General features: G+C 46.4%; 2 protein-coding genes and 3 long non-coding RNA genes across 12 annotated transcripts in view; 3 read left to right on the forward strand and 2 right to left on the reverse strand.

Annotated features, from left to right (window-relative positions):
* The first annotated feature begins 17,846 nt into the window (after positions 1–17,846).
* Positions 17,847–20,047, forward strand: LOC119126166. 6 transcript variants are annotated; one of them, XR_005098586.1, is made up of 4 exons: positions 17,847–17,923; positions 18,365–18,544; positions 18,608–18,966; positions 19,459–20,047. It is a non-coding gene; the product is annotated as an uncharacterized LOC119126166 (long non-coding RNA). The 6 variants fall into 6 exon arrangements; XR_005098585.1 differs by having other exon boundaries at positions 18,646–18,966; XR_005098589.1 differs by having other exon boundaries at positions 18,646–18,743.
* Positions 20,048–24,414: 4,367 nt separating this feature from the next.
* Positions 24,415–27,260, forward strand: LOC119126157 (peripheral myelin protein 22-like). 3 transcript variants are annotated; one of them, XM_037257313.1, is made up of 6 exons: positions 24,415–24,602; positions 24,709–24,775; positions 25,225–25,314; positions 26,047–26,140; positions 26,218–26,358; positions 26,473–27,260. In XM_037257313.1, exons 3-6 carry the CDS (start codon positions 25,237–25,239, stop codon positions 26,628–26,630), a joined length of 471 nt encoding a protein of 156 aa, XP_037113208.1. In that variant the 5' UTR covers positions 24,415–24,602; positions 24,709–24,775; positions 25,225–25,236; the 3' UTR covers positions 26,631–27,260. The 3 variants fall into 3 exon arrangements, with proteins under 3 accessions (XP_037113208.1, XP_037113206.1, XP_037113207.1); XM_037257311.1 differs by lacking the exon at positions 24,709–24,775 and having other exon boundaries at positions 24,417–24,602; XM_037257312.1 differs by lacking the exon at positions 24,415–24,602 and having other exon boundaries at positions 24,611–24,775.
* Positions 27,261–35,637: 8,377 nt separating this feature from the next.
* Positions 35,638–37,323, reverse strand: hs3st3b1a (heparan sulfate (glucosamine) 3-O-sulfotransferase 3B1a). Its single transcript, XM_037257265.1, has 2 exons — positions 36,875–37,323; positions 35,638–36,259 (listed from the first exon to the last, which is right to left on the reverse strand). The coding sequence occupies exons 1-2, from the start codon at positions 37,321–37,323 to the stop codon at positions 35,638–35,640; spliced, it is 1,071 nt and encodes a 356-aa protein (XP_037113160.1).
* Positions 37,324–50,913: 13,590 nt separating this feature from the next.
* Positions 50,914–51,574, forward strand: LOC119126191. Its single transcript, XR_005098620.1, has 2 exons — positions 50,914–51,025; positions 51,415–51,574. It is a non-coding gene; the product is annotated as an uncharacterized LOC119126191 (long non-coding RNA).
* A 15,168-nt stretch (positions 51,575–66,742) lies between these two features.
* LOC119126175 overlaps positions 66,743–67,357 on the reverse strand; it is a 704-nt gene continuing 89 nt past the window's right edge. The window contains exons 2-3 of the long non-coding RNA XR_005098604.1: positions 66,972–67,292; positions 66,743–66,873 (exon numbers count right to left, since the gene is read on the reverse strand). This is a non-coding gene — a long non-coding RNA (uncharacterized LOC119126175). The remainder of the gene's footprint in view (positions 66,874–66,971; positions 67,293–67,357) is intronic.

Consider the following 67,357-nt stretch of genomic DNA (forward strand, 5'->3'; position numbering starts at 1 on the left):
TTTCCCGTTCGCGAACGAGTCAATGAGTGAACTGCCTTCCTGTGCATCAACGGATCAGTCAGTGAATTTGTTGCGTTTCCTGGCGTGAAATATGTAAGCCAGAATGTAGATTTACGATTTACTTATAGTAGGTTTTAAATAACGTGTATGCATATATATATGCCTAAATATTGTTATCCAATATATCGACTGCAGTTTCACATTAGATTGCTGGTTTGAGATGTTTTTTATTATTATTATTATTATTTTAATAAACATCTATGTTATAACTTGTCTGGTGTTTTATTCCTTGTTTTTATATTCGCCAATCAAAACTTAAAAATCAGACATTTGGTTAATTGCTTTATATGACAATATGTATATGTGTTTTACGTTGTTATATGAGTTGGTGTCCCCAAAATTAACAAATGTCGGCATAACGTTTTTTTTCAACTCCCCGTTCACGACCGGGTGAGAGATTGTTGCCAACGGATCAGTGTGTAGGTGTTGTATTATAGAAAGAAATGTGTTAATTACCTGAGCCAATTATTATTATACATAATAATTTAGGCGGGGTTGTGTAGTTGTACTGTTTGATGTGTATGGGTTGTTTCCACTGGATGTTGTAAAAAATAAAAAAATAAGCTAGATCAGTGTGTGTGTGGGGGGGGAGATTCATTGAACGATTCGTTTGAACAAATCTTATGCGTGAACTGATTCTAAAGATTCAGTTCACCTAAAAAAACTGGAATGCACGTCACTAAAAAGTACCCACTACTTCGTCTTCTTCTTCTTGTTTTTTTCACGGTGGCGCACAATTTATGCACGTGTCTGCCCCTAGCGTTTCAAACGAAGCAATACAACATTGCTCGTACAAATTACAGCTGGTTTAGGGTTCAATATTTCATATTTGATGGATTTAATTTTGGCATCTATATAAGGTCTATGGAATAACCTAATATTGTCTTCTATATGAGGTTACAGATATAACCACACTTCACACGGCTCATTGGTTGTTTAAAACAAAGCAATGCAACATCTGTACATTATTTGTACAACTTATAGCTGGTTTAGGGTTTAATATTTCATATTTGATGGTGGGGACAAGTGGTATAGAAAATGGATGGAACGATGGAGGATGGATGGTTTGATGGATTGATGGCTGGATGGATGGATGGAAGGATTGATGGCTGGATGGATGGATAGATGGATGGATGGATGGATTTAATATTGGTTATAGAAATAACCACACTTCACACGGATCGGTGGTTGTTTAAAACAATCAGGGCTGTGGACTCGGTCGGATTTTTGCACCGAGTCCGAGTCCGGCCTCTTGACCACCGAGTCCGAGTCCGGCTGTCCATTTTTTCTGTTAATTCATGTGACTGCTTAGTCTTTATTCAAGGCTAATTTAGATCAAAATCTAAATAATTACAACAGTTTGTGATGGCTTTGTCTTTATTAAACATATAAACGAATACAATAAACAGATACTTTCAAGTTTCAATTCAACGACTTGTTCTTAGGAACAAAATCGCCTCAACCAAGTCAGCCTTCATCGCGCCGCGCTGATCAGACATGATAAACTTGAGCCCGGAAAACAGGCGCTCTACGCTGACTTGGCTGATTGGCATTGCTGTTAGTGTCCGAGTCGCTGCCTTGAGGCCGGACGGATAACGATCAGCTGTAACAAATGGGCTCTCTTTCATTCGACCAAGTGCCAACATTGCCCCAATTTCTTCATCTATGTCGGTTGGCGAGGTGGCGGCCGACAAACGCCGGCGGCGCTCAATGCTGTCAAGTTCTTTTTCAAACTCATCCTCCTCCGTCGATGTGGAGCCATCAACCTCGGCCGCATTGATCGTAAGCAGGGCTGTGGACAGTATTCCTACGCGCATTCTCAGCAGCATGATGAAAATAGAATCGAACGTATTTTTTTTATTGTCGGACTCGGTGGACTCGGTCAAAATCAGCACCGAGTCCGAGTCCGGCAAAAATGACCGAGTCCGAGTCCCCGAGTCCACAGCCCTGTTATGTAGGGGTGTAACGATTCATCGATACACATCGATTAATCGATATAATGCTCTACGATTTATTGGCATCGATGCTAAACGTAAACATCGATTTATATCGCCGTGTTTGACCTCGGACATTAGACGCGACTTTATTTTGAAATCCAGTTCATTGTTGCTTGCTTCCTCTTTCCGGGAGCAGTACGCGCCGTGTTGTGTTGTGAGCAGAGCAGGCACGTGAAAGGGGAGCCGACAACTACGCGGCTCCTGGGCTGGTGCTATGGCTAGTGTCCAAGAAGACGAGGAAATTCGCTCCCCTTTGGGCTTCAAGTCATTCGTTTGGAAGCACTTTGGATTCCAAAGAAAAGATGGCTCAACGGACAATTAAAATTATTGTAAATAATTTTTTTTTTTTTTTTTTTTTTTTTTTGTCCCAATGATCGTCACACACACATCTGGGTGTGGTGAAATTTGTCCTCTGCATTTAACCCATCCCCATGTGATTTTGATCCATCCCCTGGGGGAGAGGGGAGCAGTGAGCAGCAGCGGTGCCGCGCTCGGGAATCATTTGGTGATCTAACCCCCCAATTCCAACCCTTGATGGTTCAGTAATGCACTTTAAAGTTAATGGTATTACAAAAAAAGAAAGAATATTCATTTTTCTTTACTTATATGAGAAAAAATATAGGAATTTGATAATGTTCAGTGTTAAAATAAGCACTTTGTATACTACAATACTCTTTTAATTTCCTAAATAAAGAGTTTGCAGTACCTTGTTGATTTTGCGTATGAATTGTTATAAATCAGGATATTATTCTATATTTTTTATTTAAAAAAATAAAAATATCGATCGTGGAGCACTATATCGTGATGTATCGTGAATGAATCACAGCAGGCTTTAAGATATCGGCAAATATCGTATCGAGATTCTTTGTATCGATATGATATCGTATCGTGACAAAACCCGCGATTTACACCCCTACTGTTATGTATACAACTTACAGAATGGTTTTAGGTTTAATATTTCATATTTGATGGATTTAATTTTGTCTATTTTAGGTCAATCTATAGACCCAAAATAGACGTCTATTTGAGGTCAATCTATAGACATAAAATAGATGTCTAAATTAAGTCTATGTGTAGACCTTAAGTAGACGTCTAAATTAGGTCTACATATAGACCTAATGTAGACGTTGATCAGGTTACAGAAATAGCCACACTTCACCCGGATCAATGGTCGTTTAAAACAAAGCAATGCAACCTCTGTTCATTATTTATACAACCTACAGCTGGTTTGGGGTTTAATATTTCATATTTAATGGATTTGAATTTGTCGTCTATTTTAGGTCTATATACAGTGGAGCCTCGGTTTTCGAACGTCCCGGTTCTCGAACAAATCGGTATTCGAACAAAAGAATCAAGATTTTTTTGCTTCGGATGTCGGACGAAATTCGGTTGTCGAACCTCGCGAGATGAGCCGAGAGGACCCGCATGCCAACTGACTCCGTTCGTTATTACGTTCTCGTTACTCTGAGGATTGCATCAACTCTATTCATGCCTCCAAAGGAAGCAAGTGGGAGCAGTAAAGACATCCTAAAACACAAAGACGCTCCTAAAGCAATGCGACACTGAGCGCCCAGCGCGCTGCGGTTGCGTGATCGGACCAAATTAAGCTCCCTGCGCACTGAGGTCCATTTAAATTTTGGAAAGTACATTAGGACTTTAAAAATATTTTCTAAATTTTAGTGACCGCTCTGTCACAATACTGCGACCAGCGCGGTGCAGTTGCGCGGTTGGCGGCGCGCAACGGTTGCGCGTTCGGCGGTGCGCTGCAGTTGCGCGATCGGACAAAATCAAGCTCCCTGCGCACTGATATCCACTTGAATTTTGGAAAGGGACTTTGAAAATATTTTCTAAATTTCAGCGACGGCTCTGTCACAATAATGCGACCAGCGCGGTGCAGTTGCGCGGTCGGCGACGCTACGGTTGCGCGTTCGGCGGTGCGCTGCAGTTGCGCGATTGGACAAAAATCCGCAAATGAAATTAATGCTTAAAAAAAGGCGTTGTTTGTTTTTTTTGGCTTGGAACGGATTAATTTTTTTCCTATTATTTGTAATGGGAAAATAGTATTAGGAATTCCAACGATTCACTTCTCGAACAGCCTTCTGGAACGGATTGTGTTCGAAAACCGGGGCTCCACTGTATAGACCTAATTTAGACGTCTATTTTAGGTCTATATATAGACCTAATTTAGACGTCTATTTTAGGTCTATAAAATAACCTAAAATAGACGTCTATATCAGGTTACAGAAATAGCCAATTCACAGGTACGGATCAATATGCTTGTTAAACACAAATCCAAACAACTTCTGTACATTATTTATACAACTTACAGCTGGTTGAGACTTTAAAATTTCGAAATATGATCATATTTGATGTTTTTAATTTAGACGTCTATTTGAGGTCTATACCGAGACCAATTGTAGACGTCTAAATTAGGTCTATACATAGACCAGACGTCTAATAGACGTCTATGGCTGACAGGGTAAAATGTCCCTACACACAAATGACGCCGTTGAGTTCAAGTATGAGGCAACAATTTGTTCTTCACACTTACAAGTGCTTCCTTTAAAAAAAAAAAAAAGAGTCATTGTAACCCGAGAACGCCCAGCATGCAGCTGTTTCAAGTAACCAAAAAATGTTCAGTTTGGGCTGTAGTTCCCCCGCACCGCAAACAGGAGGCGCTACTTTCCTGTGGGTCTGCTGTATCAGGTCAGCAGCCGGTCGGGTGGGACACTGCCAAGCCCTTCTTTCTTTCTTTCTTTCTTTCTTTCTTTCTTTCTTTCTTTCTTTCTTTCTTTCTTTCTTTCTTTCTTTCTTTCTTTCTTTCTTTCTTTCTCTGCTAAATTCCTTCGGCAGCCCTTGGAACAAGGGCCGACGGCGGCAGCATGGCGCAATCTGGAAAGAATTAAACAACCTGCTTGCCCGCTGCTTGCCCGCTGCCTGCCTGCCTGCCTGCCTGCCTGCCTGCCTGCCTGCCTGCCTGCCTGCCTGCCTGCCTGCCTGCCTGCCTGCCTGCCTGCCTGCCTGCCTGCCTGCCTGCCTGCCTGCCTGCCTGCCTGCCTGCCTGCCTGCCTGCCTGCCTGCCTGCCTGCCTGCCTGCCTGCCTGCTGTGTTGAGGAAGGTGGGAAGAGTGGGGGTGGGTACAACATGACAGAGAGAAAAGGAGACGGGAAGTGAAAAAGTTCGGGGAGGGGGCGGTGGAGAAACCCAATCCAGGATTGTTCACATACCGCCTTTTTTGCCTGGCTTTGCTCTGTCTCTTTTTTCGTGACTCGTCCCTCCCTCAGGCGCACACAAAATCCAGACCATTCCCCAGACAACTCCAGCATTTAATTTCTTTTTCAGTTTTCAGCGGCATTTTTGCAAGGCCTTTATTTTAATGGTCCACAAACAGCAAAAAAATGTATTTGCGTGTGTGCGCGAGTGCATGCGTGTGTCTTTCTGGATTTCATAACTCTTGAGGGAGAAAAATGTGCATACACATGCAGTGTGTTCAGGACTTGTCGTTGTGTGCCACAAATCAGGAACCCATAATGTGAATCTTGTCAGTTCGCACAATCACATCATGGGACCACGGAACCAAACTTTTTTGGGTACGGCAAATCGGGCCCTCCCGATTTGGATGCGGGCATCGGCAAAGTTTTTTTCTAACTGGGCATTTTCATGGAGCATATTTGCAAAGTTTTAATTTTTGCTGGCAAGTCAAAGCAAAGAAATCTGTGAAGCGACGTCGGCTATCTGCAGCACAGGGGCGGATTTAGATGTAGACGGACAATTTTTGCGTCCGCTCGCCAACCTGCGCTCTTACTTTGAAAAGCCATCGTCAACGTCTTTGCCCCTTTTCCCATGACGTTACGGGGCGAACCCGACCAATCACTGAATTTGTGCATTTGAACTGTTGATTGTAATTCCCGTGCTACCATTTAACGAAGGGATGTAAAGGAATATATATTTTTGAATCGACTGGAATAAACTTTCGTCGCAGTCCCTAAAAAAGGGTGGCTTTTTATGACGGACTATTGATTACCCGAAGAAGTCCCGTCTGGGCCGGCCGATGTGTTTTTCCATCGGATGTCTCCAACCTGCAAAGCCTTAAAACCCTAACGAGAGCGACACGCAACTAAAGAAGGAGCGGACAACGACGAGCGCAAACACACATGGCAGCCATCGATACTGGGCCTGCTCCGACCGGCTTGCGTCAACTAGAAGGATCTTCCGGAACGCCCACGCCCCCCAGACCCCCTCCCAACCCGTCCAGCTGGGCCCAAGGGGAACCATGACTGATCCGCTCGGAGCCATTCAAAAAAAAGAGGGGCGACGCCCGCTCAGCTCCACTCGGGCCGGCCGTTGTTTTCAAGTCTTGGCGTCTTGGGCCATCTCCTTGTTTTCTTTCGCCATGCGGCCACAGCCCTCGCATGCATGCACGCTGCATGATTTAGAAGGCAGCGTGAGAGCCTCAAGACTGTGCCAAAGTGCATCTTGCTGCATGTGCGCGTTCATCCCTCGTCCTCGTGGACTGTTTTACAAACGTCAGGGATGCGGCAGAAGGAGCAAACGCCTAGCCTCAAGTCTGATCGTAAGCTCGAAAGGGCTTTCTGAGCGCCCTTTGTACCCTGAAAAAGGTGCTCTCCAGATCTGGGGGCCCGTTGCCATGGTAACAATGAATTCTTTGGCGCTGCATGGGCTGTTTTACTGACATTATATCGCATACGTTACAAAGACTCTACTGTTTCCACCAGCGGGGGCGCATCACACGTAGCCTGTTCGAATGCCGAGAGATGACAAGATCCAAACGGGCCTGCGGCATTTTGGATTGTCATCGAAGCGAACAGTCGCGCTCTAGAATGTCGTCAAGTTGCAATGAAAGCAAAAGAATCTTTGAGTTGCCCAATTCCACAAGTATGACAGAACAGTGCACGCCTTATATGATTAATAATGCAATCTGGGGACATCGATGGTTGTAGTGTAAGTGTACGGCAGTTTGATGGGATCGACATCAAGTCAGAGAAGGGCCGCATTCCATTGCCATAATTCTCCGCGTTTTTGTAACATGACGCGTCAGAGAGCGCCACACCCTTTTCCTCAGAGGCGCTCAAGCGGGACACATGTTAGGCGGAGGCGGGAATAGGAACAGGGGTAGCAGGGTGGGGGCGGGCGGGCGTGCGTTCAGGTCTCATCTGGAATGCATCAAGCATCGCAAAGCACCCCAACGTCATGCATAGGCCGGCTGACCGGCGGGGATGGGCGCGGTGAGCCGTCCCAAAGGCTCCGCGTGCATGCGCGCATCCGGCTGTTGCTTCTTCACACGCGCGTTTACATTGGACATGTCAACCCGCGGGCGCCGACACGACTTTCTTTTTTTTTCCCCCGTTAGCATTGTAGGCGATGATATGCGCCATCTGCTCTTTTACGGCCCTTTTGGACACATTTCGAGCAATGAACGCCAACAGCTGCTTTGTTTATGCTAAAACCTTGAAAGGCAATCTGCAACATTTTACCATTTTGCCGTGTTATTTTTGTAGGTTTACTGTCCAAACACAAGAGCGATCGAGTAAAAGTCGCCTTAAAACTTGACTTGACTGAGCGGCTTGTCGGAATGGACAACGCCTCCGTGAGGTGGTCGGGGGAGGGGTGGGGTTGACAGATTGCACACACTTGCCTAGGGAAATTTGCCATCAACACACCGTATTTGACTTCAAACTAGCATTTTTGCACATAAAAGTCTCGGTTATCACACATGCAGTGCGCCAAACACTTTGTCAAATTTATACGAGAGATTACCGACACTTGATGCCCGCCGCAGATCACTTTGACCTTCCGGCGACTATTACCCAAAATGTGTCGCACGAGCGAGGGAGCTTCTTGTTTTCCAGGTCAGGGACTTGCATTTCGGCAAGGACACCGGAATGGGGTGTGCGTCCCGATAAGCCGGATGAGGAGGCGGTAAAAGCGCTCCATCAATGTGCTAGCTCTTGGAAACACACTCGTCCACTTGTTGTGCCCCCGCCGCGGAATTCAGCAATGCCGCTGGACACGGCCCCACACTGGGCTGCTATTGTGTGCGTGCGCGCGCACGTGGAGGCGGCATGCTGAACTGAATCGTGTGCCGTCTCAGCAACAGTTTGACGACTCCATCACTGGCATGCAAAAGAGGACATTTGGCTGCAAAATCCTTTCAAGGAAATTCTGGATTTGGACCAAAATTGGTGTTTTCGTCTGGAGAAATTTAATTCTTGTTTCTTTTTAACCAGGAATGCTGAGTACATTTGTCGACACCAAGTCCATGCTACGTTCTGTACTTTTTTTTACTTTGACTTAATTATCGGAGGAGAATCAGTTCTGCTTTTAATTGGTTCTGCTTAAGTTTCGAGTGTGTCCAAACATCTCTGATGAACAATTTCTGTGCAAAAGACACATAAATGTCAATGATGGGTGTACGGCTGTTTGCTGTCAAAAGAAGAGAAGCGCATGAGTGGGAGAGGCTGCTGGAATGCAAAGAAAGACTGAGAACAAGCTAAGAAGAGCTGTTTTTCCTTCCCTGGGAGTTGAAGAGAGCTAGGATGGGAGAGGGGAGAGAGAAGAGAGGAGCGCCGCTTTGATTCCTTCCTTGGCAGCCACCGCATTGTGAGCTCACGGCCCTGTCGGGATGACACGGCCTCAAACGGGAAGCTGGCGGCTAACAGCCGTTGGGAGGGGCCCGTCTTTGCTCAGCTGAGAAAAATGAAAACTGCTCCTCATCCTCAATTGGACTTGTCCGTCCGATTCAGCACCCGGGCTGCTTGAGAGCTCTCGTTGCCGTTGCTCTAATTGTTCGCCATGTGTTCATGAGCTTCACAATGCCGCAGTCCGACCCCTTAAGCACGAATTCTACCGCTGCCCCCCCCAAAGAGAAGGTTTGTGGGATGTTATCCAATAGCCGTAAAATGGCAAAACACTCCAAAACTAGCGTGGCGAGACAGCACGAGCCTAGGTAGTAGATGTAAAGCGAAGACGACATCTGCAATTGTCTTCATCAATGAAGGTACACCGGGCAAAGGTCTTGGGAATCTCCGTTCAGATCTTGCAAAATGGTCGGCGCTTGTCGTTTGGTCATGGCATTGTTAGCGTGACGCTAGCTTCCAGTCCAAGCTGAGCTTTTTTTTCCTACTTGTTCTACAACGACTTTTGTCGTACCTGCCGGTAGTCACAACACCTGTTGCCTCTTGCACGTCGCTCGTGGCGCGACGGACGTCTGATTATCCGGATCCCGCACCCGGCGATTCTGTGCGCAATTGACTATGTTGGTCATGTGGAAGTCCCATCAGATGATGCAAAAATTATTACGTCGTCTGGATGGCGAATGGCTGCAGCGTATCGGTATGACCCGAGAATGACCGCAGGAGGCTTTGGCGGGGCCCTGGCAGGTGAAGGGAGGCCGCCTCATTCCGTCATTCCCAGCTGTTCTGCTCAGATAATTCCAGCCCAATTCCAAAGAGTCCACTCAATTCCTTTAAGAGCCGTCTGACTGATGCAGATGCGCAATCTGCAAATAGAGAAGACACGCAACGTCTTGCCATTGCCTCCTTGTGTGCTAAATGTTCTGAAAGCCAAACTCGGCTCAACCCGCAACTTGTGTGCCTTCAAGCAAGAGTCCGACACCATTGGGAGTTGCAACGTTTCCCAGTAAGGGCACGGAGCAGCGGTCCGATTTGGACTTTCACGGAGAACGCGTTGGACATGCTTCGCTCAGCTGTTTTGCTCGGGGTCATCTTTTCAATGCAAATTTAGCACAAGTAAAATGAGTAAGCGAGAGAAAGAACAACACAATCAGCAGTTTGCCCAAATCCTGCAGGATGTTAAGGCGTGTCCGCTTCAGATTTCGCCGTACAATGACTCCGACTTTGGTTACTTCTAGATGTGTTTTGCTTTGGAGCGATTGTGTTGTCAGTCAGTGGGGTTGGGGGGGTGCGCGGAACCATTCATGTTTTCCCATTACAAGTAATGGAAATCATTTAATCCGTTCCAAGCCAAAAAACGCTTTTTAATTTTTTTTGTCATTATTTTACACCATAAACTGCATAAATAAGTGAGTAGGCAATGTATAAATAAATAATATAAATAATAAACTGAATTAATAGAGTAGGCTAGGCTGGGGAATGTATTGCCGTATCTGTCGCAACTCGCTTGTGTGTTTCATTCTAATAGTAAAACATAAATTGTGAGGGGGGGAAAAGCACATCAAAGCATTTTCTTTTTTTACCAATGAAAGACAACATTTTAAAGATCATGTGAAAGAAAACAGCAAAAACGTTTTCTTAATCTCAAAAAGGTAAGCACAGTCGCCCCTCTCGCAACATCACTTCCTTTAAGAGCGTCTTTGTTTTTCAGGATCGAGCTTATTGTCGATTTTGCCATGCAAAACTCCCGCGCCAACTCTGACACACGCACACCGGACTCATATTTTGCGATTAATTCTTTTTTTAATTCAACCGTTTTGCGCAATACTTTCCTCTTTTCGCCATGATCAGCTTTACTGCGCCCACTTGCTTCCTTTGGAGGCATGATTAGAGTTGATGCAATCCTCAGAGTAACGAGAATGTAATAACGAACGGAGTCAGTTGGCAAGCGGGTCCTCTCGGCTCATCTCGCGAGGTTCGACAACCGAAATTTCGTCTGACATTCGAAGCGAAAAAATCTCGAATTTTTTGTTCGAATACCGATTTGTTCGAGAACTGGGACGTTCGAAAACCGAGGCTCCAAGGAGCTAAATAGGCACACCTACTGCATGACCGATGAGTCTGGAATTGGACTCATTTGACAGTTGGAATCCTTTCAATGCGTTTTGTAATGCACGCGTAATAATGAAGACTGTAGGGCAAAGGTGTCAGACAATTTTTTTGTTGCGGGCCACAATGGAGTTATGGATTCCCTCGTGGGGCAATTAATGACTTAAATACAAATGAACGTGTGTGGATATTATCACATACACACAACAGAATTTTTCAATTTATTTTGAAATTGGGATTATAACAAAAATGTTGCAATATCTCATTGTGTCACGGATCGGATGGAGCAGGGCGACCAAATGCAGCTTGGACCAGGGTTTATTGGAGGAACTCAAAAGACAGACTCTGCTAACTGACATGACTTAACAAAACAACAAACCGACAGGGACGCGAAACAAAGGACGTGAAGACATTAAGACATAACGACAACAACAAAACAATGATCCGACGGGGAGTGAGGGGCAGACAGGACTTAAATACAAAACACGAAACACGAGGCAGGTGACCGCGGTTACATTGAGTGAGGTGACACAGGAGGGGAGGGGCGAACCTGCGTGAAGCTGGCCCCCCACCCCACGCAAAAGTTAAGTAAAATAGTCTGTTTCGTTTGTGCTTCGTTTGTGCTGGTTTGTGCAGCAAAAATTTTCGTTTGTGCTGCTATTGTCAGGCTCAGGCAGGGAGAGGACTCGAACACAGAGTTTCGACAGTTCAAGGTGTTTTATTTCTTCGGCGGATGACCGCTCCAAAAACAAAGGTGCCTCACACTGAGGGAAAAAAGGCAAAAACAAAGGCGCCTCAAACTGAGGGAAAAAGGGCAAAAACAAAGGTGCCTCAAACTGAGGAAAAAACCAAGGCAAGGTCTCACGCACAATCCACAAAGCGTGGACAAAAAGGTCTCTGTGAGCAAGGCAATCAAGGGCTAAATCCGTGGCTATGGAGTCGCTGGTGGTCATGGCTTGCAAGACGCACTGGCAGAGGACAAGGGGAAGACGCAGGCTAAATACACACACAGAAGGGGAAGGACACAGGTGCAGACAATCGGGGCGGACGACACAGGTGTAAGTGGTTAACCAACGGGGAGGTCAAGTGGGCGACCGTGCAGCGGAAGCACCAGTGATCTGGAATGTGATGTACAAAATAAAACAGGAAGTTAGAACATGACGGACAAGACAAAACAACCTACAAAACCTGACAGCATGACATAACCCCCCCCTCTAGGGCCGGATCCCAGACGGACCAGGAGCATCTGGGTGAGCAGCGTAGAAGTCGTCCAGCAGACCGGGATCCAAGATAAAACTGCGCGGCACCCATTGCCGCTCCTCCGGCCCATAACCCTCCCAGTCGACCAGGTACTGCCAGCCCCGTCCCCTCCTGCGCACGTCCAGTAGTTCCTTGACCGTGTATGCAGGCCCACCCCCCACAGTCCGCGGAGACGGAGGCGGCTCGGGAGCCGGCACCATCTCACTCTCCCTGACCGGCTTGATCTTCCCGACGTGGAAGGTGGGATGCACAGCGAGGGACCGGGGCAGGCGAAGCCGTACAGCGGCCGGATTCACGACCTTGGAGATGGGAAAAGGCCCCACAAAACGGGGGGCTAGCTTTCTGGAGCCCACCTGGAGCGGAAGATCCCGAGCGGACAGCCAGACCCGTTGGCCCCGCTGGTAGGCGGGCGCCGGCCGTCGTCTCCGGTCGGCCATCCTCTTCACTCGGTCCCCCTGGCGGACCAGCGTGGCACGCGCCGCCGCCCAGATGCGACGGCATCGTCTCACCACGGCGCGCGCCGAGGTCACCGACACCTCTGGCTCATTGTCAGGGAAGACCGGGGGCTGATAGCCAAAGACGCACATGAAAGGGGACATCCCCGTAGCAGTGGTAGGGAGGGAGTTATGGGCGTATTCCACCCAGATCAGGTTCTTACTCCAGGAGGAGGGGTTCTGGGCCACCAGGCAGCGGAGGCCTGTTTCCAGCTGCTGATTGACGCGCTCCGCCTGGCCGTTCGCCTCTGGGTGATAGCCCGAAGTGAGGCACACGGTGGCTCCTATGTGTCTGCAGAACTCTTTCCAGAAGCGAGACACGAATTGGGGCCCCCTATCCGATGTGACAGTCCGCGGGAATCCGTGTACTCTAAAAACATGGTCCATGAGGACTTCGGCTGTTCGCTTTGCTGAGGGTAATTTGGGCAGGGCAATGAAATGGGCCATTTTGGAGAACCGGTCCACCACAGTGAGTATCGTGGTCTTCCCCTTGGAAACGGGAAGCCCAGTGACAAAATCTACAGAGAGGTCGGCCCAAGGACGGGAGGGAATGGGGAGGGGTTGCAGCAACCCCACCCGGGTGCCGGGGGTGTTCTTGTTGCGCGCACAGACGGAGCAGGCTGCCACGTACTCCCTGACGTCGGCCGCCATGGAGGGCCACCAGAATCGCTGCTGCACCACGTACAGGGTTCGTCGAACGCCGGGATGACAGGCGAGCCGGGAGGTGTGTCCCCAGTGGACGACTCGGGAACGCAGCTCGGGCGGCACAAAAAGACGATTCGTCGGGCAGTTGTCAGGGGGTGGTGCGTCACCGTTGGCCTGCTTTACTTGGTCTTCTACGGGCCAGGTAACGGCCCCTACCACACAGTGAGGACGAAGAATGGGTTCGGGCTCCTTGGCCTCCGGATCCGGACTGTAGACGCGGGACAGGGCATCAGGTTTGACGTTCTTTGCTCCCGGTCTGTAGGACAGGGTGAAATTGAAACGGTTGAAAAAGAGCGACCAACGAGCCTGGCGTGAGTTCAGCCGTTTTGCGTTCTTGAGGTACTGCAAGTTCTTATGATCCGTCCATACTAAGAATGGTTGTTGGGCTCCCTCCAGCCAGTGTCTCCACTCCTCGAGCGCCTGCTTCACCGCCAACAATTCTCGATCACCCACGTCGTAGTTCTGTTCGGCGGGGGTCATCCGCCGGGACAGGTAGGCGCACGGATGAAGCTTGTTGTCCTCTGGTGACCTTTGGGACAGGACGGCGCCGATTCCTCGACTGGAGGCGTCAACCTCCACCACGAACTGACGAGAGGGGTCGGGCAGTGTGAGGATCGGGGCGGTGCTGAATCGCCTCTTTAGCTCCTGGAAGGCAGCCTCTGCTTCCGCCGTCCAACGGAAGGGGGCGGCTGGAGAAGTCAGAGCATGCAGCGGGGCCGCTGTGGCACTGAAACCTCGGATGAAACGTCTGTAGAAATTAGCAAAGCCTAGAAATTGCTGCACCTTTTTGCGGTTATCGGGTCTGGGCCATTGGGTTACGGCGCTTACTTTGGCTGGGTCCATTTGGACCTTACCGGGGTGTATGATGAAGCCAAGGAAGGAAATAGTGTCGACGTAGAACTCGCTCTTCTCCGCCTTCACGTAAAGGTGATGGTCCAGGAGGCGTTGCAGGACTGACTTTACATGGTTCTCATGGGTCTCCATATCCGGAGAATAGATCAGGATGTCATCCAAATATACATAAACAAAACGGTCTATAAAGTCTCTCAGAACATCGTTAATCATGGCCTGGAAAACAGCGGGGGCATTGGTGAGACCGAACGGCATCACGCGGTATTCAAAGTGTCCCCGGGGAGTGTTGAATCCCGTCTTCCATTCATCGCCCTCCCGGATGCGCACGAGATGGTAAGCGTTACGCAAGTCTAATTTGGTAAAAACCCGGGCTTGCTGCAACTGATCGAATACCGTCGCCATGAGTGGAAGGGGATATCGATTCTTAATGGTGATTTGGTTGAGGGGACTGTAGTCTATACAGGGACGTAGGGTACCGTCTTTCTTGCCCACAAAGAAAAAACCGGCCCCTGCAGGGGAGGACGAAGGTCTGATCAATCCCGCCTTAAGTGACGCATCTATGTACTCATTCAGAGCTTGTTTTTCGGGTTCCGAGAGGGAATAAAGCCTCCCCTTGGGTATCGTAGCCCCAGGCAGAAGCTCTATAGCGCAGTCGTACGGACGGTAGCGAGCTAGCCTTGGCTTTGCTAAATGCTTCCGCGAGTTGGTGGTAACAGACTGGTACACCGGTGAGATCAGGGGTTTCGGAGTCAGAGCTACGGTTAAGGCTGATCGGGGGTTTAGGTGCGACACATGACTCTTGGCAACTGGGTCCCCATCCCCTTATCTCCCCGGACGCCCAGTCCATGGTTGGATTGTGGAGCGACAGCCACGGGTACCCGAGTATAATTGGATTCTTGGGGGAGGTTATCACATGTAGTCGGACTTTCTCGTGATGAGTCCCGAAAGATAGTGAGAGAGGTTCGGTTACATGGGTTATCTCAAAAAGCGCCTGACCATTGAGCGCCTCGGCTTTCACGGTCGTGGCTAGCGGTTCAGTTCTTATTCCCAGCCTCCGAGCAAAAGTCCAGTCGATCATACTCTCATCTGCCCCGGAGTCAATTAGCACCCCGAGCTGGGTGATTTTCCCAAGGTATGTAAGCGTGCCGATGGGTAGGGTCCGAACCTTCCGCGGGCTACCGGAGAAGGCGCTTACCTTCATGGTTCGTTTCTCGGGGCAGGAGCCGACGATATGTCCCAGAGCGCCGCAGTAGTAGCAACGACCTTCCTGGCGTCGACGCTGCTTCTCCTCGGCGCTCAACTTGGCTCTGCCGAGTTGCATGGGTTCCGCCCCGGGCGGTGGCAGTGCCGTGTTCGATGGTTGGTGCGGGATCTCGAGGTGCGGCGATGCCAACCCGGCCGAGGGGGGGAAGACGGAAGCACTCCGGCTTGCGCGCTGCCTCTTTCTTTCCTGCAGGCGATTGTCGGTGCGGACAGCCAGCGCGATGAGCGAGTCGAGGTCAGCGGGGAGATCGAGGGGAACGAGCTGGTCCTGGATGGTTCCAGAAAGACCCTTGAGGAAGATATCATACAGGGCCATCTGGTTCCACCCGCATTCTGTGGCCAGAGTGCGGAAGCGGATCGCGTAGTCGCTGACTGACTCACGCCCCTGGGACAGCTGGCTCAGCTCCCGCGCTTTTTCACGGTCCGAGGAGACAGGATCGAACACCATGCGCAGGGCTTCGACGAACGCGGCGAGAGATCGGCAGGTGACGGAATCCCGGGCCCATTCTGCCATTGCCCACGCCCGGGCTCTTCCTGTCAGGTAAGAGATCATGTAGGCCACCCGGGAGCGCTCGGTGGGGAAATCGCCTGGAGACCGCTCGAATTGCATGTCACACCCGGTGACGAATGCCTTGCTGCCCCCGGGTTCCCCAGCGTATCGTTCCGGGGGAGCCAGCCTGACTCCCATTGTCATGGGTGCGGGAATCGGCCGCTCGGTCGGGGGGGGCACTGGCGGACTGGGGGTCGCTGTTGGTCCAGCGGTCAGCAGCGTGACAATGCCCTGCATCTGTCGGCCCAGCGATTCCACCTGGGCGGCCACCGCCGCTCTGAATTCCTCTTGGGTTGCCCGGATCTCACGGACATCCACTCCCAAGGCACTGACCTGCTGCTGGTGTTGGGCCAGCGTCGATGCCTGGGAGCGCACTGTGGCAGCCAACTGTTCCGACTCTGCCGAGTCCATGTCTGGCCAGTGCGTACTGTCAGGCTCAGGCAGGGAGAGGACTCGAACGCAGAGTTTCGACAGTTCAAGGTGTTTTATTTCTTCGGCGGATGACCGCTCCAAAAACAAAGGTGCCTCACACTGAGGGAAAAAAGGCAAAAACAAAGGCGCCTCAAACTGAGGGAAAAAGGGCAAAAACAAAGGTGCCTCAAACTGAGGAAAAAACCAAGGCAAGGTCTCACGCACAATCCACAAAGCGTGGACAAAAAGGTCTCTGTGAGCAAGGCAATCAAGGGCTAAATCCGTGGCTATGGAGTCGCTGGTGGTCATGGCTTGCAAGACGCACTGGCAGAGGACAAGGGGAAGACGCAGGCTAAATACACACACAGAAGGGGAAGGACACAGGTGCAGACAATCAGGGCGGACGACACAGGTGTAAGTGGTTAACCAACGGGGAGGTCAAGTGGGCGACCGTGCAGCGGAAGCACCAGTGATCTGGAATGTGATGTACAAAATAAAACAGGAAGTTAGAACATGACGGACAAGACAAAACAAAACAACCTACAAAACCTGACAGCATGACAGCTATGGTTTTTTAGTTATGAACGATTCTTTTATAGGTCATCCAGAGTTCACCCAGCCCCCCATCTGCTCAAAATGAACCCAAAATGGTACCGTTCGTTTGTGCTTCGTTAGTGCTGGTTTGTGCAGCAAAAATTTTCGTTTGTGCTGCTTCCGTTTCGGAGATATTACACATTTATTTTATAGCGATGACGTCACCTAGCCCCCCACTTCGCTCCAAATGGACCCAAAATGGTACCGTTCGTTTGTGCTTCGTTTGTGCAGGTTTGTGCAGCAAAAATTTTCGTTTGTGCTGCTTCCGTTTCGGAGATATTACACATTTATTTTATAGCGATGACGTCACCCAGCCCCCCACCTCGCTCCAAATGGACCCAAAATGGTACCGTTCGTTTGTGCTTCGTTTGTGCAGGTTTGTGCAGCAAAAATTTTCGTTTGTGCTGCTATGGTTTTTTAGTTATGAACGATTCTTTTATAGGTCATCCAGAGTTCACCCAGCCCCCCATCTGCTCGAAATGGACCCAAAACGGTACCGTTCGTTTGTGCTTCGTTAGTGCTGGTTTGTGCAGCAAAAATTTTCGTTTGTGCTGCTTCCGTTTCGGAGATATTACACATTTATTTTATAGCGATGACGTCACCTAGCCCCCCACTTCGCTCCAAATGGACCCAAAATGGTACCGTTCGTTTGTGCTTCGTTTGTGCAGGTTTGTGCAGCAAACATTTTCGTTTGTGCTGCTTCCGTTTCGTAGATATTACACATTTATTTTATAGCGATGACGTCAGGTAGCCCCGCCCCCCTGTTTACTTCCAAATTGACCCAAAATAGTGCCGGTCGTTTGTGTTTCGTTTGTGCTGGTTTGTGCTGCAAAAAGTTTCGTTTGTGATGCTACGGTTTTGCAGATATTACACATTTAATTCATAGCGAAGACGTCACCCAGCCCACGTCACTGTATTTTGTCGCGAATTTCAAGCTCCTGGACTGGAATGCTCCTGATGCAGGACGAATACAAGGTAAACATGTTCTTAGCCTTTTTTTTCTTTTCTTTTTATCTTACAGAAAACTTTCACTGCGGGGAATGGCTTTTAGTACGAGGATATTTCTGTAATTATGTTTGTATCGTGCTCATTGATTAATTTCCTTGTTTTCAATAAGCCTATGTGATCATTTTTTTCAATTACATCTGACATGCAAAAGGTTCACCGCAATCTAAATACCTGATGAGTCTATGTCTGCTCCAAAACATTAATTAATGCAACAATTAATACATGTATGTGAAGTTGATGACAGCCAGAAAAAGAAACTTGAAAACGTGAAAAAATAACTTTCTTTGTCAAAGGGAACATTATCAACATTTTTTTCCAACAATTCAAACAATGCATCACTGCACTGTGTAGAACAGCATGTGGGAAGATCTTAGTATTTACTGATGCTGCTTTCACTCCACTTCCCAGGTCATTATAGATCTCCCAGGCATATGCAGTCCTCCTGCAGTATGCCACATAATGCCCGAGAGAATCCTGGGTCAGTCCTGGTTCAAAGCCAATGACTGCTCTCAAAGTAAAGGTCTTCTCTTTTAGCTCCAGACTGGAGGGAAATTCAAGCAAGGCAACTTCCTTGCAACTGCTACCAAGGTCAGTGTCAATCCACACAAACTCTCCCAGATTGTAGCTGTGAGTAACATTACCTGAACACAGAGCCTTGCCTGTATTGTTGTCCTGTGTTTTGAATGAAGACGGACAATGGGAAGGATTTTCAATTGGCCTGAGGCAGAGAGAGTCAGGAAGGCTGAGTCCCTCTTCAGCAGCAGTCTGAAGAGAAGCCATGCCACAGGTCTGCAGGACAGCAACGTTTGGACAAACAAGTGAAACTTGCCTTGTTACTTGTTGGCTTAAACTGCAGTACTGTGAGGAGCATTGTTTTATCAAATAAACACTTGGGATATTCCTCATTGCGCTCTCAATTACAGTGGAGATGTGGCATTGTGCATCAATTTGGAGAGCACCTGAGGTCAGGAGGACAGGTTTGAATATTTCCCCCAGCAGTTCTGCCCTCTGTGAGTATACCTGTGGGTTCACACTCTGTGTTGTGATGGTTTTCACCAGGTGGAGGAATTGGTTCCCACGTTCATAGTTCAAAACAGTCTTTTCAAATGAAAAACTTTCACAGAAAGAACAGCATAAGCATTGCAAGACAGAATCAAATGCACAAGTATTGAGCACAAACACTTTTGATGTGCGAAGTTTAACAGGCCGTTGATGGTTCCCGTTTTTCAACAATGGTACCTTGACTTTTTTCCAGCCCACTTGTGTGTCAATATGCAGCCATTCAGGACAAGGAGAGAGATATGAAGTTATCTTTCTTTTTTTCGGTGGGACCGCTAAACCTCTCCAGTTTTCAACTGCACTGTCAGTAGATGCATCTGGCTCCGCTCCAGGATGAGATTTTTCTCCCCTTTTGTTTACTACTTCAGTTTGAGAAGTACTGCAGACATTGTCAGGCTCTCTGACGGTCGTGGCATCACACACATCACTTTTTTGTTTTGCAGAGCAAATCCGCATGTTTCCCTCAATGAAGGAAAGATGACGAGCAACAAACCGGTCCACACGAATGGGTAGGCTTTCATGCTTGAAAAGGCCTTTTTTTATGTTTTTGAACTCTGCTTCAACAGCTGCGGAACTTGCAGTGATGCTGGCGCTTTTGAAGAGAGGGACCATTATTGCTGTCCAGAGTGGCAAGTAACTTCCAAGTCTTGTTATTTGGGGAATAATCTCAGGGAGGAAGTGGATGTTGTCTCTATCCCCATCAGCCATGGCAAGTGACCTGCTCTCCTCACATATTTCTGTCACCCACTCTCGGACATTAGTCTGGATGTGCTGATTTAATGAATCACCTGGTTCTTGTCCCTCAACTTCCTCATCTGAAATGGGGACAGATTCCTCTGCGATTTGCGCTCTCAAGTATTTCTTGCACTTTTCTGATGGGATAGGGGCTCCAGAATTGTCATTACCCTCTGTCTCACTCAGTGCCACAATGGTGATAGCACGAAGAAGTTCTTTTGCATGTTGCAAACATTGTGACTTAAGAAGCTGTGCTATTGACCTAACAAAGAAATCCTTAACACGAGGTCTTTTGTTTTTCAGGCAGTCCCATCGGCAGATCATCTTAATGCAGTGTGCTACATCTACCCTGACAAAACATGGGGGTAGATGTCCAGGTTGATTCCCACGTGAAATGTTAAAGCACTCATTGATGTAGCTCTTCAGATCAGGATGAGGGGTAAAAGCTTTGACTAGAGCTCCAATAATCGCCAGAGAAAAGTCACTCACTGCTTCTTTAGGAACAGATGCACCTGCATGGATCCATTCCTTCAGCCACTGTGTGATAGCATTAACATCATGCTTCTCTGACAGCATCTGCACGACTGGGACACTGGAGCTGGTATGCCCTGTCATAACACCCTGATACAGGAAGATATGGCCAGACATGCCATTCGGCCTCATCAGTTTTTTAACTATTGAGCCAGTTGCATCAACACATAATATTGGGTGGGATTTCTTTAAGCTCTTGTACACATGCATTTGTGTTTGACTCCAATAGTGACAGAAAAACTTGTCAAGTCCAATGTCTTTGATGCTGTCACTGTGAGGTGCACTGTATTTCAACATCTGCAATGATAAAATTGGATTTTTGTCACCTAATGCCAAATCATTTTTCTCTTGCTTTGCCTTGCGCAGGGTGGCCAAATTTGGCAGGTGGCTTGGCTCAGGGTCTCCGAAGTCCATCGATTTATTTGCCTGTGATGCTCGCCATACATGTGGTTCCATCCTGCCCTCACAAAGTTTTTACTTACATTGGTCGATGGTCACTTCCCAGAAAAAGACGCTTTCTGTCACTCACTGTTATTAAATCTTCGGAGATAGTTGTGTATTTGTCGCTTGAAAAAGTTGCACGTCTTTGTTTTTCGCCACCCTGTTGCGATATGTCTTACCGGCCTGCAGAGGTCACTTGGCATGGTACCGTAATTTTCGGACTATAAGTCGCACCGGAGTATAAGTCGCACCAGCCATAAAATGCCCAAAAAAGTGAAAAAAAACATATATAAGTCGCTCCGGAGTATAAGTCGCATTTTGGGGGGCAATTTATTCGACAAAATCCAACACCAAGAACAGTCATGAACGAGCAACAACAGGCTAAACGATAGCTATGCTAACGTGACATAAACACAAACTAAGAGCTGAGAACGGCCCTGACGTAAAATTCAGAGTTATTCAAAAAACTATTACATAAATAACACGTTAATAAAACCATCTGCGTCACTCCAATTCATTAAATCCATCAATCGTCCTTTGTCAACAATGCGTGCGCGCCGCTGACGGCTCTTGCACTTAAAAATATTCCACAGGCCCATATAACGATATATAAATTATATATCAAATAACTATTATATAAGCAATAATGTTATCAAACCATCTGTGCACTCTAAATCATTAAATCCATCGATCAAATTCCTCGTCCTTTGTCAACATCGCCGCGCGTGCGCCCTGACGTCAGCCTCGTCGTTATTCCACAGATCTACTATATATAGATAATATATATTGTAGCGTTAACAAAGTTCAAGGAAAGACGTGGGTTTGGTAAACGGCTCTTTATTTAACAAAACAAACTTACAGGCGTGTGGCGGCGTGGACGTCCAGCCACGAAAGGGGACGAGAGCTCCATACGATAGGACCGGGCGTGCGTAGAAGCCATGACCGAGATCCATGCACCGTCCTCGGACAGCCACCCGGCTGAGCGCCGGCCCTCGACTTCCATCCACGGAGCTGAAAGGCAGCTCGGTAGAGTAGGACCGGGCGTGCGTAAAAGCATTGTCCGAGCACCATCCACCGTCCCTGGACAGCCACCCGGCCGAGCGCCGGCGCCCGACTTCAATCCACGAAAGTGAAAGAAAGCTGGACGAGTCGATCTTTGTCCTTTATGTAAACAACCGTCGCGCTGCTGACGCGCGACCGCGACGTCGCGTCGCGCTGCTGACGTCAGCAGCGCGACGTCGCGAGTCACTCGTCCAGCTTTCTTTCACTTTCGTGGATTGAAGTCGGGCGCTGGCGCTCGGCCGGGTGGCTGTCCAGGGACGGTGGATGGTGCTCGGACAATGCTTTTACGCACGCCCGGTCCTACTCTACCGAGCTGCCTTTCAGCTCCGTGGATGGAAGTCGAGGGCCGGCGCTCAGCCGGGTGGCTGTCCGAGGACGGTGCATGGATCTCGGTCATGGCTTCTACGCACGCCCGGTCCTATCGTATGGAGCTCTCGTCCCCTTTCGTGGCTGGACGTCCACGCCGCCACACGCCTGTAAGTTTGTTTTGTTAAATAAAGAGCCGTTTACCAAACCCACGTCTTTCCTTGAACTTTGTTAACGCTACAATATAGTTATATAGTAAATCTGTGGAATAACGACGAGGCTGGCGTCAGGGCGCACGCGCGGCGATGTTGACAAAGGACGAGGAATTTGATCGATGGATTTAATGATTTAGAGTGCACAGATGGTTTGATAACATTATTGCTTATATAATAGTTATTTGATATATAATTTATATATCGTTATATGGGCCTGTGGAATATTTTTAAGTGCAAAAGCCGTCAGCGGCGCGCACGCATTGTTGACAAAGGACGATTGATGGATTTAATGAATTGGAGTGACGCAGATGGTTTCGCGCTGCTGTCGTCACTTGAAATTCAAATTACAGTAATCCCTTGCTACATTGCGGTTCGTTTATCGCGGTTTCATTTTTTTTTTTTTGAAATTTTTTTTTTGAAATTTTTTGAAAAAAAAAAACACATATAAGTCGCTCCTGAGTATAAGTCGCCCCCCCACCCAAACTATGAAAAAAACCGCGACTTATAGTCCGAAAATTACGGTAATTAGTTGGATAATACATGTGTAAGAATTAAGGAGTTATCATGATGTCAAGTGAAAAAGAATAAAATACATGACAGGGGGTTAATGAAGATGCATGATTTTAATAATGAAAAATTGCAATGGCACAAACAAATGGTTAATTAACGATCCATGGAGCAAGGGTTTGACATCTCTAGAAAATAAATTAGTATTAAATAAATGACAAATTGAATGATTCACTGAACGCCAACAAATTTTTTTGCGGCACAATCGGTACCATTTTTGCAGCACAAACCAGCACAAACGAACGGCACTATTTTGGGTCAATTTGGAAGTAAACAGGGGGGCGGGGCTACCTGACGTCATCGCTATAAAATAAATGTGTAATATCTCCGAAACGGAAGCAGCACAAACGAAAATTTTTGCTGCACAAACCTGCACAAACGAAGCACAAACGAACGGTACCATTTTGGGTCCATTTGGAGCGAAGTGGGGGGCTGGGTGACGTCATCGCTATAAAATAAATGTGTAATATCTCCGAAACGGAAGCAGCACAAACGAAAATTTTTGCTGCACAAACCAGCACTAACGAAGCACAAACGAACGGTACCGTTTTGGGTCCATTTCGAGCAGATGGGGGGCTGGGTGAACTCTGGATGACCTATAAAAGAATCGTTCATAACTAAAAAACCATAGCAGCACAAACGAAAATTTTTGCTGCACAAACCTGCACAAACGAAGCACAAACGAACGGTACCATTTTGGGTCCATTTGGAGCGAGGTGGGGGGCTGGGTGACGTCATCGCTATAAAATAAATGTGTAATATCTTCGAAACGGAAGCAGCACAAACGAAAATTTTTGCTGCACAAACCTGCACAAACGAAGCACAAACGAACGGTACCATTTTGGGTCCATTTGGAGCGAAGTGGGGGGCTAGGTGACGTCATCGCTATAAAATAAATGTCTAATATCTCCGAAACGGAAGCAGCACAAACGAAAATCTTTGCTGCACTAACGAAGCACAAACGAACGGTACCATTTTGGGTTCATTTTGAGCAGATGGGGGGCTGGGTGAACTCTGGATGACCTATAAAAGAATCGTTCATAACTAAAAAACCATAGCAGCACAAACGAAAATTTTTGCTGCACTAACCAGCACAAACGAAGCACAAACGAAACAGACTATTTTACTTAAATTTTGCGTGGGGTGGGGGGCCAGCTTCACGCAGGTGAGGGGCGACGCGAACAGAAACTATGGCAACCTAGACACATAGCAAAACTGGGGACGAGACGTGACACATTGTTGTTAAAAAGAAAGACAATTTTGAGTTTTGGTATTTTAACAAGAAACATTGAGTTGACACTAATGATTTTTATTTTGCGGGCCACATAAAATGGTGTGGCGGGACGAATCTGGTCCCCGGGCCTTGAGTTTGACACCATGCTGTCGGGGAACACGCAAATTGGCTTACCACTGAGATGTGTAGCACGAGTTAAAAAAGAAAAAAGAAGACAAAGAGAGAAGAGAAGGGGAGAGACGGAGAGAGAGAGAGAGAGAGAGAGAGAGAGAGAGAGAGAGAGCAGAGCAAAGCCGTGGCTTGTGGATTGGAGTGGAGTGCTCATGATGATGACGTGCGGGCCCCTTTGGGGCGGTGTTCTCCGGCCCAGAAAAAGTCCGACTGGGGCGTGAGAGCCACATCTGGAATCGCAGCGAGCGAGGAAGACGCTCGAGTTCGTGAGGAGCCGAGACTTCAACTATTTTGCTCTTTTTTCCCGCTTTCAAGGAAACTTTTTGTAAGTTTGGACTTTAGGATCTGTTTTAACTCCTGTGTTGATTTGTTACTTTTGTTGTTGCCCCCCGAAACCACCACCCCCCGCGCGTCGTCTCGGAACCATGCAGCAGTAACTTCGCCTCCTCTCTCCGGATTTCAACTCGAGCGTTTTGGACATGTCCAAAAACTAGACGGGTGATTGAAGGGTTTTTTTTTTTTTTTTTTTTTTTACCGTAGAGTATATATTTCATCAAGTTAGTGAAGAGTTTGCATAGTCGGTTTCCAGTTTCCAAGAAGACACTTTGGCGGGCGCCGTCACTTATTTTCCGCTTCCAAACTTAAACTTTCTCTGGTTTCGATCTCCCTTTTGAGGGAGTAACTACGTCAGCTTATGTCCCCCAACTCGCCGGTCGAGTACGGGTGGAAAGTAACACTTGAAACATTTCCTCGTAGTTTGCAATTTTTACGTCGGCAATGTAAGTGGATACTTGCAGACGTAAACATTGCGGTTGATGGCCACAAGTGAGGAAATGTCGCCGCCTAACGTCGAAGGCCCGCAGTGCATTGAACATTTTTTTCCCACCGACAGTACGTATTTGTTTCAATGTCTTCCCAAGTTTGTCTTTCTGTTCGTTTCCCGACAGAACCACTTGAAAATGCTGCCCATCCTGCTCGGAGTGCTCATCTTGCACGTTATCATCCTCATCCTTCTCATCGTGTCCACAGCAGCAAGCGTAAGTTTGCAACTGTGTCTTTCGTCGACAATTTTGAATGGCTCAAAGAAACTTTTCATTTACTCTCTTCTGTGTATATTGTTACTTTTATAATCAAAGTATGATTTTCAATGTTAACTAAATATACAATTCATTCTTAGTAGTAAATCGATTTGATGATATTGCGCCGCTCTTCTGTGTCCTGTATTTTAAAATGTAATCGTTTATTTACATGTCTCCGTTTTTTGAACTGTTGTTATTATTGATGCTCCACTACATCTTAGATTTTATTATGGTGCCGCATTTCCTTCAAAATAATCGTTTGCTGAAAGAAATCCTTTAAATATGTCATTTTAATTATAATGATATCATTTCAGTATGGGCTATGTTATGACACCGCAGTTCCTCCAATTAAAACCAAATCTGTTATTTACACTTATTTTTAATTATTTTATACATTATTTGAGATTACCATATTGTGTGGACGGATTTTTTTTATCCCTAAAAAATGCAGCATTGACACTTTTCTGTTGATTATTTCAAGATATTTGGTATACCATATATTGTACCAGTATCTACTATATATTGCATTATTGGAACTGGATTTGATTAGGCGGCACTACGCTGCCCCGTAGCCAAAAGGCTGAAGGTTGGCCTCCCCGCCGCCACCCTTTGCAAGTGTCAGCTAACACGACACGACGGGGTTCTCCTTGTGCTGCTACCTGAAACCGTCTCCCTCCGTGTGTTGAGCAGGCTTGGACCATAGGTGGCGACGTCAGCCGGGACCTGTGGTACAACTGCCTGAGCAATGATGTCGCCTACCAGTGCACGCCGGCCAGCAACGAAGGTCTGCAAGTGAAAAGGCAAACAAGATTGCACCCATGTGGACATGCCATCATGCCACGTGCGTTGTGTGTGTACTAGATTGGATCCAGGCGGTGCAGGCTCTGATGATCCTGGCCGTGCTCTTCTGCTTCTTCTCGCTGGCGGCTTTTGTGTTCCAGCTCTTCAAACTGGTGAAGGGCGGCCGCTTCTTCTTCACCGCCATCTTCCAGATCTTAGCCAGTGAGTTGTCGCTCGTCCTATTCGGTCATCTCCGTTTGGCGTAGATGTACCGCACGGCCTTTGTGACCAAGGCTCGCATGAATGCAAATGCAATGGCCTGTCTCCTTGCATCAGGTCTGTTTGTGATGTGCGGGGCCATCATCTACACGGTGATGAGAGCGGACGACTTGCCTGAGTCACAGCTGGGCTACGCCTACGTGCTGGCTTGGGTGGCTTTCCCGCTCTGCCTCATCAGTGGCCTCATTTACATTGTGCTGAGGAAGAAGGAATGAGAGAGCGTGCATGGCGAAGGAGGGTGAAAGATGAGGTAGAGGAGGGGGGGTTGCACTGTGCCTACTGCCCGCAGACCAACACCACGCAGATGAGCGCAACGCGCATCGGCCCAAACACGTGTCCAAACTGCTCGTCATGCCATTGCGAAGCAGCGTCTGTGGCCTTTAGACATATTTATAGCATTTTTCCATGTTGTGTTGTACATAGTGTTGTTAACATTGTCTCACTTGTTAGGAAGCGTGCGTGTGTCTTGCACACGGCATGCAGCTGTGTGTCCGCCAGATATTACGCTTCAGGCTTTCTCGTCTTTGTTTTAGTGCTTGGAATAATGCGCCTATGCCAAAAGGGGCGCTTCCAGAAGGAACTCAGCAATTGTATCATGAAGTGTCTTTTTATGCTGTGTGTGTGTTGATACTCCAAATAAAAGTGTTGCATTTTACTTTTGATAAAAATGGTGCTCTTTTGTTGTTGTTTTTTGCTATTCTTGAAATGTATAGCCTCTTTTGTTTATCTACTTGGCAAGTGTGTTGGGTCCTGTGATTAATTTGCTCTATGTAAGCATCACGTTTCAAGTACTGTCAGTATTCTTCCAAATAAACCTTCACTTGAGTAAAACAACATTGTCTTGATACAAGTAGCGTAAATTCCGGACTATAAGCCGCACCGGACTATAAGCCGCACCAGCTAAAATTGGGGGATATTTTAGTTTTTTTCTTATATAAGCCGCACCGGACTATAAGCCGCACGTGCACACGCGTTTTTTTACAAAGAAAGACCGTTCACAGAAAGCCTTTTTAAAGTTTTAATAACATACTTTAACATGTCTTTCTAAACATTGCCTGTGACGCAGCAGTAGTACCGCAGCAACACGGAAGTGTGCACGCGAGTTATTAACAAAGAAAGACTGGACACAGAAAGCTTTTTTAAAGTTTTAATAACATACCTTAACATTTCTTTCCAAACACTGCCCGTGACGCGGCAGTAATACCGCAGCAACACGGAAGTAACACAAGACTACCGTTTTTTTCCATGTATAACGCGCAAAATGTAACTAATTTATTGTCCTAAAATCTGGGGTGCGCATTATACATGGGTAAAAAAAAAATTAATTTAAAAAAGAAAAAAAACCTTTTTTTTTTTTGACACGTCAGCTATATAAAGAGCGAGAGTTCAGTTCTCTACCTAAATGCGTATTACAGGTAATATTTTATTTCACAACACTTTGCCTTGTTCCTTTCTTCTCTGCTGTTCACTTCAAACACGCTCCATACGAACACAATGCTCTCGTATCAGACGCTTGCTCGATCACCTGCTCGTTTGCTGTCACAATGTACCCTACACAAATCCGAAACATTTGTTGCGGCTCCGAGTCACGACGAGGGGCAAGTTTTGGTTTCCAAGGGTGTTTTTATTCCTCTTCAACTTCTCTCCCATACAGAGCCGCCTTTTTCACATGTCCGCACGTCACTTTCCTCTCTTTTCATTTTCACCTAACTGATCGCGGTGGTGCCTTTATGGGAGAAATCAACGGCAACAAAAGAAATACATCCAGCCTAGTTAAGAAATCACCAGAAAGATCACCATGACAATTGTGAATAATAAATAAATAATTATTATATCTATTATATATATTATTATTATTATAATAAATAATTGTGATAAATAACTGGAACATCACTCAAATATTGGTGATCCCGTTGAGAGTCTCACATATTTCTTCGCTATCGAGTTTGCTACTGCATGCGCAGTGATACTGACCGGCAGAATAACATCCGGTTGTTCCCAAAGATGATCTTTTTTCTGAAATAATTTTACGTTTACGGACTTAAGTAACCCGGCCGGGTCATACCAAAGACTATAAAAATGGGACCCATTGCCTCCCTGCTTGGCACTCAGCATTAAGGGTTGGAATTGGGGGGTTAGATCACCAAATGATTCCCGAGCGCGGCGCCGCTGCTGCTCACTGCTCCCCTCTCCCCCAGGGGATGGATCAAAATCACACGGGGATGGGTCAAATGCAGAGGACAAATTTCACCACACCCAGATGCGTGTGTGACGATCATTGGGACTTTAAAAAAAAAATAAAAAATGGGTGCGTATTATACATGGGTACAGGCTTTTTTCCAGCATCAACATGCCATTTTTAGGGTGCGTATTATACATGGGGGCGCATTATACATGGAAAAAACGGTAATAGGGCTGGATTAAAAAAAACATACCCGGTAAAAGTCACTGAGACGCGGCAGCAACACGGTAGTACAGCACCAACAGGGCTCGTTAAAAAACATACCAGTAAAAGTAAAACAAGAGCTTCATCGTCTTCATCTTCCTCCTGTGCACTGAAACCATCGAAGTCTTCCTCCTCAGCGTCCGTTTGGAATAGCGTTAGATATCCTTCGCCTCACACTTTCTCAGTCTCTCTTTCGTCGTCGCTTTTATGCATTTCTTCGAGTATGATGAGGGTCTGTTCATGCTAATTTTATTCATGCACGAAGCGCTAAATTACATTAAACTAGCGAGCGACACGTATAGCTCCAGAGTAGACGGGACCACGAAATAAAGAAAAGGGTGACGCAATGTCATCAACATCGACTGCCTTTAGGTTAAAAGCGGCTTCATATGCATTTCTTTTGTCCCCCATAATGACGGTTTGTGTATAAAAGCTTCCTTTCAGTAATGTCCGTCTTGATCTCGTTCTGTCTCTTCTTTGTGTGAATTATACGCCACTATTCGCCTATCAAAACACAAACTAGCACGTCTTCTTCGGCGCATTATCTCTTCTTCGTCTGTCTCGCTCTTGCTTCCTGCTAGAGGCCGTAAAAATCCATAAATACGCCGCGCCGCCATTTAAGCCTCGGGGTTCAAAGTAACCTTCTGAATAAAATGCATTAAAAGTTCACGTTCATTACAACTTGTTTTTGGTGAGCAAAATGTCAGAAGAATTGAATTTAAATGCTGATTGATTGGGTTTTAAAACAATGCAGCTCAGTGGCCTAGTGGTAGAGTCTCCACCCTGAGACTGGAAGGTTTTACGAGGCTGAATTTCAATCGGAGCAAGTGTAAGGAATATTGTGGGCGATGTCATTTCTTTAGGTGAAGCTCAACACAGTAGTTGTGGTGATGTTTGTGTTCCCTAATTACTGATGTGTTTTGCATGCGATCCTTGCGCTATTCTCGTGAGAGCAATGTCAAAATAAATGCCCACGTGGTCTTATTTCATAGCTGGCAGCAAGAGCCACGGGCCAATCGCACAAGGCTGTACACAAGACATTCCAAATGTGTTTGGGAAAAGGCTCAGACACCTCAGATGCCTTCAAAATAACCTATCTCCCAAATCTCAGCGTTTCTAGCAACAAGCCACAATCAGGAAACAAAAGTCAAGTACAGTGGAGCCTTGGTTTTCGAACACAATCCGTTCCAGAAGGCTGTTGGAGAAGTGAACCGTTCCAATTCCGAATCATATTTCCCCATTACAAATAATGAAAAGAAGATTAATCGGTTCCAAGCCAAAAAACCCGCCTTTTTTTAAGCATTTTTTCATTTGAGCATTTTTGTCCAATCGCGCAACTGCAGCGCACCACCGAACGCGCAACCGTAACGCGTCGCCGACCGCGCAACTGCACCGCGATGGTCGCATTATTGTGACAGAGCCGTCGCTGAAATTTAGAATATTTTTTTGAAGTCCTGCTGTACTTTCCAAAATTTAAGTGGACATCAGTGCGCAGGGAGCTTAATTTTGTCCAATCGCGCAACTGCAGCGCACCGCCGAACGCGCAACCGTTGCGCGCCGCCGACCGTGCAACTGCACCGCGCTGGTCGCATTATTGTGACAGAGCGGTCGCTAAAATTTAGAAAATATTTATAAAGTCCTAATGTACTTTCCAAAATTTAAGTGGACCTCAGTGCGCAGGGAGCTTAATTTGGTCCGACCGCGCAACCGCAGCGCGCCGGGCGCTCAGTGTCGCATTGCTTTAGGAGCGTCTTTGTGTTTTAGGATGGCTTTACTGCTCCCACTTGCTTCCTTTGGAGGCATGATTAGAGTTGATGCAATCCTCAGAGTAACGAGAATGTAATAACTAACGGAGTCAGTTGGCATGCGGGTCCTCTCGGCTCATCTCGCGAGGTTCGACAACCGAATTTCGTCCGACATCCGAAGCAAAAAAATCTCGAATTTTTTGTTCGAATACCGATTTGTTCGAGAACCGGGACGTTCGAAAACCGAGGCTCCACTGTACCCCGGATAAGCACACGTAGCCTTTTCGCAAAGCGCGGGGCTGATTGAATTAGTCTCTGCTGGTATGGAACACGTGGCGGGGACCCAAGTCGCGGGTCAGCGCGCTCCGTCTACCACCGGGGAGGAAGACGTGAATTGTTTAACTGTGCCACGCTAATAAGGGGACCGAGCAGAGATAATGCAAATGGGCCTTGACATGAACTAGAAAGTGCGTGTGCGCGGCAATGAGGATACGCTTTTCCCCAGCACCTCCTCCTCCTTGTTACCACACGCAAGGGTACATTTACTGTTAGCCCCCATTTCCGCCTGGGAAATCAGACACAGCAAGTGGCCAAGGGTTCGGCATACCCGCCTCTCAAGTTGGAGGTTTGGAACACAAACCCTCCTTCACATCGGCCAGATTTGCAACTTTTTTGTTGGCTGGTGAACAGAAACAGACGAGACAAGAGTCAATTTGGACGGGCCCATCCAAAGGACTCACACAGAGGACTGCAGTCCTTACAAGAAGATGCGAGGGAGGGGAATAGCGCGCCCCACCCCGGCTCGTCCCAGTCTTGAAAGTGCAATGGAAATAAGCGGCTGACATCAGACAAGCGTTACGCTCATATGGACGACAGAATGCAAATCTGCTGAGAAAGGCCGCTCTTGGAAAAATACCCGCTTCCTTTCGGCCTTTTCTGTAAACGTCCCTAGCATTCGTTTGTCCCAAGCTCTGACGCAATCTCGCGTGTGCGCACGTACTCCGATTAGCCGCCACCAAACAGCCAAAGTACCGTCCTGCTCAGCCTTCTCCTGGCGCAGACAATCTGGCCAGCGTGTTAATCCCACCAAGGCCACATGGGGACCTTGCTGCATCGAGGAAGGGGGTGGCCACCACACCTCATTAGGGAAAAAGCAGGATAAGAAGAGGAAAATCTCTGACTGGCCGCAAGATTAGGGACACCTATAATATGACAACAAAAAGGATTTGAGTTGAACATAACGTCAACGGCCCGATCAAGTCAACTCAGCAACTACTTGTTAACAAATTGAACATGTTTCGAGATAACAACCGCCAATTTTAATCAGAAATGGCTTCATGTGTCTCTTAATGGACAGTATTTTTGACGCTGATCTCCAAACAATGGGGTTGTTCTGGGGGGTATTCCAGAAAGCAGGTTCAACATACTCTGAGTCTATCCCTGAACTCTAAGTTGACTTACTCTGAGATGGGAGATTCTGAGTATTCAGTTCCAGAAAAGCTGATCTGAGTTAGTTCAATCAACTCTGAGTATGTTAACCTGGAGTTACATACGTGCGTGCACAACCACTATAAAAAGCCATCATCAATGGAGCCCCGATACCACAATTCACCATAACAACCGAGGAAAAACAGATCACCTTATTTTACCACGATGGCGTTGGAGGTCCTTATGCAGGCCTACGGCGAGTGCGAATGTATTTTTTCGCCGCAAATCTAATACGGCTACAGCAGCAAAGGAGAAAGAGACGTCATGGGATTCTTGCCCGAGTCAATGCTTAAGCTTGAATGGACTATTCCAGCAGTGGCCAACCCGCGGCTCGCGAGCCGCATGCGGCCCTTTGGCTGGTTTCATGCGGCTCTTTTACGTTCATATCAACATTTGTGTTTATTTTTCGTGCGTATTTGCTTCGCTTGAGTTCAATATGGTATTTTGGTCAAACGCGCATGCGCGTGAGGTGAAATCCTGCAAAGGAGGAGGGACAAACAGAGCGATTGGTTTTGCTGGCTTTTTAATGAATGGCGACTGTGACTACGGGGGCCCATTAGGTCCAGAAAAGCTTAAAGTTGTTTTTTGTTGAACACTATGGCAAGCCATTCTGCCTGATATGTCGGACGTCATTGGCGCATTTAAAAGCTTCAAATGGTCAGCGCCACTTCAGCTCACTTCATGCCAATATCGATAAGGACTTTGCAAAAGGGACTGAATTTCGCAAGCACAAGTTTGGAGACTTTGAAAAGTCAGGCAGAAAAATAGGTACAGTTTTTCAAAAAAATTACAAAGCACTCAGAGACTGTCACACTTGCATTGTTTCAACTGGCTTGGAACATTGCACGGGCTAAAAAGCCATACAATGAAGTGGAGTTCGTTAAAATATGCCTCAGTGACGTTATTGAAATCTTGTCTCCTGAAAACGACAAACTAAAACGAATGGTCTGTCCCGCCACACATAGTAAGTGAAAAAACTTATTATGTTTTTGTTTGTGGAATTTGTTGAACTGAGAGTTTGTCTGTGTGAGACAATGCACACAATGTTCATTGTTGAAAATGTGGTCTTTGGTCTGTGGTTTTAGTACTGTAGGAGTCAATTTGTCATTATCATGTTGGTGCGTGACATAATAATGTCACACAATAAATTTGGCTGAGCAGAGGGGTGTGTGTGTGTGTGGGGGGGGGGTGTTCATGTGTGCTCATGTGTATGATGTGGCTCTTTGCGATGACAGTAAAAAATGTGGCTCTTAGTCTCTGACTGGTTGGCCACCCCTGGACTATTCCATTAATGTAACATTTAACCATAAGATCGTAGAGTTGGCAATGAGGCAGATCCGCTATGTTTAAAACAAATCCGCCTTGTTTATTACTCGGTGAGACTTTTGCAGTCTAAACAACAACAAAAAAGGCTTCCAAAGTGGAGAGATCAAAATGTTCCGTTGGATGCATCAATCCACACAAATCATTGCACAACATCAGAACCTCAAAGAAGTGCCTGGTCAAATTTCATTTTCAAGCAGTGCTTCCACATTTGTAGGCAAAGTCCTGCTTGTTCAAGGAGAGTTTCAGAAATCAGTATAGAGAAGGATTCCCCGAAAGACTTTGTTTCGTTGATGGTTCCGTTCCTTCAATCATTGGAAACAACATACACAATAAAGCGGTAAGTTTGAGATGACACAAAAATAATAAACTGTAGTTCACTTTAATAATATTGTGTTTTTATAGCATTAGCGTCAGTCTTTGTGCTGATTTTGGAGCTGTGCGCTCTATGTATTCACTACTTGTGGAGGTATTTTGAGTAGTTGTATCAGATGAATTGCATCAAAAGTGCTGCATTATTCTTGGGTAAGACAATGTGTTTAATGCATTTGTTAGCTTATCGCTAACGCTAGTGCAGTGGTTCTTAACCTTGTTGGAGGTACCGAACCCCACCAGTTTCATATGCGCATTCACCGAACCCCTCTGAAGTAAAAAATAAAATTAAAAAAATTCAAGACATAGATGTTTTTTACTGGTGCACAAAATACAAAATGAGCCGTGCATGAACATTCAACATTTCAAAGAACAAAACTACACAATGCATGAACTCACAACAAACTACATACCTGCAAATCAGTGTGACTTCTGCTGTTGCCTTTGCGAGACCAGTTCAGATATGCGTCATCACAAATTTACACGATAAATCAGGTGTGTTCAGACCTCCGCAGTGGAGGCTCTGCCAAAGCCCTGAGACCGACTCACCAAAATCCTAGGGTTCGATTGAACCCAGGTAAGGAACCACTGCGCTAGCATTACCTTACTTCGTAGCTTCAATGCAGTGCTTGTTTACAAGACGTTCATAAATATTGTGAGGGGATTTATTTTATTACGTGTCATGTATGGACAAGTCTTCTGTCATTGATATCTTTTAATCGATCAAAAAGTATGCGTCAAGTAAAGCCTATCTCGTTTAAATAAAGCAACAACAACAAATAGTAAACGCTACCTCAGCTAAAAAAAACTACAAATGGCGACCGTAAAGGCAGGCGCACATCTTACGGCCTGGAGGGAGTGGGGTGTGAAGTATCTCATTTGCATTTAAAGAGACCGCACCAAAACTTGTTCTGAGCTGCACCTCAGAACAAGTAGAGAAGATGGTCCTGTGACAGTTTCAAAACGAGGAATTCAGACAAAAGCATCGCTGTTCCACTTTATATAGACCATAACTAAATGAGTAAAACGTAAAACAGTAGAATTTATTACAGTGATATTTGGGCTTTAAGTTTTACTCAGAAAAGCTTGTGCAATATGGATTTTACTGCTTTCGCTGTTCTGGCGATGGGGAGGGGGGGGCAAAATGGGATCAAGCAATGCACCAAGGCCCTTGCATGAGTCGTCCCTTCCCGCGTCACGTGAGATGTTTAGCGCCCTCGTTGGCGTCAGCGGTTATCTGGGGCAATGTCGCTTGCTCGCTAGCTAGCTATGCACGCTCGGCAAAGATCCACGCCTTCACTCTGGCGGTCCGTCAGCGTGGCCGCTTCCGGGTGGGACGTGTTTATGTGGATTGCTATTTTGCAAAAGTGGCAAGAGGAATATGCTCGATGAAGTAGCATCCATTTGACAGGTCATCGGAGTATTTGGTGCAGAGTTGAATTTCAACGACAGATTCCTTTTGACTTTCTAGGGAGTTTCAACCAGAAACAAAACATCATTTCGATGGATCTTGCATGTCCGCGGTGCGCTGAGCCTTTGAGGAGCAACAAAGCCCATAATCGGTTGCCTGTATTTCACCCATCAATGTTCGATGATGATATGAGACGATAGCCACCGTCCTTCCGGGGTACGTGCAGGAAGGTGTGGGAATCCTTGATTGAGTAAAGCTTTGCGATAAATTAGGATAAACATATCTGGCAAACAGCGAAGGCTCGACACCTTCGGGCGGAATCAATTCTTTCAAAAGAGGCACACGGCCGATACTCAACAGCTGGCTCCAGTGGGCTCGCTCCAGCGGGCTCGCTCCGCTGCGCTCGCTCCGCTGCGCTCGCTCCGCTGCTCTCGCTTTCAGTCCCAACCAAAGTCTTGAGCGGTCATCTGGTAGAACCTCCTGTTGAAGGGCTTGTAGAAGTCTCGTAGTCTCCGCAGCACCTGCGGGTCAATGGCGGGGTGGGTTCTGCCTTTGGTTTTGCCCAGGCAGCGGACTTTGCTGTTGCTCTCGGGTCTCTTGAGGCAGGGGAAGCCCTTGGCCGGGTTAAAGAGGAAATGCTTCTCGGTGACCGCTCTGCTGAGCCCCAGAAAGTCCTGGACACGCGCTAGCTCCGCAGCGGGGTCGCCAATTAGCCGTTCGCCGCTGATGAACAGCAGCCGCTCGGAGGGAAAGTAGCGGAGCCAGTGCTCCAGGTGCTTGGCGTACAGGCCGATCTGGACGGCGCTCCACGCCGTGTCAATCTTACCCGCTGCTGACGTGTTCTTGATGGTCAGGCTTTCGAAAGACGGGATGTCCGCCTTCTTGGAGCGGGTTTGGGTGTAGTCGGAGACGGCTCGCGTAACAGGGTCTCGGACCACCGCGATCAGCTTGGTCTCTTTGGACATGGCGTAGATTCGAGCGGGGACCTCCTCTGTGACGTAGTAGCTGGGCGTCTTCTCCATGGTCAGCTGACCCTGGGAGGACTTTGGCATCAGTTCCCTGCCAAAGAAAAACAATTAGACGTGGATCAAGTGGACCATTCCCCATCCACAATTGCACCGTGAGTCCAAGTCCAAGGTGCCGTTTGCCTAAAATCAGGGGGATGGGTAAAACGAGTCCCCACCAAAAGGTCCTTAAGGTCCCATATTGAGAGAGCGAGAAAGAGCGAGTGAATAATTATCAACGTGTATATCCCCCCCACCCATTTTTCAAAGTATGCAGCCATTTTGAACTGGCACCTTATATTAACCATTCCTCGGGATTCAAATAATGACATAGATGCATTAGAGCCGATAAATATGTGAGTTCAATACAACGACAGATGAGATAGATGCAAGAGAATATTCATCGACACAGGAAAAAAATATCCTTTGGATTTACTTTCTTCAAAGTTGCACATCATTCAAATGTGTTAAAGTAACGTGTTTCTTCATCGTTTTTGAGGAACCACTTGTGAAACAAAAACATTCAGTACCAGTCTTCTGCTGTGTAGACGGACGCACAAAACAAAATAGAAAAAACGATTTAATTGGATTGGAATAGCTCTCTTCACAGCCAATGTCGATTCGATTATAATTCATTTTATGATCCCCCGCATGTCAGTCAGCGGCTCACCTGTACCAGTCCAGGCCCTTGTGGTAGTTGCGGTCGAAGAAGTGCGGCTCTGCCTCCGCCGCGCGCACGTCCGGGTGCAGCCGCAGGAACTCCAGCAGGGCGCGCGTGCCGCCTTTTTTCACGCCGATGATGATGGCCTGCGGCAACTTTTGACTCTCCGATTCATTGAGGGAAGCCGCCGCCACCGCGTTGGCCTCGTCCCCTCTGCTGTCCGCGTCGTTGTGGAGCAGGTCCCCCGACGGACGTGCCGAGGAGCCGCCGCGCCTTGGCTCCGCGACCGCTCCTCCGGTCTCGCCCCCAAATCCGGGCACGGCCGAGGTGTTGCCCAGGAGGCAGTAGATCATGCACAGCCAAAGGGACAACATGACGCAGACGACGAACAGTTTGTTCTTCACGTGGGCTGGTGGTGGCACAACATGGGCATCCTGCAGAGCCGGACTATATTCCATAGGAGCGAGTTGGCCTCCAGGGGCGGGCATCTTAGCCAAGCGCACCCAGTTCGCCAAACGTTCCAGGCGACCCCTGGAAAAGTCAGTGGACCTCTACGCAGGGGTTGTGCGGCGTGTGAGCGAGCGCACACAAGTTACGGTCGAGTCAAGACTCTCGTCCGGGGCGTATATTTGGTCTAAGCTTTGGTAGGGACATTACAACTTACTACCCACCACCCCCACACCACTCTACATACATCATACATCACGTGTACACGACCAGACAAACTCATACTCGGCAGACAGTTCAAGAACACTTTAATTATTGCTTTTCCAAATTGACCATATATTTTGCATTTTGTCCTCTTATGCAGTTAAGAGATAAACATTCCAGGTAAGATCAAAATAAATAACAATTAAATAAGAATAAATAAATAATATCTTGCACTATATAAAAAAAAGTAAAAATAAATAAAAATCTCTGTATTATTGCAGCGTTTGGCAAATTAAATATGTAAATAAAATTGTAAACATAGATGCTTAAAATTCTGTGTGGAAATTGCTTCATTTTGAGAAAACGAACAGCTTTCGCCTCCCTTTGATAACTTTTCCTGAGACAAATGTAGACTTCATTTTTATGGTAAGCGTTCGGTTTGTGCATATTATGCTGCGTATTTCTTTCATTACCACAGAGCGCCTTATAGTTGCAGGTGCAAGGCAGGGCGGAAGTTGATGCCAGTTTGTCCCTCTCACTGCTGTACAAGTGTTTGAGCAACTTCTAAAGGGCGCGCAAAGAGTAGTTAGGTTTGGCCACAGATGCGTTGCCACTGTCAGAACCAACATGGACCTCTGCCACTGCGTGAGGTTACCTGACCGGCACGCCTAAATATAACTAAATGACTCTGTTGCAGCCAATGAAATAGCAGCATCTGACGTCATCGTCATACAGACCTCTGAATAAATCTTGGAACCTCTCATAGAAGCAACTGTCACGTCTCGTCCCCGGTTGTTTTATTATGTGCTTATTGTCATAGTTTCTGTCCGTGTGCCTGTGTGCTAACCCCTCCCCTCCTGTGTGCCCATGATAAGTGTGATCATTCTCACCTGCCTCTTGTTACCTGTCGTGTATTAAAGTCCTGTCTGCCCCTCACTCCCCGTCGGATCATTAATGTCTTCACGTCTTTTGTCTCACGTCCCTGTCGGTCAGTCCTCTTGTTGGTTTTGGTTAGGAAGTCATGTTAGTTTGTTCGCTGTCTTGTTCCCCGTATCCTCTCTCCCAACTACCTTTTCCCTTCAATAAATTGCTCCATCCGATCCATGACAGGAACTAATTTAAAATAGTTTTTAAATTAATGCTATCACTGCGTAGTATACTGAAATATTACATTTATAAATATAAATTTTTGCTGTATTAAAGCTTACATGATACAAATAAATGGTAAATATTGGTAGGGACTATTTTGTATTCCCCAAATATTGGTTGTGATATGTCCCTACCATCCCTCTATAAACGTACAACCATGCTCTCGTCATACATGACACGCACGCTTTTGGTGCGACCCTTCAAAGTCATCCCAATGTGGGCCTATACACTCAAGTGTCAAAACTCAAGCGTCTATTGGAGCCAAACAAGTGAAGAAACGGCCACTTTATTCACTGCTCATCTCTTCCTTGGTGTCAAGTGCCGAATGTTACATTTCGTGCACTGCAAAGCAATCAACTCAATTGAGTGTTTTATGTTAAAGGTAAGACTGCTTCAGAGAAAAAAGCTTTCCGTCAATTATGTCCAGAGGAATTAATTGTTCATGTGATGACGAAGAACCAAGCAATCACATTAAGCGTAAATATTACGTGGATGGAGCACATCCTGGTGTGTTTCTTCATCCGTCAGTCAGAAACATTTGGACGACGCTCAGGTCTTGATCTGATGGAGGAATGGCATACATTACTTTAAAAAAAAACATTGATTTTGAATTAAAACTCCTTTTGTATTTGCAAATGTGGCAGCACGGAGTAGTTAGCTTGGTTTAGTGTGGCAACCTCACAGTCAAAATGGGTGCATTTCTTCTTGTGGTTTGAAATAAAGCCTTTGTAAGTCATCGATAGTGCTTGCATGAGCGCCTGTGTCGTCTCGGGGTGGGGTCACAGACACGTGGCTCGAGCAAGATTACCCGCTGAGCATGTCAGTCAGCAACCCCCTCCCCATCTAAGCCCCTTATCTCACCCCTCAAACGGCAATATGAGATATGCCCTCACATTAGGTATTCTTGCACAATACACTACAAAATGCCTTATCAAAACCTGGACTAAAGGATTTTGCCTGCATCTTTTGTAAGGTTGCGGCATTTTAGGATGCACTGCTGAAAATGATACAAGAAAAGAAGAGCGAAGCATTGCAGTTAAGCATAACCAACTCGTGCTTGCCGTATGTTGCTGATTTTTTAGGTGAAGCAGTTCTTCATTTTACTCAAAGACGATGTTTGAATTCTCGCTAGTGTTTGTGTCACTTTGAGTAAACTTCAACCGGCTCCAAGCAAGCACACTCGGTCTCGCAAAAGTGGGAGAACAAGGCGAAGGAATTCTTTCAAAAAGGATTTTCGAATAAGTTGCACCATGTGCTTTCAAAATATAGAAAAGCGCCAAAGTGTCCGAAACGTGATTGTCGCTTCCTCCCGGATGGCCATTCACCGCCTTGTTAAAGGATGCGCCGTGGAGTCATAAACGCGTGCCTCGTCGGACCCATGTGGGAGGTCTTCACAGGGCTAATTGGCCTTGAGCGGATGAGCCCTTCCATCTCAGAGAAGGGCCAACAAATCCGAACAAGGGCGGCAGCTTGCGCGTGTGGCTGGCCCAGTCGCACACGGAGACGCACACGGACACACACATCACCGCCATGACTCCCTTAAGGTCTTTACCTGCGGATAAGGCCCAGTCCATTTGACTGAGAGAGGATTTCCTCTCTTGATCCTGCAGAAATATTCTTAAGCGCTTGGCTGGTCGCCTCGCTGTCTAGAAGGAAGAAAGCCGCCATGCGGCAGGTTGCCAAGGTGAAGGCCAGGTGAGCGCAAAACAGCACTTGGATGTGAAGCGACGCAAAGGCCATCAACAGGAGGCCATGTGGCTATCGTGCTTTCCTAATCCGGATGAGGTGCTTGGAATCCATTTAGAGCATTCGATTGGCTTACGAGCTTGGCAAATGACCTGACGCAGACTTGACCCTTCCTTTAGGACTTTGCTCTCACTTGGGTTTTGAGCAGAAGAGCCACCCAATACGTCGTTCGGGCCGCTTCGGCTCGGTATTCTGATCCGAAATTCTGAGCGCCGCGTCCGGACACTTGGCCCGCTCGTCTCGTGATGGACGTTGCTGCTCACATCTGCTTGTAGTACCGTATTGACCCGAATATAAGACGGTGTTTTTTGCATTGAAATAAGACTGAAAATGTGGGGGTTGTCTTACATTCGGGGTCTAGACATTATACCCATACACAACGCTAGATGGCGCCAGATATCTTTAAAGCGAATGCTGAACTTAACTCACCAGGCCAAAGCGAACCCCTGTCACAGAGAAGAAAAATAAAAATAGCTGTTAGAAAGGTTCCTATGTTAATGTTAAAATGTTGGAAAGTTGCGTCACTGCGCCTTAAGTCTCGCGTGAGTTACCTCAGCTTATCGCGATTGTTGGAGCTTGTGCGCAGCGGTAAGTTAAAGGTTGCTGGTATTGACTGAGTATGTTGCTGTGATCGTGTGCGTCTTTGACACAAAGTGAGTATATACAGTACATTTCATTGTTACTACAGTCTACTGTTGTGCCGTTTGTCTGATCGTGGTTTGTTTCGTGTGTGCGCCGTTTGGTTGATAGCTTCGGCGCGCTCCTTTAAGTTTGCCTCGCATCATACGAGTAGCCATTACGCAGCGGCACGGTGACTAACGGTCGCCAGCAGATGTATTTTGTTGTCTCAATGACTTATGTTTGGTGTGTTGCCGAGAGCATTTCATTTATGGTTATTTAGTATAGCGGAACCGTTACGCGCAGTTAGTTATGTAATGTGTGCCGTCTACTAGTGTTGTGTGACGTCAGAAGTTGAGCGTTGACTTACGTGCTGTATTTCTGTCTGTTGCAGAACCCCACACCACACACACACACCACACACACACACCACACACCCTTCACATGCTTCATACAATAATCACACACACAAGAATCACGTTCACACACCTAAAGACTCACCCATGTACACGACACACACCTGCTCTCACATCCTTATGACCAAACATGTGCCTATACCAGGGGTGGGCAAACTTTTTGACTCGCGGGCCGAACTGGGTTCTAAATTTGGACCGGAGGGCCGAACCAGGAGCAGATGGACGTAGTGTTTGTGTGAAGTAATATAAGCGACCTGTAAAGGTCATTGCATAAAAGATTTTGGCCTTTAGTAGGTAGTAAAGCATGGATATTCCAAACAAGTTTTTTGAAAACAAATGCATTTATTAACAGCATTAAAAAAAAAAAAAAAAAAATTCACTAAAAAACTGCTATCAGTGATTCTCGTAAAATACGACACTGTTATTATGAATAACAGTCTCCATCACTTCAGTGCCTGCAGGTCAGATTAATGAAAGATTTTTATCTTATGAGATCACATCAAACGGCAAACATTCTGACCAAATATATCATCTTGAAGAATCGGTGAAAGCATACATCCAAATAAAGTAATCAAAACGGCAACACGGTGAGGGGTATCTGAACATCAGAGCAGAGTTTTAACTCACAAACACCTGGTAACAGAGGTGAGGAAACGGGAAACACTTCCTTAAAGTAAGCCTTAAGAACTTTACAGGTTAAGATTAGTCGCAAACAGGTGGTGCATCAATGTCCTTGAGCATCCTGCATTGTTTGAAAATGAGAATGGTCGCTAGTTTCAATCCCTGCTATGTGTACAAATCATATTCAAAATGCATTTTTTTACAACAAACTTGAGAGCCTCCCCTTCATTTTCAGTGGGAACAGTGTTGTTGGTCTCCCTTTTTTGTTGTGGCAATTCTTAGGAGAGATCCGAGGTGTTGGTCCGTTTACCTCGATCTGTGACGGGTTGATGTTGATGTGGCTGAACGTCACGTCGCGTATGTCGAGCCAAATTGGCCACTCTTTTTTAAACACTCGGCACTGTGCCCACCTTGCTTTTCCTTGGGCGACTCATTTTAATAGAAGGATTCCAGGGGAAGGTTTGTGGGTGGCTTTAGCGTAAAACTGTATCTGAAAGCTCAGCGCGCGAATTACAAGAATGCTGTCGTCACAGCCCACGCTCTAAATTCGGGACTGATACAAATAGAGCGCGAGTGCGCCATGTCCGTACTACTGAGTACGTACACGCACTTGCGAGTGTGCACCGAGCTTTCTGACACGGCTTCCGGTAGTAAATGCGCAGGCGAGCGGTTCCCCATCTACTGGGGAAACGCAGTCATTGCATGCAAAATGACCAAAAAAAAAGTTTAATAATACAATTTATTCAGGGTTGGCGGGCCGGATTAAACGGTCCCGTGGGCCGGATGTGGCCCGCGGGCCGTAGTTTGCCCACCCCTGGCCTATACCCTTTTGCCAGTTTGCCTGTATGCCCCTATGAGCCACAGTGCCTGTTACCTTTTTGCCAATAATTCAGTAAAGCAATCAAAACTGAACCACGTCTCCCCTCCTGTGTTCTGACCGACACCTGGGGGCGAAAAGAGCATAACCATCCGAGCCAACCCCCTATACCAGGGGTGGGCAATTCCGGTCCTTGAGGGCCGGTGTCCTGCATGTTTTATAGGTCTGCCTGCTGCAACACACCTGATTCAAATGATCAGGATTGTTATCCAGCTTCTGCAGACCTTGCTAATTATCTGACCATTTGAATCAGGTGTGTTGCAACAGGATGACATAGAAAACATGCAGTACACCGGCCCTCAAGGACCGGAATTGCCCACCCCTGCCCTATACAGTCCTCAGGCTTCCCAACAATAGCGGTTGCAGTTTGCATTATTTTATTGCAATGTTTTTCCTTATTCAGATTTGTTTCAAGACTACAGTTAGTTAGACTTCACTTTGATGGTTAATGCAGTTATTGCAATTTTGTTGTTTAATCACAGTAGATTTATGGTTTATTTACATTTCAAATATCAGAAGCCATTCATTTACAAATGTTGAGTTTACATATTTAAATGTTCAGATATTAAGATGTGATAGACAGTTTTTGCATGATATGAATGAGGCAAAATACCGTTTTTTCCATGTATAATGCGCAAAATTTAACTAATTTATTGTCCTAAAATCTGGGGTGCGCATTATAGAGGCTTTGCAGCTGACGTCATCAAGCTACCCACATTAGCTTGGCGGCCATCTTGGCGGTCAACTTTTCAGTGCCGGTCAACGACTCACACACGCTTTCTTGTTATATCTGCTGCTATTTGAGCTTAAAAATGCCGGATACCTGCTGTGCTGTTGGATGTAGCAATAGACGAGGCGATAAACCAAATCTTAGCTTCTATAGATTTCCGGCGAACATGAAAAAACGTGATAAATGGATCGCGGATATTCGTCGTGAACGATGGAAACCTACGATTTACACAAGGATATGCAATGAGGACTTCATATCAGGTATGTAAACAAACTATTCACCCCTGATTTGTTTCACAAAATGTGAAATAATACAATATGGGATGATACAAATATGATTGTTGAAAATGCTGGGTGCATTTTTAGAAAGGCAGCAAGAGCAGCAAGGCAGGGAATGGGATGATTTCTTCAGTTCACCCCCCCGTTTTTATTTTGTGTTTATTTTTTTATGATGCTTCATCTGATTGGCTTGAAAACGTTATCAATGTAAATATTGAACTTCATATTGGAATTGAACAATTAATTCTCGAGTGAATGCATTAGGAAATTTCCCCAAAAATTATTATGAACCTTGTGAAACAATTTTTTTTTAATGTAGCATTTTTTAACGAGGGCTTTTGTTACTTCATTTGGCACAAGGTAAAATCTACATTGGTAAAGTTTTCAAGCCATTGGCACAAGGTTATAATTTTTATTGGTTAAGTTTTCAAGCCAATCAGATGTGGCATCATGCAAAAATAAACAAAAAATAAAAATGGTAGCAACTTGAACAGACAGGTACAGTATCTGAATGATTTCACTCTATTCAGTTTTTTAATATGTCAAGTTATGAAATGCCATTACAAAACAAATCGACGAGGTAATTATAAATATCTGGATATGAGCGTTCAGGCAGGTCGGCTGTTGCAAAATGCTCGGGCGATTTTAGCATGCTTCTCGGTAAAAGGTACGGATCCGTTGTGCCAACAAGGTTCAACTTCTCTCTGTAACGTTTCTTGGAGTCTTCATCCAAATGCCTAACTTCGTTGGATAGCAAATCAGCCATAATTCGGAAGAAATCGGTGAAAACGTAGCGCAGAAATCAGACAATCCATACAAACACGTAGGAACGAGCTGACGAGTTGACCGCCAAGATGGCGGCATAACACAAAATCACGTGATAAAACCACGTGACTGCAAAGCCTCTATACATGGGTACAATTTTTTTTAATTTTTCTTTTTTTTTTCTTTTTTTTTTTTGTGAAGAAAATCATGGTACAACAATTTTTGAAGAAAATCTTGTCACGGATGGTTCTTTACAACGTGACTTTCCTCTCTTTTCATTTTAACCTAACTGATCGCGGTGGTGCCTTTCTGGGCAGTCGGAGAAATCAACGCCAACAAAAAAAATACATCCAGCCTAGTTAAGAAATCACCAGAAAGATCACCATTACAATTGTGAATAATAAATAAATAATTATTATATATATTATATATATTATTATTATAATAATAAATAATTGTGATAAATAACTGGAACATCACTCAAATATTGGTGATCCCGTTGAGAGTCTCACATATTTCTTCGCTATCGAGTTTGCTACTGCATGCGCAGTGATACTGACCGGCAGAATAACATCCGGTTGTTCCCAAAGATAGGCGGCTCGGTGGTGCACTGGGTAGCACGTCCGCCTCACAGTTAGGAGGGTGCAGGTTCGATTCCACCTCCGGCCCTCCCTGTGTGGAGTTTGCATGTTCTCCCCGGGCCCGCGTGGGTTTTCTCCGGGCACTCCGGTTTCCTCCCACATCCCAAAAACATGCTTGGTAGGCTGATTGAGCGCTCCAAATTGTCCCTAGGTGTGAGTGCGAGTGCGAATGGTTGTTTGTCTCTGTGTGCCCTGCGATTGGCTGGCAACCGGTTCAGGGTGTCCCCCGCCTACTGCCCGATGACGCTGGGATAGGCTCCAGCACGCCCGCGACCCCCGTGGGGACTGAGCGGTACAGAAGATGGATGGATGGATGTTCCCAAAGATGATCTTTTTTCTGAAATAATTTTATGTTTACGGACTTAAGTAACCCGAGTACCAAAGACTATAAAAATGGGACCCATTGCCTCCCTGCTTGGCACTCAGCATTAAGGGTTGGAATTGGGGGGTTAGATCACCAAATGATTCCCGAGCGCGGCGCCGCTGCTGCTCACTGCTCCCCTCTCCCCCAGGGGATGGATCAAAATCACACGGGGATGGGTCAAATGCAGAGGACAAATTTCACCACACCCAGACGCGTGTGTGACGATCATTGGGACTTTAAAAAAAATAAATAAAATAAATTAAAAAAAATAATAATAAAAAAAAAAGTCAAAATTTGGGTGCGTATTATACATGGGTACAGGCTTTTTTCCAGCATCGACATGCCATTTTTAGGGTGCGTATTATACATGGGGGCGCATTATACATGAAAAAAAACGGTAACATGCTTTTTCTCTCGAATATATTGTTATAATCATTTGTTTCAGTTGTACTGTAATTATTTTCTGTATAAAAATTAAACTTGGTGTTCAAAAAGTCTTTTTTCAAACTAGAGTCGTGAAAAAGAGGGGGTCGTCTTATAATCAGGGTCGTCTTATATTCAGGCCAATCCGGTACTTCAGCTGAAAGATTTCCACCTTTGTACTCTTCCTGACAAGAGTCGTTCTTTGGTCACACTTGTCGTCGTTTGTGGTGTGACCTTTTGATGCCACCTTGTCGCCAGCCATGTTGCTAGCCTCCTCCGTGAGCCCTCCTTTGCCACCGTGGCCTCAGTGAGCCCAGACTGGACTCTTGCTCAAGCGCCTTCATATTTTTTTTGTGAAAGGATTGTCGATTATCGCCCCCCCTCCCATCACTTGCTGAGTGCGTCACTTGCGCTCGAGCGACAGTAGTGACGTCAAGCTGGATTTAGCTCGCCGCTGAGTTCGGTAAATGGCGCTTCAAAATGCCTATGGGGAAAAAAGCTCGTCTATCCCGAAGGCGGGGGACATACCTGATAAATCATACATGACGCACATAAGGCTGCCAAACATCGATGCATGCGCTGCAAAAATATGGAACTGTATTACACAATTAAACGCATATACACCTTGCACCTGCTGTCGTCAAAAGAAGAAGCACTTGAATCGGTATTGTCTTGATACAAATCTCTTGGGAGTAAATTATCCTATTGAATATTCCATTGATTAATCAGAAGCATTTGCAACATGTGTTAGCATGACGCAAATGGGCTTTTATAAGACAAAGTGGTTTGCTACAAGTCTCTTTGTTTTCCCCTTCCTTCAACTGCAAGTGGCAGAAAACATCTTGAAGCGAGCACACTTTGTTTGGGAACAAGTGTTCAATATCTGGCAATGTGCACACGGGGACACACCAAAGCGGGGCACAGTCCCACCGCTTGCCTTCTTAGAACCCAGGGTTTGAAAAGGGAATTTGGCAAAAAGCCTCCACAAGGATAGTTGAGGAGCGGTCGCTGTTGTGCCTGAAACTGACCCATAGCTCTGATTTTGGTTGGCAGCAAGAAGGAGAGAATCAACAAGTGACTAGTTGTAATAAAAAAGCTTCCCAACTTGCTTTCAACATGTTGAATGTAGTCGGGATAGCTTCGCTTAACCGTTGCCGTGCACCCAAGCAAGCACCTCTGTGATGACTCTCACACTTTAGCCTAACGGCACACCTTTGGCTAGTCGTGACCCATCTCCAGTTAATAAGCGCCCTCCTCCCTGTGTTTAACGTGAGCTCAGGCCCTGCCATTAGGTCAGGGGTCGGCAACCCGCGGCTCCAGAGCCGCATACGGCTCTTTAGCACGCTCCTAGCGGCTCCCTGGAGCTCTTGCAAAAATGCGTGAAAATGGAAAAAGATGTTTGTTTTGTTTTGTTTTTTTAAACATGTTTTTTAGATGGTAATCATGACACAAACATTCTTATGCTGTAGAAAAGGTTTGTAGTTGTAAATATATTAAAAATACCGAATTTCAGAATGACGCAAAATTGCGTCATAGCAAGCGGCACAGCACAGGCGAGTTGTAAACAAACAGGTGTGTGAGTGACGGGCCATGGATTCAAAAGGCAAAAAGAGAAAGATTGCTGATGAGAACAGAGGGTTTAAGAAAGAATGGACTCAACTATTTGCTTTCATTGCCAATCCTGAAGGATTGCCTTAATGTTTGATTTGCAATGAGAAGTTGTCAAATATAACAAGAAGAGCAATTTGGAGCGACATTTTCAGCTAAAGCATGCTAAATTTGCTGCCGATCACCCAGTTGGAACTGAGAGGAAAGGTACAATTTGAGGAACAAAAAAACAGTTTCAAGAAGTGGATTGCATCTCCAAACTCTACTACTGCGTCAAGTTTTGTTGCAGCCCGGGAGATAATAAAGTGCGGAAAACCATTCACCGATGGCGAGTACATGAAGGATTCATTCGTTAAAATATCAGAGTGCCTATTTTCGGACTTCAAAAACAAAACCGAGATCATTCGGAAAATTAAAGACATGCCTCTCTCTGCAAAAACAGTGAAGGGAATGGTCATTTGAATAGCAAACAATATCACCGATCAGCAAATCAAGGACATCAATTCAGCTCCAGCTTTCTCAATTGCCTGTAATGAGTCGTGTGACCGATATCGAACAGACAGCTCTGCTACGCAGGTACGTGAACTTTAATGGGCCGCAAGAAGAAATTGATTCGACTAAAAGGCCAAACACGGGGGAGGACATCTGCGAGGCTGTGCTACAGTGTTTAAATGAAAGAGGTACACACTGGCCACCTGATTTCAGTCGCTACAGACGGCGCACCGAGTATGAGAGAGTCGCAAAAGTTGGTGACTTTACGACAGAAAGCATTGGATCGAAATTTGCTTGCATTCCATTGCATATTGCACCAAGAGGCGCTGTGTGGGTAAACATTCCCACCGGAGTGTATGGAGGTAATGAACCTTGTCATCCATATTGTGAACAAAATAATCGCAAAAGCATTAAACCACCGCCAGTTTTGTGAATTGCTAGATGAAGTTGACAGCGAATATGCCGATCTCCTGCTGCACAACAAAGTCCGCTGGCTATCCAGGGGTGACGTTTTGCGTCGCTTTGTTGCTTTGAATTTGTAGCCTACTTAATTATTTTAATAGTAGGCATACAGCTCATGTATTGACAGTCTATATTGCCTTGTAAAAAGCTTTTAGATTTTTGCGGCTCCAGACAGGTATGTTTTTTTTTTTGTGGGGGTCAATATGGCTCTGAACATTTTGGGTGCCGACCCTTGCATTAGGTCCTTGTCCTGGCGCCCTGCCCATCCCCGCGTGTACTTGAAAAAGGCCTAAGTCACGGTCATGTCGATAATACTGCTCTCGCAGAAAACACTGCTCTCTGGTGGACAATTGAGCTCAAAGCAGGAAAAGAAATAATTTGTACCAATGATGTTGGAAGTGGCATGCATCACAACAAATAGGGATAATCTTGAATGACGTCACGTTCGCTCGTAAATATTCAGCGGATGCGAAATGTTGGACAAACGTTGGAATGTCGACAACAGCTGTACGCATCATTTTGGAGGAGGTCGACGTCTCAGGAGCGAAATTCCAACACTCATTAGCCACGAACACGGCTAGCCGTAGCTAACTACCTGTAACGACCACATTTAGCATCCGCTAACTAGCCGTTAGCAAAACTGGGAAGGGACAGTGAGATAGATTCGAGCTCTCGAGTCGTTAAAGAGCCAGCATTTATTGGCTCCGAGTTGTCTATGTGTATTTCTTGTTGAAAAACAGCATCTGATGTAGAAAGGCTAGGTGTTGGTACACCTAATTTGACATACAATAGTTTGTGGGGCGGTCCTAGCCGTCTCCGATAGTTGAGTCGTTAGAGAGCCAGCATTTATTGGCTCCGAGTCGTCTGTGTAATTTTGTTGAAAAAGGCATCTGAAGGAGAAAGGCTAGGTGTTGGTACACCTAATTTGACATACAATAGTCTGAAGTGAGGTCATAGTCGTCTCCGAGAGTCGAGTCGTTAAAGCGTCGTCAATGTGCTGATGAAGTTATCTGAAAGAAAGAGACTAGGTGTCGGGGGCATTTAATTTTGGAGGGAGACAGATGAAGGTATCTGAAGGCCTTATATTTCAGTATATTTGATGTGCCTCCAGCATATTTTGTATGTTACAATTTGTTTAGATAGTTTTATGAAAGTTGCCTACCGTTTTTTTCCGTGTATAATACGCCCCCATGTATAATACGCACCCTAACAATGGCATGTTGATGCTGGAAAAAAGCCAGTACCCATGTATAATACGCACCCAATTTTTTTTTTTTTTTTTTTTTAAAGTCCCAATGATCGTCACACACGCAGGGAGGCAATGGGTCCCATTTTTATAGTCTTTGGTATGGTCTTAACTAGGCTGGATGTATTTTTTTTGTTGGCGTTGATTTCTCCGACTGCCCGTAAAGGCACCACCGCGATCAGATGAAAAGAGAGGAAAGTGACGTGCGGGCATGTGAAAAAGGCGGCTCTGTATGGGAGAGACGTTGAAGAGGAATAAAAACACCCTTGGAAACCAAAACTTGCCCCTCGTCGTGACTCGGAGCCGCAACAAATGTTTCGGATTTGTGTAGGGTACATTGTGACAGCAAACGAGCAGGTGATCGAGCAAGCGTCTGATACGAGAGCATTGCGTTCGTATGGAGCGTGTTTGAAGTGAACAGCAGAGACGAAAGGAACAAGGCAAAGTGTTGTGAAATAAAATATTACCTGTAATACGCATTTTGTTATTTGCTGATTGTATTAAACTGTCACATTCATTGTCAGTCAAGAAGAGGACTATTATCCCTTCTTTGACGAAATGACCAGAGCACAGTACAAACACACTATTGTTCTTTCGGTATTTATTCAACCCACATTCTTTCACAACATGACAAGAAGAGAACAATACATAAATCAATACTCGTACCAGTACCATGATTTTCTTAAAAAAAAAAAAAAAAAAAAAAAAAAAAAAATTTAAATTAAAAAAAAAAAAATTAAAAAAAAATTGTACCCATGTATAATGCGCACCCCAGATTTTAGGACAATAAATTAGTTAAATTTTGCGTATTATACACGGAAAAAAACGGTAAGTTAAAAACATGTCCTGACTAAAAACACTTGATACACAGAGGTGTGGTTTGAGAGAGGGGCTGGACCTGCTGCGGCTATATTACGACAGTGTCGAGCGGTTAGTTAACAGAAAAGAGCTAAGCTAAAGCTTTGGAGTTAAACTGCAAACCAGAAGCTCAAATCATGATAGCGGAAACACCGGTCAGTATTCATCTTTGGCGTAAAGGCCCTGATGGGTTGTTAGATGCGCCTAGGAAAAAAGTCAAAGTCAAAGTCTGCTTTATTGTCAATTTCTTCACATGCCAAGACACAAAGAAATCGAAATTACGTTCCCACTATCCCACGGTGACAAGACATAGTACACAATATACATACAAGTAAACAACACAAAAAATAAAAACAAGAAAGCACAAACAAAGAATAAATAAGAGTGATGAATAAATAATAATAAATAAACAAATAACATAAATAAGAGGAGCATAAATGGAGCAAATGTGCAAACAGCAGAAAGTCAGAATATAGCGCAAAAGTACAGGACGCTACGCAGAAGGGGGGAGAGAGTTCAGGATCCGAACAGCCTGGAGTATGAAGCTGTTGGTGAGTCTGGTGGTGTGGGAGCGCAGGCTCCTGTACCTCTTCCCAGAGGGCAGAAGTTCAAAACATATGTATCTTAAGCGTATGCAACAGCCTCCTACAGAAAAACTCGAGCAAAACTGGTATCTAACACCGGAGACTCTGTGGGGATTTAAATTTTTTTATGAGGTCGGCGAGCTATCTTTCTTCATGAGAAACGAAGGGGGCTTTGGACCAGCCAACGACTGTGAGGCAGCCAGCACGTATGGTTCGTTGAACTCAAATGACTGGGGTGTTTTAAATCAACTCCTACCCGAGGTTTTGACTGAATATCTCGATGAATACAGATTACAAGGTGAGCTGAACATAACGTGGGTTTCAAGAATTACAGCGAGCGGGAGATGTTTTTTCCGGCTTAAAGTTTCTCCTCAAACTGCATCTGTTGAGCGATTCAACAAAACATTGAAGTCACGCATGTGGAGGTATTTTACAGCTAAGAACACACATCGATACGTTGACGTAATTCAGAATTTTATTGCCAGCTATAATGACAGTTTTCATACTAGTATAAAAATGACACCAAATGCCGTAAACGAGGATAATAAAGATATTGTTTTCACCAACCTGTATGCAAGCAATCCTTTCCACCGGGGGAATAAGTTCCGTTTCGCTCCAGGTGAAACTGTGCAGATCTTCAAACTAAGAGGAGTTTTTGAGAAGGGGTTTTTGCAAAGCTATACGGACGAAGTATTCAGAATAACACAACGTCTCCATCGTGTTCCACCCGTCTACAAAATATCGGACTTGGACGGTGTGCCTATAGAGGCTTTGCAGTCACGTGGTTTTATCACGTGATTTTGTGTTATGCCGCCATCTTGGCGGTCAACTAGTCAGCTCATTCCTACGTGTTTGTATGGATTGTCTGATTTCTGCGCTACGTTTTCACCGATTTCTTCCGAATTATGGCTGATTTGCTATCCAACGAAGTTAGGCATTTGGATGAAGACTCCAAGAATCGTCACAGAGAGAAGTTGAACCTTGTTGGCACAACGGATCCGTACCTTTTACCGAGAAGCATGCTAAAATCGCCCGAGCATTTTGCAACAGCCGACCTGCCTGAACGCTCATATCCAGATATTTATAATTACCTCGTCGATTTGTTTTGTAATGGCATTTCATAACTTGACATATTAAAAAACTGAATAGAGTGAAATCATTCAGATACTGTACCTGTCTGTTCAAGTTGCTACCATTTTTATTATTTGTTTATTTTTGCATGATGCCACATCTGATTGGCTTGAAAACTTAACCAATAAATATAATTCAATATTTACATTGATAACGTTTTCAAGCATCATGAAAAAATAAACACAAAATAAAAACGGGGGGGTGAACTGAAGAAATCATCCCATTCCCTGCCTTGCTGCTCTTGCTGCCTTTCTAAAAATGCACCCAGCATTTTCAACAATCATATTTGTATCATCCCATATTGTATTATTTCACATTTTGTGAAACAAATCAGGGGTGAATAGTTTGTTTACATACCTGATATGAAGTCCTCATTGCATATCCTTGTGTAAATCGTAGGTTTCCATCGTTCACGACGAATATCCGCGATCCATTTATCACGTTTTTTCATGTTCGCCGGAAATCTATAGAAGCTAAGATTTGGTTTATCGCCTCGTCTATTGCTACATCCAACAGCACAGCAGGTATCCGGCATTTTTAAGCTCAAATAGCAGCAGATATAACAAGAAAGCGTGTGTGAGTCGTTGACCGGCACTGAAAAGTTGACCGCCATGATGGCCGCCAAGCTAATGTGGGTAGCTTGATGACGTCAGCTGCAAAGCCTCTATTGAAGGCAGCTTTTACGAAGCGGAATTACAAAAAGTAAAAATAAAAAAAATAAAAAATTCCGCATACAGAAAATTCTTAAATCACGCACAGTGTCAGGCAGACGCGAGTTCCTCGTCCACTGGGTCGGCTGGCCGGCCAAATTCGACAGCTGGGTATCCGCAAAGAGTGTTAAAAGCATTTAAAGTTTGGTAGAACGGTCATTCTGGGAAAATTACAAGATGGGTGAAGTCCAGAGAGAATTCTACGTAACATTAGCGTCAAATGCTAGTATGCACATTTTCAGTGAAAATACCCTTTCAGAATTTAAAGTGGAATTAGCGCAGCATATCGACTTAAAAGGTTCATGGGAGGTCGGATTTTGCGAGATTTCATACATCAACTCAATTCTTGACGTTCCTGAGAAAATTCGGAGTTTCTAGCTCAAACAGCCGAAGCTTTCTGCTGACAGAGGGGATGTGTTCCAAGATAATTCAGAAGTTCGACATATGCTGAAAGTTCGAGAAGGCGTTTACAACGATCATGAGTCATTGGCTTCGGAAATTCAAACTCTATTAACTAAAGCGAGTAATAAAAATATTGATGTGCAATTTGATCAACATAAGCAGAGGTTCTTGTTTTCGGGTGAAGAAGGTTTGAGAATTATGTTCAAGGGCCCTCTAGTGTATATTGTTGGAATTAATCATGAACTCTCGCTCAGACCGGAAGGCGTGAACGCTCACCGTCCTGCTGACAGACGAGCCGGATTGTATTATATCTTTATCTACACCGATTTAATTCACCACCAAACAGTTGGCGACGCCTATGCTTAGAACACTGCCCGTCGAAGGGAAATACGGTGATGTTGTTTGCAAGACTTTTAACCCTGTGTACTATTTAAAGGTGCGCAGAAGCCATATCCAGACCATTGCGATCAATCTACGGACAGATCAAAACACCCCTGTGGATTTTGAATTCGGGAAAGTTATTCTCATTCTGCATTTTATCCATCCATCCATTTTCTGTACCGCTTAGTCCCCACGGGGGTCGCGGGTGTGCTGGAGCCTATCCCAGCGTCATCGGGCAGTAGGCGGGGGACACCCTAAACCGGTTGCCAGCCAATCGCAGGGCACACAGAGACAAACAACCATTCGCACTCGCACTCACACCTAGGGACAATTTGGAGTGCTCAATCAGCCTACCAAGCATGTTTTTGGGATGTGGGAGGAAACCGGAGTGCCCGGAGAAAACCCACGCAGGCCCGGGGAGAACATGCAAACTCCACACAGGGAGGGCCGGAGGTGGAATCGAACCCGCACCCTCCTAACTGTGAGGCGGACGTGCTACCCAGTGCACCACCGAGCCGCCTATCTTTGGGAACAACCGGATGTTATTCTGCCGGTCAGTATCACTGCGCATGCAGTAGCAAACTCGATAGCGAAGAAATATGTGAGACTCTCAACGGGATCACCAATATTTGAGTGATGTTCCAGTTATTTATCACAATTATTTATTATTATAATAATAATATATATAATATATATAATAATTATTTATTTATTATTCACAATTGTGCTACCCAGTACCCCACCGAGCCGCCCTCTGCATTTTAGATTGAGATAATAAAAATAATGGTGACGTTAACCACGTATCCCGACCTGTATCGTTTTGTCAATTATTACGAAACACAAGTAGGGGGGTCATTTCCGGGGTTCCAAGGAAGCCCCGTTCAATATGGACGCGGTCTGGGCTCTATTTTCGCAAAACTCTTCTGCTCCGTGGCGCCGATGTTCAAAAACAGCTTTATCTTGGCGAAGCCACACCTTCAAGCCGCTGCTAAAAACATAGCAACGGATGTAGCAGGGCGGGTCATAGAGAGGATTCAGCGGAAACCGGAAACCACTCAAGAAGGTTCGGGGCTTGTAGTTTTATCATGCAGAGGCCTGCAGCCTGGTGGGCGGAGAAAAAGGGGCGTTAAAAGGAAAAGGCGCTCGGCCGACCTCAGGTCAGTCGTCAAGAGAAGACGGGCGAGACGGAAGACAGATATATTCTCTTGAAATGGCCCTTCTACATTTTAAATCCCAAGAATGCGTATTATCTAGTCTCGACCTCTTTTTCGGCTCCCTTGACACAACTCTCCATCGATGACAGTTCTTATGTGGAATTTCTCCCTTTATCCGCCATTTTGGATCAGGGTCCAATTGAATTTTTTATACCCGGGGACGGCTCAAAATATTTAGATTTATCTGACACATTACTACACCTGCGTTTAAAAGAAACACGTAGAGATGGAAGTAATCTACCGCCAAACGAGCCAGTGGGTATTATAATTTTTCCAATAAACACAATTTTTAGTCAATTAGATGTTTCGCTGAGCTAATCTCACAATCTAGCGCAACGCAAGCCGATCGGTCCATAATTGAGTTAATGTTAAACTTTTCAAACGATTCTTTGGAATCACAATTCACAGCAGGAATGTTTGCCAAGGATACCAGAGGTCGTATGGATTCCATAGCATTTGAAGGGGTGGGGGTCAATGAGGGTTTACTTAGACGCGCGCAGCTGATAGCCTGGTCACGTGAATTCCATCTAACGGGTCCGCTTCATGGAGATATTTTCTTTTCTGAACGCCATCTATTGAATAATGTGGATCTGCGCTTGAATAGAGCTCCTGATGATTTTTGTCTCATGAGCGCTCCAGACAGCGATTCGTGTCTCAAGATACTAGGAGCATCACTGTTTGTGAAAAAAGTAACAGTCTCACCAGCCGTAGCAATAGGCCATGCCGCAGCTTTACAGAAAGGTAACGCATTGTATCCATTAACCAGAATCAATATGAAGACATTCTCCATACCTCAAAACTCGCGGATTTGTCATCAAGACAATCTCTTTCTCGGACATATCCCTAAACAAATTGTATTAGCTTTGGTAAATCATAACAGCTTCATGGGACGGAGAGATTTAAATCCGTTTAATTTTTTTCATCATAACATAGATTACTTGGCTCTTCGCCATGAAGGTCGACAAATACCTGTCAAAGCTTTTCAGCCCCATTTCGAAGCTGGGATATGTACACGTGAATTTCATAATTTATACACAGCGACAGGGCGTTTTTTGAAAGATTTACCTCTATGTATCGATCAACAGGATTTTAGTCATGGCTACTCACTTTTTGTTTTCAATCTAAGTCAGGCAGATGACTCCGGGGCTTTGTCACCCGTAAATAACGGTGTTTTAAGACTAGATTTACGTTTTCATAATCCGCTCCCGCACACAGCCACGCTTATTGTATACGCGGCTTATGATTCCCTTATTGAGATTAATGCCAAGAGGGAAGTATTGATGGACTATTATTAACGCTATGAACGGCCGTGAATTGGACTTGATTATGACTCGGATGCAAAGAGCATTGTTTGGAGGTGTTTTTGCATCAGACGAGCTAGCTGATGTCAAAGACACACCCCCTAGACACTACATTGTAAACACGCATCCGAGGCACCTCCCCGGGGAGCGCTGGCTTGCTTTAACTCTAGAAGAGGATGGTTCAGCCACATTCTTTGACCCTTTTGATCTGCCACCGGACAATCTATATTACCCGTCAAGTATATACAGGTTTCTGAAGAAGCATTCTAGTCGGGTAGAATACCAGAACAGCCAACTGCAACACGAGCTGACAGACACCTGCGGTCAGCACTGCGTGTATTATTTGTGCCAACGTGGATGGGGTCTTACTTATCATGAAGTGTTGACTCATTACACTCTTGATCCTCTGAATAATGACCCAATGGTTAGTGAGTTTGTCAAAAAATGTCGGAGGCCAGACCAGATGTGTGGCGGACAAACATCATGTTCATTGCATAAATTTAAAAAATGTCATTGTCTGAAACCGTGTTAATGTTTTATAAAATCTCTTTTATTCAATAAACATTGTTAAAGAGAGTTACAGAGTCATGCGTTTTTTTTCCCGGTAACAGTAACAACAATAGAGTATCTAACATCTAATAACTAACCCACTTTACTACCGGCGAGGTCTTCTTTCTTTTTCTTTTATTTATCACGCTTACATCTTTTGCGTAAGAAACATCTTCATCTTCATCCCTAGCGTATTTTAAACGTTTAAAATCAGCACGAGCCAAGGGATTCGAGACGCTTGATTCAGGTAGATTAAGCTGTGCTAATGTACGCAGAAATTCGGTCCATCCTACCGGTTGACCGGCTAGTTTTTTTCCACTCACGACTAGATGTTTTAACAAATTGCTCATATGTGAGCCTTTGACAGTTTTTCCTCTAAAAATAAATTCACTTAGCGGCGTCCAGTTTACATCCTCTGCCGATAATCTTTTCAACACATAGATGGCGTTGCGGCGATAACGCGGTCCTATGGCATCCAAAATATCCCCCCATTCTTCACCGGTCACCTTACCTGTTGCCTTTCTTTTACCCGCCTCATTGCCTTCGTTGCGAATCGCGATAGGAATTTTGTTTGACCAACCCTATGTAACGTTGCATCAGGGCTTGATAAATTTTTATCTTTTCATATTGATTTAAATTTTATTTTCCAAAACCTGCTTCATCTCTTCATCCAAAGAATACTTGGCTGTATCGCGAATGGTCGGGGCAGGCCGACTCAGGCTCTCGAGCTGATAAAGGGAGACCAGGTACATTTTCTGCGCTGTTTTCAAACTCATTTTATTATTTGTTCATATAACCACTAACGATGTTTCCCAAAACAGGTGCGAATGCGGCTAGTAAAGGCAATATAAAACCACCTTTCTGAACTAACACAGCTCTACATTCTGTGTTAACATTATAACGCTTACATTTTTATGATGTCTATATTGGGTGAATATTCGAACCACTTCCGGATTATCCGAAGCCTGGAAGACGATGTCATCCAGAATCAACAGATGCTGCTGCTGTGGCGGGAACAACTTCTCGTCATCAAAAGATTCAGGCAGTCCCTTGATAAAAATGATGTCTTTATTTAGGTTTTTGAGCTCATCGTACATTGGCTGATATGAAGTATAAACCCAGACAATATTATCAGGTTTTTTTCTCATAACATGTTCAGGATTTTCCAATACATTTTTTACAAAGAAAGTCTTGCCACAACCTGGAGGCCCTGCTACTAAAGATGAAAAAGGAAGTTCTAATCTAGGGTCAAATTCAATCTGGTTAAAAGCCATTTCCACAAACACACACACACGCACGTAGGGGTAGAGAGAAATATCAATAGCCAAACGGTTCAGTGGTGCCTCGCTCTAGCAGCCTTCTCTTATCATACACCACACGAAGCCGCTTGGAAAATGACGTGTTTCTGAGATGAAACCCTCTCTTATTGCGAACAATGCTGTGTTGGGGGGCATATAGCACATCTGAGTGTGCACCTGCTGTGTCGATGTACCCCTGAACCAAACCGAACATGCTATCGAGATTGATGCTCTGACCGCTCTCGTGAGTTTGCGTGATCCCCTTCACCTTCATTACTGTGTGACTTGTCTCCCTCGTCCTGTAAGCGTATGTTTTTGGCCCTGCTGAGACAAATTCTAAAATGCTGTCATTCGAAAGCTCATCTGTCAAATCACCCAGATAATCCCCTAGATTCACCGTGTACATGAGGCTGTCTGTGTCGGTGTAAAGAACTCTCCTCTGTAAAATTTCTAAATAGCTGTACATTTTCAGACGTGCATAGGCTGTTGTGAAACACACTGCAGCCACATTTGATGTTTTTGACGCGGGTATCTCATTGTTTATGTTGAAACAATACTGTACAATCGAACGCTTTTCGCTAATGAAGTGGAAGAATTTCACATCGTACAGACCTGAAAACAGAAGTTCAAAAAATTCCTCAGATTTTGTCACAATTTTTGTGTGTCATGTTCTCACGCTGCGCGAGTTTCCCCCATAGATTGTTAAGACAGAGTTAAGACTCCCGATCGACGAGGTACTCGAGCCCGCGGCCACGATGCCGCGACTGGAGCAAGGCGTGGACGGTGTAAGCCGGCTCTCCCTCGACGAGCCGGGGCGGCGGAGGAGCAGATGCCGCAGCCAAGGGGCTCTCAAACACGGGTCTCACCCGAGACACTTGGAACGTGGGATGGACCTTCATGGAGCTAGGAAGGCGCAGACCAACAGCAGATGGGTTAATTACCTTGCTTATGGGGAAGGGGCCGACGAAGCGGGGCGCCAGCTTGCGGGATTCCGTGCGCAGCGGCAGATCCCGCGACGAGAGCCAAACACGCTGTCCCACGCTGTACGACGGAGCTGGCGTCCGATGCTTATTGGCCTGGCGAGCGTAGCCTGAGACAGAGCGGAGGAGAGAGACCCGAGCCCTCGCCCAGGCCCGATGACAGCGGCGCACACACCCGAGGGCCGATGGGCACGTCGCGCTCTGCTCCTGGTGGGTAAACAAGGGCGGTTGATAACCAAAAACACAATGAAAGGGTGACAGACCTGTGGCCGAGCTGGGAAGGGCATTGTGCGCATGCTCCACCCAGGGAAGCTGTTTGGCCCACCCACGCTGATCTCCAGCAGCCATGCACCGGAGAGCCTTGCCCAGCTCCTGGTTCAGACGTTCGGCTTTCCCATTCGACTGCGGATGGAACCCTGAGGAGAGGCTGGCCGTGGTGCCAAGGAGCCGGCAGAACTCCGCCCAGAAGGTGGAAGAGAATTGCGGGCCACGGTCCGACACAATGTCCTGAGGGATGCCGTGGTGCCGAATAACCGCCTGCAGCAGAATCGACGCCGTTTGCTTTGCCGACGGGAGTTTGGGCAGGGGAATAAAATGGGCCATTTTGCTGAACCGGTCCACGACTGTGAGGACCACAGTGTTCCCCTCCGAGGACGGAAGCCCCGTGACGAAGTCGACCGACAGATGAGACCAGGGTTGCCGGGGAACGGGCAGGGGCTGGAGCAACCCGGCCGGGGGCTGATTAGATGACTTACAGCGGTTACAGGTAGGGCAGGCCCGGACGTAATCATGCATGTCCTCCCTCCAGGTGGGCCACCAGAACCGCTGAGCCTCCATGAACCTAGTGCGGGCAGTCCCAGGATGGCAGGCGAGGCGGGAGTCGTGTGCCCATTGAAGGACGGATGACCGCCGGTCCTCGGGGACAAACAGGCGACCCACCGGGCAGTTGCTGGGGCCAGGTTGATCGCGCGCCGCGGCCTCCACCTGACGCTCAATCTCCCACGACATGGCCGCCACCCGAACAGAGCTCGGAAGGATAGTGGGAATTGGACCCTCCACCTCCTTCCCGCCAGGGAACCTGCGCGACAAGGCGTCCGCCTTCGCGTTGCGGGAGGCCGGCCTGTAAGAGAGCGAGAATTCAAACCGGTCAAAAAAAAGGGCCCACCGAGCTTGCCTGGCGTTCAGTCTCTTGGCCGATCTCAAGTATTCCAGGTTCCGGTGGTCTGTCCAGACTATGAACGCCATGGCGGCGCCCTCCAGCCAATGCCTCCACTCCTCCAGAGCCAGCTTGACTGCCAGGAGTTCCCGATTGCCGATGTCATAATTTCGTTCTGCGGATGACAAGCGGCGAGAAAAGAAGGCGCATGGGTGGAGGTGATCATACTCGTGGCTACGCTGGGACAATACTGCCCCGACTCCCACGTTGGAGGCGTCCACCTCGACCACGAACTGCCTCTCGGGATCAGGCACTCGGAGGATGGGAGCGGACGTGAACCTCCTCTTTAATTCCGCAAAGTCAAGACACACAAAGAGATCGAAATTACGTTCCCACTATCCCACGGTGACAAGACATAGTACACAATATACATACAAGTAAACAACACAAAAAGTAAAAACAAGAAGGCACAAACAATGAATAAATAAGAGTGATGAATAAATAATAAATAAACAAATAACATAATAAATAAGAGGAGCAAAAATGGAGCAAGTGTGCATACAGCAGACAGTCAGAATACAGCGCAAAAGTACAGGACGCTACGCAGAAGGGGGGAGAGAGTTCAGGATCCTAACAGCCTGGAGTATAAAGCTGTTGGTGAGTCTGGTGGTGTGGGAGCGCAGGCTCCTGTACCTCTTCCCAGAGGGCAGAAGATCAAACAAAGAGTGAGCGGGGTGACTCACATCACTCACAATCGTGGTCGCCTTGCGGGTGAGATGGGAGGTGTAAATGTCCTTCAGGGAGGGGAGTGAAGCACCAATAATCTTACCAGCCGTGTTCATTATGCGCTGCAGGGCCTTCATGTTGTATTCAGTGCAGCTACCACCCCAAACAGCGATAAAACTGGAGAGGACGCTCTCAATGGTGCCACGGTAGAATGTAGTCATGACGGCCGGAGGAGCACTTGCTCGTCTGAGTTTCCGCAGGAAGTACAGGCGGCGCTGAGCTTTCTTCGCCAGTGATGCGGTGTTGGTGGACCAGGAGAGGTCCTCACTGATGTGCACCCCCAGGAATCACGTTCTGTCTGTCCATTTGTACGGGGAGGCGGGGCTGGTAAGAGCGGTGAGGGGTGCCGCCACGGTGCTGTAGTTGCGGATGAAGCGGCGGTAGAAGTTTGCAAATCCCAAGAATTGTTGTAGCCGCTTGCGTGTCTCGAGAACTGGCCAAGACGTGACTGCCCTCACCTTCTCGGGGTCCATCTCAATGGATCCCTCTCGCACCACGAAGCCAAGAAACTTGACAGAAGACGCACTTCTCCGCCTTAACGTACAGGGAATTCTCAAGGAGACGGTGCAGCACTGCCCGGACATGTTTGATGTGTTCTGAGAGGGAGGAGGAGAAGATGAGAATGTCATCCAGGTAAACGAACACGAACCTGTTTAACATGTCTCGCAGGACATCGTTGATCAGGGCCTGGAAGACTGCTGGGGCATTGGTGAGCCCGAACGGAACCACCAGGTATTCATAGTGCCCGCTAGGAGTGTTGAAGGCCGTCTTCCATTCGTCTCCCTCTCGGATGCGTACCAGGTGATAAGCGTTGCCAAGGTCCAGCTTTGTGAATATGGTGGCACCTTGCAGGCTTTCAAAGGTGGAGCAGAGGAGAGGATAGCGGTTCTTCACGGTGATCTTGTTGATTCCCCGGTAATCAATGCACGGGCGGAGCGTCCCGTCCTTCTTCCCCACGAAGAAAAACCCTGCTCCTGCGGGTGATGAGGATGGCGTAATGATACCGGCAGCCAGAGGATGTACTCCTCCATCGCCTTGCGCTCAGGGGCAGAGATGGAGTACACGTGGCCCTTGCCAGGTAGCAGGTCGATTGCGCAATCGTACGACCAGTGCGGGGGAAGAGAAGTCGCCTTGGCTTTGCTGAAAGCGTCTTTGAGTTCATGGTACTGTGCCGGGACGTTGGAAACATCCGGGCTAGGGCCGGGAATGGGCCTTTTGAGCGGGTCGGCAGCTGCTCTTAGGCATAAGTGATGGCATCGCTCGCTCCACTGCCGAACGCCCCCCACCCCCCAGTCCCGCACCAGGTTGTGCAGCCGCAGCCAGGGAAGCCCCAAGATGAGCCGCTGCTCTGGGAGAGACAGGAGAAAGAACTGAATCGTCTCATGGTGATTGCCTGAGAGAAGTAGCCTGACTGGCTCCTTGATGGAAGTCACTTCGCCAATCAGCCGACCGTCAATGGCATGAGCGGGCATTGACGGGCTCAGGGGCAGGGACTTGATCTTCCACTCACGGGCCAAACCGGCGTCCATGATATTCTCTTCCGCACCGGAATCCACCATGGCCGCCACGTTGCGGTCGCCCGCCGCAACCTGGACGCGTGCTTGTAGCGCGAAGGAGTTGGAACTCGAACGGGAACTGGGAGAGCGGATGTCAGTCGAGCTCACGTAGATTCCCCTGACGCCGCGCGAGCTCTGGCCTTTCAACGGCGGGCTCGCCACAATCCGCTCGGCTCGGTGGGCGGGGCGATCGACGGAAGCTGAACGGACGAACGAGGGTGGCTGCGAGGGCTTCGTGGCGCTCCTCGCTCCCACTCGCGTCGCCGGGTCCGGATCCGCCGGTACACGCAGGCTGCCAAATCCATCGCACCCTCCAGGGTTTGAGGACGCTCGTAGGATACCAACGCGTCCTTCATGTACTCGGCGAGCCCGTGGATGAAGGTGCTCACCAGGACCGGTGTGTTCCACTGGTTGCTGCCAGCCAAAGTCTGGAATTTGAGAGCGTATTCGGCCACCGATCGTCTCTCCTGCCTCAAGGTGGCCAGCTCCTCGCCAACGTCCTCTGTGGCTGAGCCCAGATTGAACAGCCGTAGGAGTTCGCTCGCGAAGGCTTCGAATGAGTCACAAGCAGGAGCCCCTCGCTCATACTCAGCCATTCCCCACAATCGTGCTTCGCCCGTGAGGTGGGACAGGACAAACCCTACTTTGGTTGGCTCGGTCGCGAACGTGACAGGTTGGAGACTGAACATGATGCGGCAGTTGGTCACAAACGCCCTGACATGTTCGGGATCTCCATGGAATCTCTCTTTGTTACCAAGGCGTGGCTCCGGAACATCCACGGCTCGCTGGGCCTCGGCGATGGAACACGAGCTGGACGTGGGGGAGGGGGCAACAACAGCCGGTGGAATGTGGCTGGGCGGCTGGCTTCTGGACATGGTACGGAAGGCGCCGAGTACCTGAGCCAGCCTGCTGCTGCTGCTGCTGGCCCACTTCGATCAGGGTTCGGACGTCCGCCCACAGGCTACTGACTGCTGTCTCGGTCCGCTCCAGTCGACACAATGCCGTCTGATCACTTGCTGGCTGCATAGTGTACTGTGAGAGATCAGACAGTACAGCCAAATGCAAGTGAAGCAGTCTTTATTGTGGAGGGAGAGGGGAATGCTGGAGAGCTGAAGCGGCGATCGGGCGAGGCTACGCTCGTCGGGGGTGGTTAGCCGGATGGCAAGCCAGGTGAAGGAGCTGTCGGCTGGGCTTCGCACTGGCGAGGACTGGACGTGGCAGACGGGTGATCTCCAAGTAGAGCAGCTGTGGAAGGGACCGGTGTGCACGCAGACATCATGAGACAAGCTGACAAGCATTGTCGCGCTGGCCGCGCTAATATAGCGCTCCCAATCAGCCCGCGACAGGTGACAGCGATCGTGGTGACAAGGGGGCGTGGCTGGATGACACTGGTACGTGACACCGCTAGCTTCTTTGGCATACCATTCATCGAACTTAGCTCGTTGAGAGGGTGACATTTGTTCGATATCGTAGTACGCAGGGTCAGGGTAACACCCCACGTAGTTTAGATGTTCTAAAGAGCTGAATTTGTGTGGAAAATAACCCTTTGATTTATCTTCAAACCCCAGGGCCTTAGGCATCGCACTTAGAGGCATCGTCAGGAATGAGAGCGAGTCTATGAATCGAGATTTTGTGTCTAAATCGACAAATGACAGAACTTTACTCCCCTGCATCAGAATGTCAAGTTTGATACCTAGTTCAAGCATTCTCCTTATCAAGATGTATGAATCAAAACCTCTCGCATTATTTGTAACAAATGTCGTTTGTTTAAACCGTGGGTTTCGAAAAAATCTGAGAAACTCGTTAACACAATCTGTGCCAAACCACTGTTTCTCCAGTCTATTTGATTTACAGCAGATAAGAAAAGGTTTGTGTAAACCATCTGTATCTACATAGGTTTCAAAATCGTAGTAGACTACATTTTTGCAAGGTGGTTGAGGCTTGATGGGCTGAATGTAGCACATGTGAGGGTTCAGCAAGGCATCATCTTGATTTAAGATTTCATCACACACTGCGCATTTTTTAACAGGGCAACGATGCTTAGCACCGATACCATCAACTTTCACATAATATTGCAGACCACATTGCAAGAATTTTTTTGTATGAGGTGCAGTTGCTCACACGATTCGTAGCTCGAAACTCTTTATGTTTGGCAAAGCATTCCTCATTACGGCAAGTTTTGTTACAATCGGGGCAGATAACATGTTTAAACGGCGTTGTTTACAACGCGGATCGAGACAAATGTTACAATGTCCTTCACAATGGTGTTGTTGCCAGTTCTCATGCCCTTTGTAGCAATGTCTGCAAAAGAAAACGCGTGACCAACGAATGCCTCTATGGCTTTCACGCCGTAGTAATGACCCTCTAGGTGTAAGACAAATAAAGTGTCTTCGTCTGTTTTGGGGTAATGTGTGTCGAAAAAAGTCAAGGGGCGACAGTCCTCTTTTTGGTACATTATAGTTATTTTCCGTTTGAGGACTCACAGGTGTTTGACAATTCAACCCCACACTCTCATGTAAAAGCCGTGCCTGTCGTGTGGCCTGTTTCGTTGTTACTGTGTCATTTAGCAGATAAGTAAGTGAGAGCAAAGCATAGATTGTTGTCTTTATTACGAGGTATGTGTAAGTGTCGTTTTTTCAACCTCAAAATTTCTTTGTTGGTACTGTTCACCAGCCTGCGACGCATTCCACCACGCAATGGAGTGACTATTTGTACAATAAGCTCTAAGCTCTCATCGGCCAGAAGCTCTGCATTTGATTGGGCTAAACGCTCAAGCATGTCTGTTACACTATCTCTGATAGAGTTTATGTCACTCGTTTGCTGGTAGATATGATATCATTACCACCCACTAACTCAACCTGAATCACATCACCTGGTTGTGCTCACCTATCCACCTCTTGCATAACATCATCTATTTTATCTTCAATCTGGAGGTAAAAGGTTGCAAAATCATTGATGTTCGCTTGCGATGGTATATTTAACTGGCGCCTTACCTCGACATGATTGAAATGCGGTCTATTGACTACAACAGAACCACCGTGCTGATCAGTTATTACGGAACCGCTGTTAGGTTGATGGGGCATGTGTTGAAACGCTGGTGTGCTGTCATCAATAACATCTATTTCATGATCAATTATAACAGAGCAGTTGTTAGGCTGAGGAATGTGCTGAAACGCTGGTGGAATGTCATCAGTTATTACAGAACCGCTGGTGTTGAAATGTTGGTGTGCTGTCATCAAGAACAGCTGGCGTGGAATCGACAGGCTTAACGGTCAACTGGTCAACCAAAGGCTGCGTATTTAGATTTTTGATCACGGCTAGCAATTGAACAGGAATATCAGGACTGATACGTCCGCTGCTATCATTAGCTTGGTTATTTAATTCCGCTATCATGTTTAGCAATTGTGACGGGATCGGTGTAGGACTCTGTCTACCTTCATTAAGACTTTGATTGTTCAGATCATCTATGACAACTTGTAAATGGGTAAGAATATCAGGACTGAGGGGGCTTTCTCCCCCGATACAGCATTGCTCACATTGTTGAGAGCCGTGAGCAGATCTGATATTTGACTCGTAGACGCTTCGGTTGATAGCAAATCAATATCGTTGTTAATGCTCAACAAATCTAGCTCAGGTGTATCACTTTGGTTTGTAACCGTTTCACAAAATGGTTGCAAATCTATTTCATCAATGTTTGTTAGGAAATCTGACTCCGCTGGCGAGAGGTTACAATGATCCATCATATTTCTGTTTTTAAAAAAAAACACAACAGAATAGAAATAAATAAAAACAGACCTACCTTGATTCAGCCAAATTTGTCAGGATGCGTATAACCCTAAAAGATTCTTGTAATCTACTTTTGTAGATACAATTACCACTGCACTTTACTGGACGCCTTCTATTCTTATTGTGATGACTCTCGCGTGCCGGTGTGGATGGCTCGTGTTGTAGACGGCTGCCGCCCTCCTCCTCCTCCTTCCTCTTTGAACCCCTCGCCCTGTGTCACGACGCTTAACTGGAAGTAGATATTTAAAATCAGTTAAACCGTTATAATACCAAAAATAGCTAGTCGAATGATAACATAGAAAGAGAAAAAAAATTAGAAGGGAATACCTCTAACTTTGTTTGTCGACTCATAAGGGTGGTTCACGCCTTCGTATGCAGATAAAGCGTCCGCCAATTCTGTGTCCGTGAATGCTTCCGGCTCCACCTCTATGTTCGTGACAACTTCCTGTCGGTCGGCGAGGGGCGTGAGTTGATTGGTCTCAATGGTAGCACGTGACTCTGATGCGATTGGTTCCGCTGGCTCTGATGCGGTTGGCTCTGCCGCCTCTGGTACTTCAAAATGTCGTCCAGAGACATCTACTAGAGTCTGTGTTTCGAAATCAGCTTGTGTCGGCGGCTTGTTTTTTCTAATGGCTGCGGCTACGAGATCTGTTACATACATAAAATAAATCACAAACTAATAGCATTTATATTAACTACCATAGATGAACGGC

Source organism: Syngnathus acus, chromosome 8 (genome assembly GCF_901709675.1).
Source record: "Syngnathus acus chromosome 8, fSynAcu1.2, whole genome shotgun sequence".
Lineage (NCBI taxonomy): Eukaryota > Metazoa > Chordata > Actinopteri > Syngnathiformes > Syngnathidae > Syngnathus > Syngnathus acus.

What these genes read in the sequence shown, in the direction of transcription:
- hs3st3b1a (XM_037257265.1), bottom strand. Translation starts at nt 37,323, where the DNA reads ATGGAATATAGTCCGGCTCTGCAGGATGCCCATGTTGTGCCACCACCA. An exon ending in AAGGGCCTGGACTGGTACAG is followed by an intron (nt 36,260 to 36,874) that starts GTGAGCCGCTGA and finishes TTTCTTTGGCAG; the next exon opens with GGAACTGATGCCAAAGTCCT.
- LOC119126157 (XM_037257313.1), top strand. Translation starts at nt 25,237, where the DNA reads ATGCTGCCCATCCTGCTCGGAGTGCTCATCTTGCACGTTATCATCCTC. An exon ending in CACGCCGGCCAGCAACGAAG is followed by an intron (nt 26,141 to 26,217) that starts GTCTGCAAGTGA and finishes TGTGTGTACTAG; the next exon opens with ATTGGATCCAGGCGGTGCAG. An exon ending in CATCTTCCAGATCTTAGCCA is followed by an intron (nt 26,359 to 26,472) that starts GTGAGTTGTCGC and finishes TCCTTGCATCAG; the next exon opens with GTCTGTTTGTGATGTGCGGG.